The sequence below is a fragment of the Miscanthus floridulus genome, chromosome 8 (genome assembly GCF_019320115.1).
Source record: "Miscanthus floridulus cultivar M001 chromosome 8, ASM1932011v1, whole genome shotgun sequence".
NCBI lineage: Eukaryota > Viridiplantae > Streptophyta > Magnoliopsida > Poales > Poaceae > Miscanthus > Miscanthus floridulus.
The window spans coordinates 187212765-187284093 of NC_089587.1; the positions used below are offsets into that span (position 1 = coordinate 187212765).

Below are 71329 nucleotides of genomic sequence, written 5' to 3' on the forward strand. Positions count from 1 at the left end.
TTCTCTCACCAGGCCGACCTCGGGGGGATCGGTCTTCAATCATGGCCAAAGCCGATTCCGCTAGGGAGAGGCAGTTGGCTAGATGCTGGTCAATCCGATCGATGGAGGCCAGTAGATCATCATTATTGATCTATCGCCTCGAGTAACGAGGAAGCTGGCGGTGAATTGGTGCCAAAGATGACCCTGAAGGTAGGGTAGAGCCAGCCCTCTGATCCGAAGCGATGAGAGTACCCCAAGATGCATCCTCTTGGCGATGAAGGCGTTGGCATGATGATGCAGATCCATTGAGGGCTTCTTCAGCAGACCTCTTGTTGTTCTCCATGACCTCAAACCTATGGAAAGGTAGGAAATATACTAAAGATAGAAAAGGATTGAGACAACGCGGGTTGTTTTTTGATCCATAGCCATAGCTCGTATATATAGACCAAGAAAGCGAGAAGATAGATTTCAATGGAGGTGTGAAATTGAAATCAGAAACATAAACGGATCAACACTTCGGAAATTTAGGAAACAGATAACGAAGAGATAACGGACCCAAATTTATTGCTTCCCCAAATTACAAAATATCATGGGAAGGATACATTGACCAAAGATTAACCCACCAAGACTTCTTTGGATTGAAGGGAGTCCAGATCTCCACAAGGCCGAAACTCATTGTGAACCAAGTCACATCGGCCCATCGATAAAATTATACTAGAGAAGAGGAAAGGTCACCCGCCTAACATATGCTCAGCAGATTTCTCGGTAAATTGAGGAACTATGGGAAAGAAGCCTGAGGCTTTCCCGATGGGCGTTTGGAAGAGCAACAAGGGGAAGGTGTCCACACATTCTAGCCCTCACAAAACACTAGAACAACTTTGTGAGCATGGAGAGAAGACTTAGGTGATATCACAAGAATTCTTCTAACCGCAATGGATGGTCTTCTTGCTCAACGAGGTGCAAGAATAAGTGACACAATCACCCTATGCACAAGAATTCTTCTAACCACTTGAGATCTTCAAAAGATAGACCATGGAGGGTCCAGCGAAGTCGAGAGCACTCGAAGCGGTAGGTAGAAGAGAAACATGGCTGAATTGTTGAGTCACTCTCGCCAGGGTCAGATAGACATTTTATAACCGGCCTGGAAGGACGAATCCAAGTGCCCGTGAAGTAATGATGCTCTCATAAAAGTTTTGAAGCATGGGCTCATGAACTGGCATAGACGGCGACAAACAGTAGACCCCAGATCAAGATTCTTTACCCGTGACTGCGGACCTATTGGGGATACAGATGTGATAATTTTGGAATAAAATTTCTTTTATCCCAAAATTAGGGGGCATGTGTTTACACCAAAATTTGGAAAAAGGGTCACAGGGACTTGAAAGCTCCCAAGATCATGTCATCAAGGAATCAATTGCATGATTGGAACCAACTGATTTGAATGTGAAACTAGAATCAGCTTTCTTCAGATAGCACCAGCGAATAATGAAAAAGGTTACGATCAGCGCCAGGACGAGACATGTTGGACTCTATAAAAAGGGAAATATTAGAGTCTAAGTTATCTTCAATTAGGAATGTTTTCTCTGGGTTCCAAAATTGTAATGAGTCGTGCTTAGATAGGAGTCATGCATAGAGCGTAGGTATAAATATCAAACCTCAGCTATTGTAACAAACAACAATCAATCCAATATACAAGTCATTTACTTTTTTGGCTCTGGCCACCCCTTAGGAGTAGGAGTAGAGTAGATCTCGGCGAGTTCTTCAACAAGTACGGCTACATCGATCCTATTGATCTCCACTGCTTGTTGTAAGTACCGTCATGGCTTATACCTCTGTTTGTACGGCTGCATCGATCCGGTCGACCTCCATTATGACTCTGGTATAAGTTAGTTATCGATTCTTGCCTAGTTCAAGTATGGCTGCATCGATCCGGTCGACCCCCACTGCATAAACTAGATCAAGGTCAAGTTATCGGCTCTACCTTAGAATGGCAGTCTTTGGTAGATTCATTAAGTTATTGATACTGCTTATTGCTTTTATAATTTATCTAAATTACAGCAATATCACTCTGCCTGATTAGGATTGATCTAGATCGGCCTTATATATTGTTTAGCCCATCGTTTGTTAATCTAAAACTGATCTAATCTATGCATTAAATGATGAGTTATGTTTTATTGGTTGTTTTATATCAATCTTGATCGTGCATAGTGTGCGGTTAGAGCATGTTGTGTCTTGAGTAGATTTATTGGCTAGCGAAACCGTTCCATGGCCCATTATCACGACCTATGTAATTCTGCCTCACACTCCACTGTTAGTACCGTGGAGTGGGGATCATTATTCGGTAGGTCTATTCCTGGTAAGGCATGACTTTAACTATGTGCTATGCCTGAATCGACTGTTTTAGCCGATATCGGGTGCTTTCACAAACAGTTCATATCATGAGACCATTGAAGTAAAGATAGGTTGAAAGATGTGTTAGCCCCATGATCTTATTATTGTATTATGGCATGCATGATTCTGCCTCATGCCCCACTGATATTAGTAATGAGTTAGGGTCATCGAGTCTATTGTTATTTCTATGGCCTGTATGATTCTGCCTCATGCCCCACTGGTCATAGCGATAGATGAGATCTAACATGTTCATTAGATTTATCTTTATTAAATGGTTAAATGGTGTTGAATTGTTTCTTTATATAAAAAAGGTTCGGTTGCTTGTAATCATTGGCTCAGCATAAACCAATCATTGTTGATATCTTATTGCCATTGATTAATATCTGCTCAAATAACGACATTTATCTTAAATGATAACCGATTCTTCTTATACAACCCAATGAGCCGATTTATTCTCATAAATATGCTAGAATCGACTATTTAGTCGATCTCCTTTCATATCGGCTCTCAGAGCCGCACATTCGGGACTGTCTGGCAACACTGGCAAGTTTTGCCCTTAATTACTGATAAGCTTTCTCTCCTTGTTAATTACAGGGTCAAATTGACTGGCACATCTCGGGAGGAGTGCGCAGGATCGACCATCCCTGTGCTGAAGCTAGGCGGATCTATAGCTTCCATCGAGCAGACCCTTTTGGCTTGCTACGTGTGTCCTCGGCATGGGACGAAAATTCTGTGTCGACAGATCCCTTGCAATATTGGTTAGTTGGAGTATTTGAACTTGATTGCTTGCACTTGCTTGATCATTGGGTTGAGATGATGCACTAGCTACTTGATCTTGTTCATTATCATGAGAGCCACTTGTACTAGCTTGATTTGTATCATCTTGCACATTTGAGTTGGAGAGCACTTGCACTTGATCATCCTCATCATCATTCACTTGCCAAGGCCTCAATTCATCAATATCCATGTTCTTCATGGCATTTGAAAGTTGAATGCCTTTAACATCTTTCAAGTTCTCATTCTCTTCTTGTGAACCCTTGGTTAAATCAAATTCAACATCATGAACTTTCTCAAGAGTACCACTATCCAAATTCCAAACTCTATATGCTTTGTTAGTGGTTGAGTATCCAAGTAGGAATCCTTCATCATATTTCTTGTCAAACTTGCCCAATCTAGTTCCTTTTTTCAAAATATAGCATTTGCAACCAAAGACCCGAAAATATACAATGTTGGTCTATCTACCATTCAAGAGCTCATATGGTGCCTTCTCTTTCAATGGATGATAATAGAGGCGGTTGCTACAATAGCAAGCCATGTTGACAGCTTCGGCCCAAAAGGATTGACTCACATTATACTCACTAAGCATAGACCTTGCCATATCAATGAGTGTTCTATTCTTACTCTCAATAAGGCCATTTGATTGTGGAGTGTACTTGATCGAGAATTGATGTCTAATTCCAAATTCATCACACAACTCATCAATTCTAGTGTTCTTGAACTCACTACCATTATCACTTCTAACTCTCTTAATGGTTGTTTCAAACTCATTGTGAATGCCCTTGACAAATGATTTAAATGTTGCAAATACATCACTTTTGTCCACTAGAAAGAATACCCATATATATCTAGTATAATCATCCACTATTATAAAGCCATATTTATTACCACCAACGCTAGTGTATTGAGTTGGCCCAAACAAATCCATGTGCAATAACTTATGCTTTACTAGTGCTCATCATGCTTTTCTTAGGATGGGTGTTCCAACTTATTTCCCGGCTTGACAAGAGCTACAAAGCTTGTCCTTTTCAAACACAACACCTTTCAAGCCTCTAACCAAGTCATCTTAACCAATCTATTCAATTGTTTCATTCCAACATGACCAAGCCTTCGATGCCATAACCAACCCATGCTAGACTTAGTGAACAAACATGTAGATAATTTAGTTTCACTAGCATTGAAATCAACCAAGTATAGATTTTCATATCTAAAGCCTTTGAAGATCAAGTTAGAGCCATCTACACTTATGATTTCTACATCATCTACCCCAAATATGCATTTAAATCTAAGATCACACAATTGAGCCACGAATAGCAACTTGAAGTTCAAGCTCTCTGCTAGCAACACATTGTATATGCTCATATCATTGGATATTGCAATCTTACCAAGCCCTTTAACCTTGCCTTGCCATTGTCACCAAATATGATACTATCATAACCATCATTGTCATTGGTGTTGATTGAATTGAACATTCTTGCATCACCGGTCATGTATTGAGTGCACCCACTATCAAGAACCCAATGCCTTCCTTTAGCTTTGTAATTGACCTACAAAAGAAGATCAATTCTTTTTAGGTACCCAAACTTGCTTGGGTCCTTGAAGGTTAGTGACCAAGCTCTTTGGCACCCAAATGACTTTCTTCTTTGAGCTCATCCATGGTTTACCAATGAACTTAGCCTTTATACCATTAGCACCCTTGGTAAGCATATAGAAAGAATCAAGCTTAATTGAGGATACATTAGCAATTTTGCTCTTGTTATTGCATTCATGCTCTTTATGACCAACTTACTTGCAACTAGTGCAAAACCGACCATTATTCTTCACAAAGCTAGTCTTATGAGGAGCAAAGGCTGCCTTGCCTTTCTTGGGGGTATAGCCCAATCCCTCTTTGTAGAGAGAAGCTCTTTGGCTACTGAAGCACATAAGCAAGCGGTCCTCACCACCATAGGCCTTAGCCAAGGTGTGAGTGAGCTTATTGACCTCCTTATTGAGGTTCTCATTCTCAACCATTAGTGAGGCATCACAAGTGAAACCATTACTACTAGATGAGGTGGAAAATGCTACAAGAAGGGTTAGTGGGAGCAACAATGGTAGGCATAGATAATGATTCATTAATTAAATCATAAGTTAAGCCTACATCACAAGTCTCAACATGCTTCTTATTTTACTCATTAAGCAAAGAGGAATGAGCCTTTTGAAGCTTCCTGTGAGCCTTGCCAAGCTTCTCATGGGCTTCCTCTAGCCTCTCATGAGTTGCTTTGAGCTCATCAAGGGCTTGCTTAAGGGCTTTTACTTCCTTATTCAAGCTCTTGCATTCCCTTCTCTTAATGTCAAAGTATTCTTTAGCATCTTCTAGCATGTCAAATAGTTCATCCTTAGTTGGTTTATCATCATCACTATCACTTTCATTATTATTTTCATTATCATGTTCCTCATCACTTCCATCATCGCAAATTTGTACCTTAGTGGCCTTAGCCATGAAGCATGATGGAGTTTCGAAGAGAGAAGGCTTCTCATTGACAGCAATGCTTGCAAGTGCCTTCTTCTTGGTGGTCTTGTCATCATCAGTATCGTCATCATCACTTGAGGAAGCATCACTATCCCAAGTGACCACATAAGAACCACCCTTCTTCTTCTTCTTGAAGGTCATCTTGTCCTTCTTCTCTTTCTTTTCCTTCTTGTCCTTCTTGTTCTTCTTATCATTATCTTTGTCACTATTGTATGGACAGTGAGCAACAAGATGATCTTTACTTCCACAATTGAAGCACCTTCTTGACTCTTCCTTGTTCTTGGATGAAGATTTCTTCCTTCTAGCACGGTAGCCTTTCTTCACCATGAACTTACCAAATCTCTTGACAAAGAGAGCCATCTTCTCATCATCATCATCATCATCATCCCATGAACTATCATCTTCACTTGATGTGTCTTGCTTTGCCTTGCCCTTGGATGATGTGGCCTTGAATGCCACACTCTTCTTCTTGTCATCCTTCTTTTCATCTTTTTTCTCCTTTTTTTCCTTTTCATCATCATCTCTATAAGCATCATCGGTCATAACATCTCCTAAGATTTGGTTTGGTGTCATTGTGTCCAAACCGGTCCTCACTAGCAATGTGACCAACATGCCAAATCTTGCGGGTAAGCATTTCAAGAACTTATGAGAGAAGTCCTTGTCATCCACCTTCTCACTAAGTGCTTTGAGATCATTGACAAGCACTTCCAACAGATGGAACATGTCTGGCACACTCTCATCATCCTTCATCTTGAAGCTAGCAAATATTTCTTTGAGAATGTATGCCTTTGCACCCTTCATTGCCTTGGTGCCCTCGAATGATTCTTCCAACTTCTTCCAAGCCTCATGAGCCATCTCAATATTCTTGATTTACTCAAATGTTCTCTCATTGATTGCATCATGAATGGCACTTAGAGCAATGTCATTATTTTGGAGAAGCACTTCTTTTGCCGCGGTGGAATTTTACGGATCATCAATCTCGATTTTGGTTTCTACTACCTTCCACGCCTTTCTATTGATTGACTAGATGTGTGTGGTCAACTTTGACTTCTAATATGGATAATTTGTGCCATCAAATTGAAGTGGCTTCTTAGTGTTGTTGATTTAAGCCATTTTTACACCGAAGGTTGTTAAGCCTCAAATCATGGTGACCTTAGCTCTGATACCACTTGAAAGGTCCTAATGGCTAGAGAATGGATGAATAGCCTATTAAAAATTTCTACAACAACACTTAACAAACCGGTTAGACAATTATGAGGCAAAGCAAATGTTGTGCTAGCCTACTAAAATTACAAGCCACCTACCATAATTCTAGTTTATATAGTTTCTATCCACACAATAGCTATGTCACTACACTAAGTTAGTATGCTCTCAAAGGCTAACTAAAGAGCCACACTAACCAAACTAACAAGCTCTCACAACTAGCTACACTAAAGAGCTTGACAATTAGTTTGTGGTAATATAGAGAGAGTGAGCAAGATGGTTATACCGCTGAGTCGAGGAGTGAACCAATCAATCACAAGAATGAATACCAATGAAGACCAATCACCTCGGAATCAAATAATGACATAATGATTTTTATTGAGGTTCACTTGCTTGCCAGCAAGCTAGTCCTCGTTGTGGCGATTCACTCACTTGGAGGTTTACGCGCTAATTGGCATCACATGCCAAACCCTCAATAGGGTTATGCACAACTAACATAAGATGAGGATCACACAAGCCACGAGTAATTTACTATAGTACCTTTTGGCTCTCCATCGGGGAAAGGTCAAGAACCCCTCACAATCACCATAATTGGATCCAGAGACAATCACCAACCTCCGCTCGATGATCCTCGCTGCTCCAAGCCATCTAGGTGGCGGCAACCACCAAGAGTAACAAGTGAATCCCACAGCGAAACACGAACACTAAGTGTCTCTAGATGCAAACACTCAAGCAATGCACTTGGATTCACTCCCAATCTCACAAAGATGTTGAATCAATGATGGAGATGAGTGGGAGAGCTTTGGCTAAGCTTACAAGGTTGCTATGTCAATGCAAATGGCCAAGAGAGTGAGATTGAGCTGGACAAATGGTATTTATAGACACCCCCAATCAATAGAGCCATTGGCTCAATTATTGGGCTGATTGCGCATCGACCGGACGCGTAGGTCGTGTGCATCGGATGCACTGGTCGTTTATACTAGACGCATCCGGTATGGCGACTGGACGCGTCCGGTCGCAACCTGACCACCACGTGTCCAATTTAAAATGAAGTAGCTGTTGCTACCATGAGTCCCATGCGACTGGATGCTCTATTATAAATGACCGGACGCTGAGTTACAAATGACCAGACACTGAGCCATAGCATTCGGTAGAGTCCAGAGAGTTCCTAGGGCCGACCAGACGCGCTATTAGAAAATGACCGGACGCTGAGCCTCAGTGTCCGGTCGAGTCTAGTAAGCTCACAGGCCAGACCAGACGTGTCCGGTCACTTCGGACCGGATGCTCCCAGCGTCCAATCAACTGTTACACTGAACATCGACTTCACTGATTCACACCAGACGCGTCCGGTGTGGCGATCGGACATGTCCGATCGCTTCTCTACAATTCAGTACCGAGCCACATACCTGATGCGTCCGATCACCATACCGGACACGTCCGGTCACTCTGTGACTAGCGTGACTAACTCCTCTTCAACTCTATCTTCTTCACCCTTGCTCAAATATGCCAACCACCAAGTGTATCACCTTGTGCACATGTGTTAGCATATTTTTACAAACATTTTCAAGGGTGTTAGCACTCCACTAGATCCTAAATGCATATGCAATGAGTTAGAGCATCTAGTGGCACTTTGATAACCGTATTTCGATACAAGTTTTATCCCTCTTAATAGTATGGCTATCGAACCTAAATGTGATCACACTCACTAAGTGTCTTGATCACTGAAACAAAATGGCTCCTACCATTTATACCTTTGCCTTGAGCATTTTGTTTTCTTTCTTCTTTTCCAAGTCCAAGCACTTGATCATCACCATGGCAACACCATCGTCATGTCATGATCTTCATTTACTTCACCACTTGGAGTAGTGCTACCTATCTCATAATCACTTTGATAACTAGGTTAGCACTTAGGGTTTCATCAATTCACCAAAACTAAACTAGAGCTTTTAGCTGCATGTGTGGCCGCTCCACGTGGGCCGCATTGGACTACTAGGCCAAAGTGGTTGCCGTCAGCCAGTTTCGAATTCTAAAACATTTTCTAATTTAGTTTCTAAGGCAAATTGTAAATTCAATATAAATTTGTATAGTGGACCAAAAATTATGAAACTAATCTTGTTAGGTTGCTAAAATCATGCTCCATCCGCTAGTATGTCTTATCCACAAAGTTTCATAATATTTGTAGGAGTTCTTAAATTAAACTAAGATGCTTAATATTATTAAGATGCAAATATGTGGGAATTTTTGTGATAGAATGATGGTAGTGTTAGCTTTGAAAATTTTATAGTAGCTCCATAGTATTGTTATGTGCCATCTATAATTTTTGTAGCTTTAGAATAATTAGTTTGCTAAGGTAACTAATGAGCCCTAGTTTATATATATAGTAAATAAAAGGAAATAAAGAAACACCTAGGGATTTTATAACTAAAACATTGTGGGAAATTAGCGCCTAGTTCGACAACTTGGATATGTGGTCTAGTACGTTAATCGTTAGAGCTAGCTCGTTAGCTTGAGAGGCATAATCGTATTTTAAGAGTTGTGATCATCATTGATTATTTATGTCTCTACATTGCATCCACGAATATCATAATAGGGACAACGATGGATCATGGAGTCGATCGAAGTAGAAGAGAAGATGGTGCCTTGAAGATTGTGTCATCATGATGGAACGTTAACTTTGGTTATATCTTACCTAGGCAAGCCCGAATGCATAACCCTTATTTTGAATAATCACTGGATATATATATATATATGTGTGTGTGTGTGTGTGTGTGTGTGTGTGTGTGTGATGTGCATTTACGTTACAGGATTTATATTGAAACTACATGCATAGATAAACCTACCTATGAGTCCCACTAGCATAGGTCGAGTAGCTATTGTGCTTAGGCTATCGGCAGCGTGAGTAACCTATCGTTACTCACAATAGGTGAATTATTACTCTCATGATAAAATGGTGAAAGGAAATGGAGACCGGGCAGGGATATGGTATGGGTATTGGTGGGTGTAATAGGTTGTGTCCCTCGGCCAATGCGGCATAGCTTGGTTACACTATTTTCCCTGTCCGTGTCGGTTAAAGACCATTCATTGCATTGATTCTAGTCAGGTCACAGACTTACTATCCTAAGCACATACTTGCTTATGGGAGTGGGAAGGCTCATTGCTCTCTTGTCGTGGGTTCCGGCTCTTTCTGGACCAACTGATTCGAGGCAGGGATGGTGGAGGTCTAAGCACCACACTGAGTCTGGGACTCAGGAGTGGGGGCTTAGAGTCTAAGTTTGGACAGGGACCTGGACCCCTTGACCAGAGAGTGGTGGGTTAGTCTTGCTTGTGCCTGGGGTACAAGCAAGGCATGTGTTTTGGGGTACCCAGCTAGGATACATTGGTTCATGAACCGCCATGTGATATGATACGACTTGGCTATGGTCTAGCACTGTAGTAAGAACTGGAATATGCAAGATGATAAAATGGTTCTGATTGCTCAACCCTTGCTTGAAAGTGGCATAGGTGCTTACCTAGAATGGTTAGATAATGGACTAATGGTGACTGCTAATAAAATTGAATATAAGGATGCACGCTTAGTAATGCTTCCTATAGATGCAATAACCCATAAGCCAGATAGCCTTGCATATCCTTAGAGTCTTTTCTTTCCTCTTGACGGGTAAGCTTTGCGGAGTATAATTGAGTACTCAGGGTTTGTTCTACCCTGTTGCAGGTGACAGGAACATGTAGAGCTGACACTTGTGTGTGGAAACCTTCTGGTGGGCTCAGCGAGGATTTCCTTAACGTTGCGGACATAGAGTTTATTTGAAACTTGCACCCAAAATGTTTTAAAATGGAAAAACTTATAACCTATTATGAGACATATAATGGATCATCATGTTAATATTTAACTTGTCATTAAACAATTTTATTTCTGCTAAAACTCTTATAACATAGTTATATTCTGTTGTTATAAACAATAAATATTATACTCTGATGTTGCATGGAAAGTGATGTAAGAAATGGCTAAAATGTTGTAAGCTTTATTCTCCTATTTATGATTCTGTTGAAAGATATGGATTTTTGGGTTCTTCTATGGGGTGTGCTCGATAGAAATGTTTAAATTAGCTCACTCTTGGGGTGTTTAGTGTCTAATGGAAGACAAGCACCTCCAGAAGTGAGTTATTTTAGGTGGTTCTATGACACTGTGTTGATTGCTTTGGCCCAAAATGAATAACTCACATTGTACTCACTCAACATTGATCTTGCCATGTCAATCAAGGTTCTATTCTTCCTCTCAAATAGGCCATCTGATTGAGGAGTGTACTTGGCCGAGGATTGATGCCTAATTCCAAACTCATCACAAAGTTTATCAATTCCTGTATTCTTGAACTCACTTCCATTGTCACTTCTCACTTTCTTGATGGTTGTTTCAAACTCATTATGAATTCTCTTGATGAATGTTTTGAAGGTTGCAAAGGCATCACTCTTGTCAATAAGAGAGAACACCCATGTATATCTAGTGAAATCATCCACTATCACAAATTCATACTTGTTGCCACCAATACTTGTATATGTAGTTGGCCCAAACAAATCCATATGCAACAACTTAAATTCCTTAGATGTGCCCATCATGCTCTTCTTAAGATGTGTGTTACCAACTTGCTTTCCGGCTTGACATGCACTACATAACTTATCCTTCTCAAATCTGACATCTTTCAAGCCTCTAACTGGATCATGCTTAATCAACTTATTCAATTGTTTCATTCCAACATGACCAAGCCTTCTATGCCATAACCAACCCATGCTAGACTTAGTGAGCAAACATGTTGACAATTGAGCTTAACTAGCATTGAAATTAACCAAGTATAGATTCTCATATCTAAAACCTTTGAATATCAAGTTAGAACCATCTATACTTATGATCTCTATATCATCAACTCCAAATATGCACCTAAAACCAAGATCACAAAGTTGAGCTACCGATAATAGGTTGAAGTTCAAGCTCTCTACTAGTAGCACATTGGAAATTCTCAAATCATTGGATATTGTAATCTTACCAAGCCCTTTGACTTTGCCTTTGTTATTATCACCAAATGTTATACTATCAATCTCATTGTCATCATTTAAGTTGATTGAATTGAACATTCTTGAATCACCGATCATGTGTTGTGTGCACCCACTATCAAGCACCCAATGCCTTCCTCTGGCTTTATAGTTTACCTACAAAAGAAAATCAATTCTTTTTAGGTACCCAAACTTGCTTGGGTCCTTGAAGGTTAGTTACTAAGGTCTTTGGTACCCAAATGGCTTTCTTCTTTGAGCCCACAATAGGTGTACCAATGAACTTAGCCTTCACACCATTCATACCCTTGGTAAGCATGTAACAAGAATCAAAACAAATTGAGGATACATTAGCATTGTTCTTGTTCTTGTTCTTTATGCAAGATTGCACTAAGTGCCCTACTTGCTTGCATCTATTGCAAAACCGATAATTGCTCTTCATAAAGCTAGCTTTGGGAGTAGCAAAGGTCGTTTTGCCTTTCTTGGGGATATAGCTCAATCCCTCTTTGTTAAGAGAGAACCTTTGGCTACCCAAGCACTTTAGCAAGCGGGCCTCACCGCCATAGGCCTTGCCTAGGGTGTGAGTGAGCTCATCCACCTCTCTCTTGAGAGTCTCATTCTCAACCATTAGTGAGGCATCAAAAGTGAAACCATCACTAGTAGTAGAGGTAGGAGTGGTAGCGGTGGTGGATGATGAGCTACAAGAAGGGTTAGTGGGAGCAACAACAATAGGTTCATAAAATGATTCTTCAATAATGTCACATGTTATGCCCACATCACATGATACTATGACCCTTTCCTTATCTTGTTCAAGAAGCAAGGAGTGAGTCTTTTCAAGCTTGGTGTGAGCTTTTCCAAGCTTCTCATGGGCTTCCACTAGCCTCTCATGAGTAGCATTGAGCTCATCAAAGGATTGCTCAAGAGCACTAAGCTTCTTTTGCAATTCTTTGCACTTCTTGCTTTTCTTGTTAATTATTGAGTCAGCTTGTTCTAGCTGTTCATTAGTTGTTTATTTGAGAATTCATCATCATCACTATCATTTTCACTTTCACTATCATCATTTTCACTCTCATCATATTTTACCTTGGAGCCCTTGGCCATGAAGCATGATGGGGTGTCAAATAGTGAAGGCTTGTTGTTGATAGCAATGCTTGCTAGAGCCTTCTTCTTGGATGCCTTGTCATCATCACTTGAATCATCATCGGTGGAGGCATCACTATCCCATGTGACAACATAGGATCCAACATTCTTGTTCTTCTTGAAGGTCATCTTCTTCTCTTTCTTCTCCTTCTTCTCTTTCTTCTCCTTCTTCTCTTTCTTGCTCTTCTTCTTCTCATTATCCTTATTGTCACTATTGTAGGGATAATCCGCTACAACATGATCGGGGCTCTTGCATTTGTAGCACAACCTCACATACTCCTTGTTCTTGAAGTGATCTCTTCTCTTCCTTGCACCACAACCTTTCTTCTTCTTTATCTTGCCAAACTTGTGCACAAAGAGAGCTAGTACTTTATCATCACTATCATCATGAGAGCATTCTTTATCACTTGATTCTTCCTTGTTAGCCTTGCCCTTGTTCTTGTTCTTGGATGATGAAGTGCCAGCCTTGAATGCCACACTCTTCTTCTTCTTGTCTTCCTCCTTCACAAGCTCTTCACCATCACTATTGTATTGGTCCTTGGTCATCACATCACCAAGCACCTCATTTGGAGTGACATCCTTCAATCCATCTCTAAAGAGTATAGTTCTCAGTGTCTTGAATCTCTTTGGCAAACACATCAAGAACTTGTGAGAGAAGTCTTCATCCTTCACCTTCTCACCCAAACTCTTGAGATCATTGATGATGACTTGTACCCTATAGAACATCTCTAGAATGGACTCATCATCCTTCATCTTGAAGTTTGATAGCTTGTCTTTGAGCATATAGAGCTTGGCACTTTTTACCGTTGAAGTGCCCTCATATGTTTCTTCTATTCTAACCCAAACTTTACTTGCCTTCTCAAGATCTTTGATTTGCTCAAACACTTTTGAATCAATGCCATTGTATATTGTGTTGAGTGTCATAGTGTTGCATTGCTTGTTGATCTTGTCATTGTCGGTGAGATTGGTAGGGTCAATGATCACAAACTCATTCTCTACCACATCCCACACCTTGTCATTGATTGAACCAAGGTACATCTTCATCTTTCTCTTCCAATAATCAAAAGATATGCCATCAAAGAATGGTGGTTTACTCCCAACATGGTTGAACACTATTTGAGCCATATTTTGCACCGAAGGTTGTTAAGCCTTGAATCAAACGGTGACAACGGCTTTGATACCACTTGAAAGGTCATAAATGGCTAGAGGGGGTGAATAGCCTATAAAAATTTTCTACAAACACACTAGAGCAAGTGGTTAGTAACCTAAATGGCGAAATGCAATTTTGCTCTAGCTCTACAAAGGATGCAAGCCACATATCCAACAATTCTAGTTGCTATGATCACTAGGCACAAACAATGGCTATGCCACTACTCACTAAGAGCTCTCAACAAGTCTACACTAAAGAGCTCCACTAGGTGATACTAAACCAGCAAGCAAGACAAGCTCTCAAAACTAATTACACTAAAGAGCTTGACAACTAGTTTGCAAGGAATATAAAAGAGTGAGTATGGTGATTATACCGCCGCGTTGAGAAATGAACCAATCACAAGATGAAGACAATCCAATCACCGGGAGAAATCCAATCACACAAGAGACACAAGATTTTTCTCCCGAGGTTCACGTGCTTGCCGGCACGCTAGTCCACGTTGTGTCAACCAATACTTGGTGGCTCGACGGCTAAGACGTGTTGCACAAACCTCGTCCACACAATTGGACACCGCAAGAACCTACCCACAAGTGAGGTAGCTCAATGACACGAGCAATTTACTAGAGTTGCCTTCGGCGCTCTGTCGAGGAAGGCACAAGACCCCTCACAAGCAACCAATCGAGGCCGGAGACAATCACCAACTCTGCTCAACGGTCCTCCAATCACTGGGCCATCTAGATGTCGGCAAACACCAAGAGTAACAAGCTCACAACCAGCCCAAATCACCCAACTAGTGCCACAAGATGATGCAACTCAATGCAATGCACTAGAGGCTCTCCAATCTCACTCAAGATGATGAAATCAAGTGAACAACTGAGTGGAGTGTGTTGCTCAGCTTCCAAAGGGTGTGCACAAGTGTATGAGGTCCCAAGAGAGTGGTCAAGGCCGGCCACACCCTCTATTTATGGCCACACAAGCAAATAGAGTCGTTATACCCCTTGGAGCTGTTTACGCGGGGCACTGGACACGGCGGTGGCACACCGCCCCTGGGGTGGCGGTGCCCCAACGGTCACTTCCCAACGGCTAGAAAACTAGTTGTTGGTCACCGGACATGGCATGGCGGTGGCAACGCCATAGGGGTGGCGGTGACCATCCTAGCCAAGTCCCCGAAACCGGTCCTCTCTGAAAAAATGGGGCAGTGCACCACCATCACCATGGCGGTGACCATGGTGGTGGCCTCCCTCGTTGCGCCCGTCTCTGGAGGAAAATGGCGGTGGCACTGGACACCCAGTGGCGGTGACTAGGCGATGTACACCGGCGTGTCCGGTGACCACCCCAAACTGTCCGCTCTCAGCCCTTCTCTGCTGAGCCCAGGTGGGCACCGCCCTAGGGGTGGCGGTGCCACTAGACAGGGGGTGGCAGTGCCACCTAGGCACCTCCACTAGCTCGCCGAGTTACAAACTCTTTCGCGTTTCGATCCACGTCAACTCGAGCTACTCCCCGCAAGCGATGCTAGCTCTCAAAATATTTTCTCAAAACATGTTAGAGCCAAGTTAGCATTTCTCAAAAATATTTTCAATAAATATTTTCGCTTGCTCTCCGATGTGCACTAGGCCTAAATGCAATGCATGAAGTCCAACACCTAGTGGCACTAGATGACCGAATTGTCTAGTTAAGAACCCCTCTTAATAATACGACCATCTATCATAAATATGATCACACTCTCTATAGTGTCTTGATCACTAAAACAAAATTCCTAATTATACATTTGCCTTGATCTCTATAGGGTTTTGTTTTTCTCTTTCTTCTTTTCCAAGTTGAGCACTTGATCATCATCACATGTGGCCATACCATCATTTCATGTGATCAACATCACTATTTGAGTGCCACCATGCTTCACAACTTGGATTGCACGAACCTAATTCATATCACAACTCATGACAAAGGTTAGTGCATAGGTTTTATCAATTATCCAAAACCAAACTAGGGCTTTCAGCAGGGCGCGCGGCAGTAGGTTACGATTTACGAATAGAGGAGCGTGGCGGCGGTGGGTGCGTGCGTATTAGGGGCGGCGGAGGGAGAAGGGATTCGGTTGCTGGGACAGACTAAAACAACCGAACGTCGGTTAGCAATTGTCTTTAAAAAACTTGCAGATGCATATGGAAACATTATCACTCAATTTATATGATTGATCAATCGAAGGAAGTAGCTTATAGAGCCTAATAAACCCCTCACCATAATCTAAATATAAGTTTATTCTATCCAAAAGCATTCATCCAAACACTTCTTACTATTAAATTTCCCTTCAGCGAGAACACCTTTTGTTATTGGCTCCAAGCAGCCCAGATCGTTCTTCTGTTTTTTCAACAAAACTTGGCCGGTGTCTTGTCGAAGTACATAGCATAGATGGCGTGAGAGACAAAACGGTCATGCATCCGTCCTGTTCGAGTTGACGGAGATACGATGCCAAGGCTCACATACCTCCCACATGCATGCTAGCTACTTAGGTCCCGGTGGCGTACACGGTACACGTACAAAGACAACACGGTTCCTCCACCACACACAGTTTCGATGGCGAGCATATCCTTGGAGCGATTCATAGCAGAAACAACGGGCCGGGCCTGGCTACTAGCTGCAGCTTTTTCTTCCATGGCCATGCAACTACGCAAGGGCCCTGGCCCTCACGTAAAAAGTGACGCCGGCGCTTTCTAACAATTCGGCGATGAGCACGTACGCATAAGATTTGCAGTACGGCGTGATTTTTCGCGGTGCGCGTCCGTAGAAAAGGTGAGGCGATGACGGCGATCGCGCCGTACGTGCGCCCTTCCACTCCACCACCAACAGCTTTACCGTCTCTTTTGGGTTCTTCAAATCTCTGGGGCGTTCTGCTCATGTAAATAAAGCAATTGTTCGAGCAGTACCGGTACATATGAATGTTTGGTTGGAGCATCTATCGTCAAGCAACGGAAGCAGAAGCTAAGTTATTGCAAATGTTTCGTGTTATTCTTTTTGAAAAACTGAAGAGGTTTTGAAGTGGATCCGTCTACACCACAATTGAGCAATCGAAGGGTAACTATCACTTCATTTTTAACATTTATATTTAAGATAAAAGGCCTAAATTAAATCTATCTCTATCTTATTTTATTCTTCTTCCTCCACCCGCGTCCGCACCTGATGCAGGCCCCCGACCCCAAACGCCTCCTCGGCAGGTTCGGACGGGTCTTCCGCCACCGGATCCGCTGCCAATCACCACGACCTGGCTCTAAATCCATAGGATGTGCCTTCGCCTCATCATCTTCTTCGTCTCCGACCAAGATCCCCTGTTGCCACCACCTCCTGCCTAGCTCCAGCGGCTCCACGCTAACCCATTGGAGATCGCCGAGCTACCTCTGTTACGTCCTGCCCTTGCCCTACCCAACCGCCTTGCCCCCAATGCCCTGCCGGCGATGCCACCGCCACCTCGCTCCACGCCGCACCTACCACCACTACCGAGCCGACCGTCCCCCCAACAATCCCTCTAAGTCCACTGAATTCAAGTAAGCCCCCAAACCCCCAACCCTAACCATAACCTTGTCGGAGTTAGAGAAAAAAACTACATGACATTTTTGGATTGTGGGTAGAAAATTTTGAGTGAGTAGGACTTGAATCAGTCGAGTGATTTTAGCTTTACTATTTGAAGAACCCATCATAGACAGGGAAAAGACGATGCTCTTTGATTTAGGGCCTGTTTATCTCAACTTTTTGCAGGCCTCGACTCACTCCGGCGCAAAATAGAAGGAGTGGTTTAACTCGATGCGATCTTCAAGAACATATTTTGATCTATATTTTGTATTATAATAAATAATTTATAGGAACAAAAGTTTAATCGTTGGAAAGTATTTCTAGATACAAATAACTAGTTTTGTAGTATAAACTTTTCATACGATTAGGCTAATTGTTTGTCAAATGTAACAAAGTTTGAATTTTGAGATATGTATAGACCTTATATTTCAGAACGGGGAAGTATAACTATTGAGATGACTTTTGAAAAGCTAGAAAGTTGGCTTCTGATAAATGAGCTACTTACTCCATTCCAAATTAAATTATAAGGCGTTCTGGATTTTTTAGATATACATTATATCTAAATACATAGTAAAAACAATCTATCTAGAAAAGCCTAAACGTCTTATAATTTAAAACGAAGAGAGTCTATAATCTAAAAAGCACGCTAAAAGGAGCTTTTTTGGTTGATGATGTGCTGAGAAGCTAAAAAATCATTACAAAAGCCAATAGTAAAAAGCTAACAACTAGAAAGCAAAAGACGTAGTTCAATAAATAGACATCTAGTGCGCTTCAACAGTTAGATCATTTTTTGATACAAGCGTTAATTATTAGCTAGCTAAAAATTAGGACTAGCTCACATAAACAGAAGGACTAATGGATAGGAAATTTGGCTAATCGGCGGTGGAGGATGCCTGATGCGTGACGTTGAGGTGGGAGCAATGACAACGTATGGTGCCGGGGAGAGATGGAAGAGGTTGCCGCGGGCACGGTGAGGAAAGTGAGCTCATTGCCTTATGAAGAAGAGAAAATTCCTTCGTTGCCACTTAAAACTATAACCATCCCTTCATTACCATCCAAAAATATATTATCCCTTGATTGCCATCCATTTAGATTTTTTCTTTCCTTGGTTGCCATTCCTGTCCATTCATACGTAACGACGTCAACTACCCAGTCAATCGGCTGTAGGCACCACCGTTAGTCCCGGACCCCTCACGAATCGAAGCCGACGGCAGGGAAATCTGCGCCCGCGGCATCACGTTCGGTGCCGCGCGGAGGCTCCTGACAACGAGGGCGGCAAAGGGCTCGCCGGACTCCTGCACATGCATCGGGATCTGCCCACAGCTGCGGCGAGCCAGCATGGCAATGCGCTAGAAAAGCCCCTTGGCCGCAGTAAGTCCGCCTATGCTGCTCCGAGCCACCACAGTCACCGCTGGCGACGTCGCGGCCGCCGCCGCCCGTGTCCTCACCCGCGTCCGACGCCCCGCGGTTGCAGGGGCCTTGGCCGCCGCCGTCGATGTCGCGGCCACCACCGTCTGCGTCCTCATCGTGGGTCCGTAGACGCTCACTCGTGGGAAGATGCATGCCGCCTCGCCGTCGACCACAGGAGCTCCCAGCGCCGCCTCTGCTAGCCGCGAGCACCGCGCAGCCACCCCTCGTGCCGTCCCGGCCGAGCCTGCCGTCGCCCTTCTGCAGCTTGTACCTCCCCTCGGGCGTCGCCTCCGCGCGTCCTTGCGTGCCGCCGCGCTGGCCACCGTGGCCCGTCGCCTCCGCGCCAGCTTGCGCGATCTTGCGCCTGTACGCGCGATCCGGCGACTGCAGCCCACGTCCGCGCGGCCAACTCCCGATGTCCCCGCACACCCTGCTGCAGCCACCCGCGCCGAAGAATCGTGCGCCGCCGCCGCGGCCCCGGGCTCCGCGCGCCTCCGCATCTCCACGCGAGCCGCTGCACCGGCCGCCGCGGCCCCACTGGCTCCGCGCCCTTCTGCGCGGCCCCGCGGCCTCGCGCCTCGCGCCGCCCTGCGCCGGCCACTTGCCTGACTCCCACCGGCGGCGGCGACTCCCTGGTGTTGGGCATGGGGAAGAAGAGGAGTCGGCGAGGCGGATCTGCGGCCGCGCCTCGCCGTCGACCACAGGAGCTCCCAGCGCCGGCGGTGCCGCCCGGCCTTCACCCGCATAGATCACGCTCTGGGCTGCGGCTGGCCGGCTGGGCCATCCCTACCCTCGCTTGTGAACGCGGCAAGGAGCGCAGCACGAGCTCCACTCCGGTCGCTTTGAGCCGCCACGGCCGCGCGCTGGGGCGAGCTCAGCCTCCGCTGCGGCGGGCACATAGCCACCACACAAGGAGGGGAAGGTGAGAAGATGGTGGGAGGAAGGGGATGATCATGTGGGCCCGCATGTCATTGAGTGGGGAAGAGGGAATTTGACACCGTGATCAAGAAATTTGACAGAATGGCAACCAGGGCAAACAGGAACGTAAACGAATGGCAACGAAGGAAAGAGGTATTTTTGGATGGCAATTAAAGGATTGCTATAAGTTACAGTGGCAACCAAGGAATTTTCTCTATGAAGAAATAGGAGGTAAAAACCGAATTGTTGAATGTTGTGTGGATGACTCAAAATATCGGGTGGTAGTAGCAACCACCCCCCCCCCCCCGATCACGATACATACACACTCCAAATTGAGTGTACTTGCTTGCACTAGAGCCAGTCAGCCTGGTCCGGAGCAGGACAGACAGTACACGTCCTTTTTGTAAGAGGATCGGAGGCTAACGCGATCGTGCACTACACGACCACGTGGGAATCGGAGACGTGTACTGCCGGAGCAGCTCCTGAATCACTGACGCGATCGCGTCCTTGTGCAAGTAGCTGCTACCATCCCAGCCACAGAGTGGAGGTGCTGGTACAACATGGAAACAGTAGCGTGGCAACGATGCCAGCGCGTGGTCTGCATCTGCATTGCCTGCGACTGCTCCACACTGTGTATGACGGAGATGACAAACAAAACGGAGTAGCGGCGCGCGACATGAATGATGAATCCACTGGGCTGTGTGTTGCTGCGAGTCCGCGACGACCCCGCAGCAAGTTCTCCGACGACCCGTATAACCTACGGTACGGAGCGGCGGAAACCAGAAATCGCCCATGGGCCTCGCGAAAAAAAAATTGCGAGAAGCCTTTCTCTGACAATTCTGGTTACCTATTTGCTGGAAACAAGCTTGGATCCATGCATGCATCCAGCCAAGCGTACGCACGCAATGTGTGTGCGCGCTTGCCCGGCGCACGCGGTGCCGTCGAAATCACGAGGAGTTTGGCGACGACGGATCATCTTTTCCCTCTGTCCTGCCCAGATCGCAAATATTTCCCGCACCGCACCCGCCAGGGGCTGGGGATTTGCCGGATCGGGAACAGAGGCGGACGTTACCGCGCGGGCGGCCAACGAGCGGCGGACACGGCGATCGACGGGTCGGTCTCACGCCTTGGCGTAGCCTGGTTGGCCTAGTGCCCCGTACGTGCCGTGATCGCCGTGAGGCCGCGCCAAGCCAAGCCAAAGCCAGCGCCCAACCAACAGCCGGGTGCCCGCGTCCGGGTACCGGTACCGGGTGCACGGTTCTGAAAACCTGGACGAAGTAAAGTAACGGGCCTGGAGTGGGTGACATAAGTGCACTAGTGGTGACGCCGTGGTACTGCTAGTCTAGTATCCCAGGCTACCAGCACCACCGCTGCGCGCTGCGCTGCACGGCAGCGGCCAGCGGGCAGGCGCAGGCCGCGCAGCGCAGGCATCGGATCCCCCAACCACCCGGCCCTGCCGCTGCGAGTTCCGACGAGCCGCGGTGTACCCACAAGCGAAATCCGGGCGCGCAGTGCGGTGCGGTCCGGTGGCTACTGGCTAGGCTAGCCCAAAGCCCCAAATGGAGTGGAGGTGGAGCAGCGGCACTGCGGCAGCGCCCTACTCCTTGGCTACTGGCTAACGCCCGGGCCTTGTTTAGATTTCACTCTTTCTTCGTCACATCAATTTTTAGCCGTTTGTATGGAGTATTAAATGTAGATAAAAAAATAACTAATTACACAGTTTAGTTGGAAATCACGAGATGAATCTTTTGAGCCTAGTTGGTCCACGATTAGATAATATTTGTCAAATAAGACGAAAGTGATACTATTCATCGGGTTCACTTTTTTTACAATCTAAACGAGGCCCCGTTTTCTTTCTCTTTCCTCGCTGAAACGGCTAGGCGCCGTTCGTTTGGCTGTGGCTTATCGTAAACGATCGTAAATTTTCAGTCGGAACAGTATTTTTCTCTCACATAAACAACCAGCAGTAGTTTTTCACGAACCAACAACGATATGAATCCGCCAACCGAACAGGCTGACTGAGGCTAGGGCGCGAAGCTTTTCACAAACGCCCACGCCCTCACTCTCACATTGTCACGTACAGAGTACAACTGTACAAGTAGGGGCACACACCGAGGGAGAGAGAGAGATTGTGTGCCTATGCGGCTATGCCTATGCACGTAGTAGAGCCGTACAGTGCAGGGGCTATGTGTGGTGTGGGCTGCCGTGCCAGCACTGCTCTCCTGCCCTCCTCTTTTCTTTTATAAACAGAGCAAGGGTAGGCGCGAGGGAGGCCAAGAGGAGGGAGGCCCGGCGCTTGTTTCTGCCCGCTCTCAAGTCACTCCACTCCCCGCCCCCTGCTCTGCTCGGTGCCTCTGCCTCGGCTCTATATATACGCGGGCGCACCAGTCCCGCAAGCAACAATAAAGGCGGGTGTCGAAGAGGAGGGTAGGAGGAGCTTTGGACCGAGCGAGGGAGACGAGAGAGCGAGAGGAATTAATGGGTGAGGAGGCCAGCTGCAACGCCGTCAGCGTGATGGAGGCCGCCACCAACGCCAAGCCGGCCAAGGAGAACGGCTGCGCGCCGGCCGTGGCGGAGGCGGCGGCGGAGGCCGTAGCTGCGGTGGTGGCCCCGGAGGCGGCGGCACCCGTGGCCGCGGCCGCGGCCGACCCCCGGTTGCAGGGCATCTCCGACGCCATCCGCGTCGTGCCGCACTTCCCCAAGCAAGGTGTGCCTTGCTCGCTCCTCGATCTCCAAGCCCTCTCCGGTTAACTATGCCGCTGCTAGTAGCAAGCGCTGATCGATCTTTTTATTATTTTTTTTTTGCTCTGCATGCGGCGTTGGGGGCCGGCTGGTGGTGCAGGCATCATGTTCAACGACATCACCACGCTGCTGCTGCGCCCCGGGGTGTTCAAGGACGCCGTCGACCTGTTCGTCGAGCGCTACCGTGGGATGGGCATCGACGCCGTCGCCGGTAATAATCAGCAGAACCCGACGGACACCTCCCCTCGTCCCTCGTCACGTCCGTCCCCATCTGATCTCTGCCGACTGGCTACTAGTCTCTCTCTCTCCGGCGGTGCCTGTGCCTGAAGCGGCACGTCGCTGTCCCGCGGGCAGAGCTGAACTGTGGGCAGAGTTCTGAGATTCCTCCGTAAAATCTCGGGGGCAGATCTCCCCTGGTCCTTTTGCTCCCCCGCGCTTTTGTCGTCGTCCGCACCCGCGCCTCGGCACCTGCCCTGCCCCGGGTCCGTCTGCCGTCCGCTGCTAGGACTGCTACGCCTTTTCTCGCTCGCTCGCTCGCCCGTCGCAAGTCGAGCCTGCTTTCCTCGGGAGGATCATATCATAATCGGATCAATCGCCTCAATAATCCTCCCACGCTACTGTTGCATGCTGGATTTGCGTTGCGGCCAGCGCCGCTGCCATATCCATCCGTCAGGTGCAAAGCTGATCCTAAAGCCGCAAACGGATAATAAATGTGCGAGATCGTGGTGGACCGCCGTCGCTGACAGCGGGGCCCTTCTCCTTCCAGTGTGCATGTGCCCTCCGTGGACCGTGGTCGCGGAGCATGGGACGGCGTGTGGCTAACGTCGTCTGCCGCCTGCCGGTGTGGTTTGAGTGCACGCTTGGCGCTGCCAGTGCCAGCCAGCCCTGCTGCCCGCCTGGCCGCCTGCCTGAACCGGCGAACCGGCCATGCATGCACAGGGCGTGCATGCGTGCGTGGCAGAATGTCTGGCGCAGCGTACTCCCTCCGTCCGTCCTCGGCACATGACCGGAATCTGCCGCATTCAGTAGCGTATCGGGGGTGGGCACTGGACACACGTAGAAGGAGGCCCCTGCCTGCTACGGGGCCAAGGGGTCAAGGCCGCGGCAGCATGCAGATGCAGCAGCGTCCGGCTCCGGCCCGCGCGTGGCCCCGAGGCCCCGCGTGATCGGACGGGCGTAGCAGCTGGCGCACGGGATCGGGCGGTGGGGGGACACCGGCGGTACACCCGTCATGCATCGCTTCTGCTGGTGGCGGGCGCGCCCTGATGTCACGCGGCATGTCGTTATCGCTGCTAAGTACTGCTTCTGAGATTTTGCTCTTGGATACTCTGTCCGCTTCTGCGGGCTTTGTTTCCTGAATTTTCATTTTTCTTTCCTTCTCTCACCTTTTCCGTTTACTCCATTTTATTTTATTTTATTTTAAAAAACACGAGCTTTATTATGCTTTAATGCGTCGCTGAAGTTGCTTATGTGGCACCATCTTTTGTTAGATATTGTTGTCTTTGTCAGTCAATTATTCGTCCTCTTCGCTTTGGCTTATAAGCCGTATTTTTTCGGTCAAACGAATAATATTTTTCTCTCTTATCAAATCAGTCAAAATTTCTTTCAGCCATGTCTGAGTTAGCCAAGCGAATAGGGCAATTATTACTACCTGGCAGTGCCAGGCCATTCGTGCTCCCATTCAGCATTTGCACTACTAGTTCTGATGACTTGTTTCTTGTTTCCTCCAGGGATTGAGGCCAGGGGCTTCATATTTGGCCCGGCAATTGCGTTGGCTATTGGCGCCAAGTTCATACCTCTGCGCAAGCCTAGGAAGCTCCCAGGTGAGATTCCTTGAACATGTTTTGTTTTGATTCTGAATTCATTCCCATGCATATACTCTGTAGCCAGCTGTTGCTTTTTCTAGTGCCCAGCTTGTGGTGACACCCTGATTAAGTATGTTTAGTCAGGATACTTGCTTAGCAGGCAGTAAAGTACGAGCCTTGCCCATAATCTCTGACACCAAAGTTGTTTCTCTAGCCTGCTCAGCACTTTTGTGCATGCATGCAGCCCATGATGGGATATTAAGAAATGCATCAGCCTTTTATACAAGATCATTCTGCACTTTTGTCCACATGTTCTATATATTATTAGCCCAAGAGATGCTGTGTGCAGTGCCACTTACCCAAAGTGTAGTTCTGAGTGGCTTGATAGTTAAACAAAATTTGTTTAACAGTAATAAACATGTGCTAACATCGGCTCTTGAAAACATGGAAGGTGAGGTGATCTCTGAGAAGTATGTTCTTGAGTACGGGACTGATTGCTTAGAGATGCATGTTGGAGCTATCGAACGGCCTGGTGAGCGTGTGCTGATCGTCGATGACCTGGTTGCAACCGGAGGGACACTTTGTGCTGGCATTAGGCTTCTTGGTACGTGAGTGCTAATTTCAACTTTATGCATTCAGACAAATTATTGACCAAGGCTTACATGCAAAGTATACATGATGATTAGTTACCGATAGAACCTACAGTACTCTTGTGCAAAGAGTGATGTAGAATATCCATGTATTTTGCAGATGTTACATTTCCCTATTTTTATGGGGATGTTTTTTTCTCTCTGAAACTTCAGACTGCTGCTTCAGTTTGCACATTCACGACACACTATTCATGGACCAGTTGTAGCAGCTACTCCCTCCGTCCATCGTGTCCAGGTTCAGAGTTTTTTTCTGGACGGAGGGAGTAAGCTTTAAATTGTGCATTATGCATCTGTGACATTATTATAGCAAGCCTTCTGCTGTTGTGCATCACAGCATCAGGTGCATGTCAGTCGGGTACTCAGGTCAGCATCAGATTATCCACCTCTGTTGGACCTGTGCCAGCACAATGTACTGTAGTTAGTAGCATTTTTTCTTCTCAGTTAAACCCCAACTAGTACACATTAGTTTGCAGATATACTTTGACCTGAGAAATGTGGACAATAATACTGTAAAGTAATAGTGATGGGCTTTTAATGTGTTACAAATGTCAGTAGCCTCCATCAAACAGCGATTATGGCAGAGTATTATAGTTTTCTGGTACCTTTGTCCTTCAGATGGAAAACTGTACTTGTCCACAGTTTTTGTAGTATGCTTCGAGGCAGAATTTGAATTTTGAGAATGCATATTGATGTTAACTTATCAGTGACTATCTGTAGTTTGTTATGTCTTTTCTTTGGTCTGCTACTACAGTATTTGCCTTTTTATGTTTGAACTCATAACTAAGTTAACAAATTGCTTTCCAGAACGTGCTGAAGCTGATGTGGTCGAGTGCGCATGTCTCATTGGGCTCCCAAAATTCAAGGTATTGTTGCTGGACTCACAACTAACCTGAACAGGCAAAATCAGCTGTTTATTATAATGTTTGTAGGTGCCATATACTGTACTAGCCTGTATTATAATGTTTGTACACTATTTAGATAATGCTGTCCGCATACATTCTGATAGTAACTGTTAGTGCTATTGTAGCTTTACAGATCTTGTAGCCCATGATTTTGTTATGCACAGCCGCAAGGAACAACTTGGCCTTGTTATTAACTGTTACTATATAAGTACGAACAACATGAACATGTCTGCTCTGTTGCCGACACATAAGATTACTCAATATCTGTACCAGTTGGGCATCCATAGACATGACTACATGAGATTTGGGTGGACATTGTTTGTTATTGTCTAAATAAAACATTAGAAGGCACATGCACCGCACCAGTCTTAACTCTTACTTTGTTTAGCACGGGAGCACACCTCTGTTGTGTACCATGGTTTCAGGATAGAGAAGATCTGTAGGTTCCAGGAGAAATCAAGCTGAGACATTTGCAACGTAGTCCCCCTAATTCTGCTTCTTGTCAGATAATCTATTATAGTTTTAGTAACCGGTCACATTAGTAATTTGCAATGAAGCATTCGTTTTTATGTCTTCAAATTTCAAACGAAACTGGTTGATATGGAAAAAGTATTCAAATTTGTTAACTGATGATGTACTAGTAACTTCCCCGCAGGATTTCTACAAGTTGAATGGAAAGCCTGTATTCGTGCTGGTTGAGTCCCGTGAATCCGATAAATAAGAACTTCTGGTCAGGTGAGGGTTATTGACTGCATTCTTATCTTTATGTTGGTTTGAGTTCTCTTTAGCAACTACAGAACCCTTATTTCTAGTAATGCTAACTTGAACTCTAGCTGCAAGCATTGTACTGTAGTGATTTACTTATTTTGCTCGTTTCCTTCGCTTCTTGTTTTTCCAGAGGAAAGCTGGTGGGTTCCGGTTGAACGGTGGAGGGGGACATCGATAAGACAACTATGTGGTGCATTACAACTAAGGCTAGCTGCTAAAAGTCTTGATGAGGGGAGGAGTAGAGTGTTGAGAGTAGGCTGAGTAGTTTTTCAGAGTACTGAAGAGCTTGTAGTTCTGCCGAAACATGGTTATTAGTTGAAGCAAGAGTGTTGCTGTTCCATTGTTTGTTGGTTTTTATGGTTTTAGTTTGAAGAGCGCAAACAGGGATGGAGCTTGAGGGAAGAACTTCGACAGCAATACGCATGCTTAACGTCGAAAGTAGGAAACTGCTACGTACTTGTTACGCCTATCTCTATAGGCCGGCACCTCCTCCAAACTCTTCCTCACTCTTCATCTCACTATTTCTATTTATAAGACTAGATCCTATGGATGGATTAATCTTCTCTTCATAGCTGCCCGATTCTGAAGATATGAATTAGGGTTTCAGAATGGCTCTAGAGGGGGTCCAGGGCTGTATATATAGGGGGTAGCGTCAATTCTGGACCCTCGAATCAAACCGACTTGAATAAACGGCGTAAATGCGATCTTTAAGGTGGTGGGAAACCGACGTGGCGAGGAGAGGCTAACCCGTGGGTCCCACAGGCCGGTCGGCTTGCAGGTGGGGCCGGTTGGCCCCCCATGTCAGCCTCTCACGGTCATCTTCGGTGGAGAGTCCTCTAGTGTCCTCTGGAACCTTCTGGAGTTGTTTACGCCACGGGAAAACGTGATTTACTTTGACGAATATGTTCACATTGACGGTTTTCTGGATAAACCCTGCTGAAAGCATAGATTCACCAAAACTCGTGGAATTTGTTAGTTTAAACCTCTATACCTATGTTTGACGGTGGAATTAAACATATATGCAGGTTATGTTGACGGTTTATAATTGATGCTAGTTATCATCATCAGGGAGCACCGGAGAAAATAGTGGCAATCCGAGGCTAAACAAAAAGAAATTGGAGCCACAGGGCAAAAGCAACAAAAGACAAAGAATCTCCAATGATCAGCAGATCTAACGACTATCAGCCTGTTCGGTTGGCTGGGCTGAATTGTGGATTATTTACTGCTGGCTGGTTTGGTGTGAGAGAAAAATACTATTCCAGCCTATAATCCATCATCGTATACGATCGTTTATGGTCTGCCTAACAGGCTATATATATATATTTTCAAATGAACCACCAGAAGGAACGAACACACCTCGTAGCAGGGAAAACGTAGATATACGTAGTAGAATTTACCACAACTCGTATTTTTGGGCCTCACCATCCTCCAAATCTTGGGGCGTATACTGGTATCCGTGAGTCACGGATACCGACCGTGAGCAGTGACGGAGTACTTTCCCTGCGGTGCGTAGAGTAGAGTACACACCTCTGTTTCCTGCTCGCCTGCGTTGTCGTCTGACAAGCGGCACGGGCGCACGGCGCATCCCATCCATGACGCCATCCTCATGGGTGGAAATCCCGCGACGGGGCATTGATTGTGAGAATGCCGAGCGCTTCGTGCGTGTCACCTCGCATCCTCCATGCATGCGGCACTGGCGCAGCACCAGCGAACCTCGTTCAGGATCCCCAGGCGAACGTGTTGTCACATCGCCCGGCAGGGGCCGCAGGCCTACGCCTAGCCCGTGCGGCCGTGCCCCCGCCTGAGGAGAGTACTACTGCTCTAGTACTACTCCTTGCACGACGCGGGGACAAGGGGCCCAGCGTACGTGCGCGTGTAGGTCTACGCTCGGCGCACACCGCGAGGTTGCCGGCTCGGCAGACGCCGGGGGGGTGGCGTGCCCCCGCTGCGCGCATGCTGGCCTTTCCGGCGCCAAATCGGACGACGGGTGGCAGGGTGGCGCAGATGCACAGCGCCATGCCCATGCGGTATCTCCCGCCGCAGCGGCCCTACCAGCTCGAGCTACGTGTTGACCGTTGAGCCCGTCACCTCGCCATAAATCAGCCCAAACGACCAGGGATGATGCGAGGGCCTGTTTGGTTCAGCAGTACTGTATTGTCTGGTGCGGCATTAACTACTAGACCATCATGTTAAAAACTTAGGATCAATAGAGTAGATCCAGCGGTTCGTGTTCTTCCATTTGGCATAAAGCATGTTAGAACATGAACTAAAACAAAGAGATAGAGAGAGGGAATAAGAGTAGAGAGGTATTACCGACCATCAATGGGCTTGGCGCTGGAGCTCGAGTTCGCCATGGTGTGGTAGCGTGAGGTGTCGGTGAAGGGGTGACGCCAGAGCAACGGTCTCACGAGAGGCGTGGACGTCCACGGGGCGACTCTCGTGGCGGCGGCGTCCCTACGACGTGGTGACGAAGCTTCCCGTCGCTTCAGCGCTGCCCTCTAAGATCGGATTAGGGTTAGGAATGTAGGTGGGGTTTGTGGCGGCTGCGGTGAACCTCATACCCAGTGCTCCCGCTCCTACCTTCCTCTTTATAGCGCTGCGCGACGGGGACCCACCAACCATAATTGGGTTGGGCACCCCCGATCATGGCATGGATCAAAGGCCCAAATTGGCCGTTGGGCCAACTTGGTGGAGATCAACCTAACACATCATCGATTCGAATGGCTGGCGGCATTTTTTCGACGAAGAAGAATTATACTACTCCCTTCCCAAAAGAATGCAACTATGGGTTACATGTCACATGAAGCGGTTCATGTTTAACCAAGTCTCTAGTAAATAGTATTCACATTTATGACTCCAAATTAATTTATTATAAAAATACATTTCATAATTCATCTAATGATATTTATTTGGTATTATAATTAATTATACTTTTATATCTATAATTGGTCAAAGTTGATATACTAACACGTGACACTGTTCCAAAATTGCATTCTTTTGGGGACGGAGGGAGTATTAGATAATAGCCGGGTACATCAACACATTACAAGCACTCTAGAATATACTACATATATCCATGCAAGTTGAATTAGCTTAATTTTGACTAAAAACATGATTAATTATAAAATTGTTTGGCTTCTTGAATCTTAAAAAATAATAATGCAATCATTTTGTGGACGGACAAAGTACATGCTAAGCAAGCTACTACAATAGTCGCGAACCAAACAGGTCCCGTGGATCCGTGTGGATAATACTCCCTCTGTCCTAAAATAGAAGTCGTTATGGACTGCATGCAGGTCAAACTTTCTCAACTTTGACTGGGTTTGTAGAAAATACGTGCAACATTTATATTTCCAAATAAATTTATTATGAAAGTATATTTGGTGATCTATCTAATGATACTAATTGTATATTATAAATATTAATATTTTTTATATATTTGGTCAAATCTAAAAGTGTTTGACTTCTCAGAAAGTGAGAATGACATCTATTTTGGGATGGAAGGAATATTTGTTTTCTCTCTAATAAGAACACCTCTAATGGTTAGCACGATGCAAAAAACATTTGAGCTAGCGGGAAGAGATCGAAGAGTTAAGCTCTTTGTGCATCCCAATACACGAGAGATACAAATACTCTATCCCTATTGACACGAGAGAATATATGAATAAAGATCATTTTACATGCATGTGACACATACAAGATAACATAGAAGACTCGACACTTGACTATTATTATTGGAGATATCATGAGAGCAAGCCTAACAATAGAGCTAGGTGTTTGTCTGTAAGTCAAATTATAAGAGCCATACAATAGTTGTCTACTACTCCCTCTGGTCCATTTTATCTGGTGCACACGTATATAAGATTCAAACTTTAAAAACTTTGATCAATAATTAGGCTAATAATTTTTAACTATTATAATACAAACTTTATATGATTTTGTAAGGAATTATACTATCCATTGATTATAAGTTTATAAGCATAAATAATATAATATAAAGTAAATAAATGGTCAAAGTGTAATTTAGGAGACTATGTCATTCTAACTTGCACCGAATAAAATGGATCGGAGGGATTACTTTTTACTATACCGCACGTTCTCTTTTCTATTCCTCCTTACCTCCACTTGCTATTTGGGTCCACTACTGCATAGGTTCTGTGGCCAACTTGTTGCTTGTATGAGAGCTATACCCTTCCCTTCCCCTCCCCCCTCTCTCTCCCTCTCACTTCAGTAAAAGATCCTGATTAGCTTGGCTGCAAAACTATTATTATATTTGCTTCGAGGCTATTTTCAAAAAAAAAAACTATCTACGTTTTGAAAAAGGATATGATTCTAATATATCTAAAGATTATCAGCAATTAGCCTATGCAAATTATCTATAAAGCTTTTAGAAAAGAGTATCTATATTTATGACGTTGAATATGTGTATATAAAAATATGTTCCATGACGTACTTATCTATTTACTATTGTAAATATGATAATTTTTTACAAAGAATTAGTCAAATTCAAGACGGTTTGACTTGCCATTTCAAGACTTCGACAACCTTGTGTGTGGATGATGATGCTATCTGAACTACTTTGGAGTACTAGTGGACAAAATATAGCATAGAGATGACATAAAGAACAGCCTGAGTTAATCCACATGGGTCTCCAACCGACCTTGGCAATTTTACCACCTTTTTAGCGCATACCAACATCTTTGTGTGCTTTTGAAAGTTTTGCATTAGAAAATCAACATGTGCCAGTTCCCATGTACAAAGAGAATAATAACTCTGTACCAAGCAGCAATCTCAATGGCAAGTGGCACATGAAAGAAGATGGAGGCAATATAGAAGACTTTCAAAATGGAGATATGTAGAGACTTTTGAAAGTTTCTTGTGAGCGTCCAGGGGTTTGAATTGGATGTCTAATTTAAAATTTCAATCCTATCACTACTAACGCCATCATCGCCGGTTCGGATCATCATCAGTTTTGTTCCTTGGCGGTGATAACCTCATGACCATGGTTATCACCGTCAGCTTGTGTTACCAACCGGCTGTGATGACTGATTCCTAGAAAATGAAAATCGAACCCAAAAAAATTTGTTCAGGGAAGCCTCACACACTCGTGCAACGCAAGGCACAAATCACATATCACGCGATTTTTCGTGTGCATGCGGCCAACGAGACTTGAACCTAGGACCTATGGCCTCGTGTGTAGCTCCCTTAACCGCTCCCCTCCAAAGTCACTTCTGACTAAAGGATATTCACTTTATATCCACTTTACTGGAGTTTAAAATAAATATTTGAGACCCTAAAAGAACTTAAATGGAAAAAGTTTTAACTAGAAAGTTTTATATCTTGTCAAGATCTGCTACTTTGCTTATGGTTGATATTTCATCTGAGGTCATTTGCAAAATTTAAATTTGACAATGTAAGAATTTCAATTAGAAACTTAGGATCATAAATGATTTCCAACAAAATAGTGATCAACTACAAAGTTGTAGATCTTCTGGACTTTTTTCACCCGAGGTCGTTTGCAAAAATTTAATTTCAAAATGTTAGAACTTCAAATAGAGTTTTGGGACCATAAATGATTTATAATGAATAAGTCATCAACTAAAAAGTTTTACATCTTATCAATATCTACAACTTTGTTTCTAGTCGTTTTTCCATCTTAGGTCGTTTGGACAGAAAAATTAAATTTCAAAATATAATACCTTCATACACAATTTTAGGACCATAAATAATTTCAAATGAAAACATCATCATCGATAAAATTGAGATCTACAACTTTGATATAAAGTTTGTCTTTATTCGACTTTGTTTGAAAAGGTTATGAATCTTATTGCTAGATCAGACGATGAGTTGGCGGTGATGAGGAGCCAATCACCACTGTCAGTTGGTGACATGAATCGACGGTGATGATTTTCATCGACGTTGGTTACACAAACCAGTGGTGATCACCGCTGGGTTATATTACAAACTGGAGATGATAAGCAACACCACTGGTTCTAATAAATCCGGTTGTGAAAGTGTCGTAGGGGATAACTATTTCTATAGTAGTGTATATATGGCTCAAGTAAAAATGTAGAAAAACCACAAACTAGTTATATAATGATGAGCTCCTAATATTTTTCTAGTGTACTCTACCTCACCTTTAAGAGGGGAGGGGGCTTGGACCCTAGGACTAAAAATTAGCCTTGGATGCCAAATAAGAGGGCTAAATATTGCTATCATGTGCTTCTTCAACCAGCTGATCACAAAGTTTTACATCACAAACACTTATTCTTGGGGTACATAACATGATCTTCCCTTTATTACAAATGTCCACCTGAAACACGCACACACACGCAACAACAACAACAACATTAGCGTGAAAAAAAGCGTCTAGTGGCGCGCATCATCATCCCCAAACTCCTTGAGTGTAGAACAAAGACCCGTCACACGTCCTAATAACCATAGTTCTCAAAGTCATAGTCAGGCTCATCTCGTGAAACCAAATTATTTCCGTATGATTTGTACTCGCCAACATTCCACCCTATGACTATGTAGCTTTTGAGGTAAGTGGAATGCTAGGGTAAAACCTACTATTTGGTTAGGGGCTAACTTTAGCATTCAATATTGTACAAGTATCCTCCTTAACAACCTCCCACTTATCCCCATTCATCCCAAACCATCTCACGCATCTTCGCATCCCGAAGGTTTTATGAGTTTTAACAACTACTTCCTCCATTCTAAAATATATAACTTTATGAGTTTTAAAATTTGTCTAAAAATTAACATTCTACAGAAATATGAGACACTAACTCCTAATGCGAAGATAATCACGGGTGCATGCAAATGATAACTGCCACATCCAGGAGATATGCTCCGGAAAAGAAAAGGAGATGAGTGTACACATGTACCATTTTAAGCAATAAATAATTCTTGTGTGGAAAAATTATATCTTAATAGAAATTTTATATATAGAAAATTGTATCATTTTTAGCAACAAATTTAGGATCATAAATGATTTACAATGAAATACTAGTGATCAACAGCATGGTCCGTCTAAAAAATTATATATATATATATATATATATATATATATATATATATATATATATATATATATATATATATATATATATATATATATATAATTATTAATTTTGGGACGGAGAGTATCATTTTAAGCAACAAGTAAATTTATTGTTTGGCCACGTTAAAACTCCATATTGCTTCAAGATTTTAGAGTGCTTATTTTAAACAACAAATAACTCTTGTGTGAAAAAAAATTAAATCTTAATATTGTTTCAAGATTTTAGAGTGCTCATTTTAAGTGCTTCAAGATTTTGCTTCCAATCTTACTAAAGTTCTGTGCGGCAAAAATCTATATCTATATCTAATAATAAAGAGGCAAAATTTTAGTCCATTTTTTTTGTCCATCCATTTTATTTTGTCCGTCTTTCTCTGACTACTGGACAATGAAGGGCTTCTTCCGTCCGAACTTATATATATATAACCCATGCTTATACAAGTTAGAATAGATCTTATCTAGCGCGATACGGAGTCCAATTCCAAAAACGTATTGTACGGTATATGTTGACACCTAAATTTGAAAAAAGACAAGCACGACATGCGGAGGTCCTACTGTGTTTCAAATTCAAGGAAATATTAGCAATAGAATTATTTTGGACTTTTTGGAGGCGCTACGTGGTGAAAGGAAATAACAGAGTCTCCGCATCGATCTCCATGAGGAAGACTTGACCAAATAGGAATTTGGGATGGTCACGGGAAAAGCCGCTAGACCAAGTCCGTTTACGATTAATTTTGGACAGCGGTGATTTGACCATAATACATGGTATAACGTGCACGAGAAGACAACATCAAGGTACACGTACGTGATATCCATGTTAGGAGTTTGTTAAAGTCCGAATATAATTATGGAAAATCAACGTGACTAATCCAGCCCAAGAATTTTATATTCTATTCTATATACAGGAAAGGCTAGCTGTCCTATTATATTATAAATATAAAGGGTAAATCAACGTGACTAATCTAGCCCAAGAATTTTATATTCTATTTTATTATATACAGGAAAGGCTAGCTGTCCTATTATATTATAAATATAAAGGGCGACGGTCTTGAGACATCCAATACCCAATTGTCAAAAAAAAAAACACACACACATCTATTACTTTTATCTTCTACCTCAAGCTTTTTCAACTTATGCTGTCCGGCGCATCTCTCGATGAGATATGACTACATTATAGGTGGACTAGCCGATCCTAGAACACCCCATCACGTGTTCTTCTCGGGACGCGTTTGTGGGTTTATCAGGCGAAGAACGAGCGTCTGATCGGCCTCGCCGTTTGGATCTACCTTTGTTGCATGCTAGGCAGTTTGCGGTCTCTGGGTGATCTAGCCCCTATGAGTGTGTGAACCGAATCGGCGTCAACACTATCCTACTCTATACATGACAAAGTGTTTCTTCCGACGGTCAAAAGAACATTATTTCGATTTTCTATCCTTCTGATTCTACATCCACGAATAAGGGCCCGTTTAGTTCACCCCAGAGTTGGCGCCGGCAAAATTCGGCTGGCACTGTAGCGCACTGTAGCGTTTCGTTTTTATTTGGTAATAATTGTCCAATCGTTGACTAATTAGGCTCAAAACGTTCGTCTTGCAAAGTACAATTAAACTGTACAATTAGTTTTTGATTTCGTCAACATTTAGTACTCCATGCATGTACCGTAAGTTTGATATGACGGGGAATCTTCTTTTTACATAGTGCCAAAGTTGGGAGTTCTGATGAACTAAACAAGGGCTAAACAGAGAAAGGCACGGCGATATGTTTGTTTAAACCTCCGCTTGGTAGTATTTCTTCCATCCGTCTTCCATATGTGCTCCGATTTTGGCCATCTTGTGGCCGTATTTGGCCAGGACTCTATTTCAACACATCAACGTCTCTTGGGTGCACTACAAAATACCACCGCACCGACGCTGTCGCTAGGATTCACGGAGATTCAAGGAGGTCGGGCTGCAGATGTCTATCGAGCTAATACGATGAAATAACAACGTGCTTTAATCCATGGGACAAGGAACAAGGAACATGCTAGCTTCACAGCGAGGGGCCGTTGGCGACGGCATGGTGCACGCTCACCTTGAGGGCCACCCCGCCTCCCGCGACTGCGAGACGCGTTGCCTGCATGGCAAGCAGCGGCCCCGGCAGCAGGCTCATGTCGAGCTCCGGAACGAGGCGCACGAACGTGAGCATGTCATGGTCGTTGCCTGCGAGGCGGCGCACGTCAGCGTCGCACTCCGCGGCGACGAGAACCTGACGCAGTCGTCGTCGCCACCGCCGCCGATGTCCGCAAGGTAGTAGAGCTTGCCGGTGAGCGGGACGTGGGTGGCCAAGGTCGTCGCGAGCTAGGGAGGATCGGAGGGATCGGAGGATGGCGTCGAAGGGTGGCAGATGGTCGCCCTCGAAGAGCAGGTGTTGCAGCAGCGGAACCAGAACCCACTGCGCCTCCATGGCTTTGAGAGCTTGATGCTAGGCTCGGACGGCAGCGCGCCAGCCGTCGCAGTGACGTAGGTGACGTCGGTGATTGTCAAAACCGGAGCCATATATGGTTTCTGGGCGGCGCCTGACTGCCTGAGCAAGAACTGTGCCGAATTAGAACCTTGTGTAGCTTAGGTGCTTAGCGTCGTTGTTGGTGTTTGCTTGCCCTCGAGCCTGAAGTGTGTGGAAGCTGTAGAAGAACCCGGTCACACCTCGCTGGCGGGTGGCGGCTGGGTCCCGTAAGGTGTGTTTGCATCTCTAACTCCATATTCTCCATGAGTGCGAATGGATGAATCAATGGTCCAATTAATCAAATCAAATAATTAAATAATATAAAATTAAAGTTAAAATATTTCTTTATTTTGGAACCAGATAAATTTTTATCAATGTTGTATTTTATTTCGATACAGCTAAGTAGGACATTATCATATAATTGCCTAGGATGTCATGGTCATTATAAATAAGTTATAGCTTTTAAATTTTGTAACAATAGTGAAACATAAATAGATATATAGTATTTTGTTGTTATTTTCTACGAATTTCATTTTTTCTCTCGTTGCAACGCATGGGCCTATTTGCTAGTAAATATTAATACCCCAATAAATTTCTTGAACAGCAAAACTAAATCTTGATTTTGCTTTAAGATTTTTTAGTGTTTATTTTTAATCACTTGCAGATAATCCGGGTGGGCAGGATACACATCTATATACTTAGGGGGTGTTTGGTTCCATGGACTAAATTTTAGTCCATGTCACATCGGACGTTCGGATGCTATTTAGGAGAACTAAATATGAGTTAATTATAAAACTAATTACATAGATGGAGACTAATTTACGAGACGAATTTATTAAGCCTAATTAATCCGTCATTAGCATATATTTACTGTAGCACCACATTGTCAAATCATGGACTAATTAGGCTTAAAAAATTCGTCTCGCAAATTAGCCACAATCTGTGCAATTAGTTATTTTTTTCGTCTATATTTAATACTTCATGCATGTGTCCAAATATCCGATGAGACAGGGACTAAAATTTTTCTATAGAAACCAAACACCCCCTTATTTTTTTTAGCGTTAAGAAACAACGGCGGACCTGCTGTATGTGTGTAATCTCAATATGCAATTATGCATCCTTAATACTTTTTTTTGCGCATAATGCATCCTTAATACTTTTTTTTGCGCATAATGCATCCTTAATACTTAGCGTTAAGAAGCAACGGCGGACATGCTGTATGTGTAATCTCAACATGCATGCAATTATGTAATAAGGTGGAAAAAAATAGCACATGATATCTCCAATTACTTCCCAAAAATGAGTGACGCGAAGAATCATATCGCCAATCTAGATCCTCGATCCGTTGAACCTGCAGCCCTGGGCTGGGCAGTGCAGATCGGAGGTATGCCATCGGATGAACGACACCCGAGCGCTACCGTATCCCGGCTGGTGGATCGCTGGATCTCATCCCCTTGCCGAGGATTAGCTTAGCTTATCCTCTAAGGTTTACTCTCTATCACATCGTATATTTAAACACATATATAAAATATTAAATATAGACTAAAAAATAATTAATTGTACAGATAGCCGATGACAGATTAATTAGGTTTAATAAATTTATCTCGCAGATTACTAATAACTTATATAATTTGTATTATTATTATTATTATTATTATTTCTATGTGACACACCACGTAACATCCTAGACTTTAGCCGGTGCCCGGTGGTGACATCGCACGCTTACCCGGCTGTACTGTACTACTCCTAATCCCTCTCCCCAATCGTCCACTGATCCACTGGCCGAGTTCGATCGATGCTGTGACCCCGACGCGATCGCGATGTGACCAACGGTCCAACGCCGCGAAGCAACGCAAGTCGCGAGTCGCAACGTGACGCGCGAGGCAGGCCAGGCACCGAGCGGCAACTGGCAACCGGCAACTTGCCAAAGCGCGCACCCGCCCGTTCGCTTCCAATAAAAGGCGGCTGCCGCGCTGGCCACGCCTGGCAGGCGCGGCCGTGGCCGGGCAGAAGCTTCCGCATCCGCAGTCCCCAGGCCCGCACCCGGGGTCGCTGACCGGCGACCGCATTGCCGAGCCAGTCAGTCGCCGAGGCGAGGACGAGACAGACGACCCCGCACCCGTTTCCAGCGCGGCGCACAAAACGGCCAGTTCTGCCGTCGCGTGCTGCATCGGGGGCCAGGGCCAAGTAAGTGGGTGGTGGGGACAGAAATATCCTCCTGCCTGCTGCTCCTCGTCCTCGGCCTCGGCGTGCTCGCAGGCGGGCGGGCGGGCGGAGCAGGCGGTAGAGGCGAGGAGGCGGATCGGGGAGCGGAGATCCCGGCGGCCGGAGGGATGGCGAAGGGCGGCGGGGAGAGGGGCGCGCTGCTGCCGGTCTCGGCGGACGTCGGGAAGGGCAACGGCGGAGGGGGAGGCGGCGACGACGCCGTGCTGTTCAAGGGCTCCGCCATGACCCGCCGCGGCGCCGCCGCCGCGCTCTCCTACATGGCATGCTCCGGTACGCGCTACGCCCGATCGGCTCCCTCCCTCCCGGGCGGGCGGCTTGGTTTGCTTGTTTCTGCAGCGGTCGCGCCGCCGCGTGGACTGCTCGCGGTTCGGGATCGGGTGGGTTGTTTCGTTCGTCGCGTTCAGGGAATTTGGGGACGCGAGAGCACCTGCATCACGTGTTTGACTTGTTGCTTGTGCTAGTCGTCACGTTTTCTGTTGAATTCAGCTACTTGATTTTGGAGTTCGTGCAGGATGGTTGACTCGTGCTTTGGTCTTTCGGCTTTTGCCAACACCACCGAGCTTTTGGGAAGAGAGACCATTTTCGTAGTTCTGTTGCCTATGGGTTATACGCAACGTACAAAGTACATACTTCATACATGTTTATGAAATTCTATATGTAAGTAGGAACTGGCTATTTCATACAGATAACTGAATTTTCCATCATGACGAATCTGTGACATACTGTCCTAGTGTTAGCTGAATTCTGGTCGTTACAAATGGGGCTACTGTGCTGCCTTATCTGCCTTTGGAGTTTGGAGTGGACCTATGCTTATTGCTCGGGCACACTTGTAGGGGAACATGACCACAGAACCCTGTTGGAATAGAATTTAGAAAGCAATACGCCATTTAATAACAAAGTAAGGTTTCTAGGTGGCATATGTATGAATTTGGATCAGACAGAGGGCCTGTCAGGAAGAGTGATGGTTCCCTGTTATCTCATGTACTATATATTGTTTGGTGCTGATGATAGGATGTAAATTGCTTCAATTCCCTGTTTGGATGATGGTTCAATTGGATAAGAATAACCATTTAATAGAATAGATACATCATTGTCCTCATCTAACTATCTAGCTAGCTAGCCTTTTGAACTGAAACCTGCCCATTTGTCATTAGTTGCATGACAAAATTGGAACAAAGGAAGGTGGTCCTACTGAGGAAAATCAGCAAACCATTTTCACTTTAGGGGGAAAAATTGGTGTGGAAGATTTGAGTCATTGTTAAGTGATGAATGAGGTTTGGATTGCACAGTTAAACTCATCTTCCATTTATATGTGCTTACTGGAGGTTGGAGAACTGTGAACGGGTTACCGTAGTTGGACTGGTTATGTTGGACTTACTAATGATACCCCGTTTTGCATTCATGACTAAAATTGCACTGGAACTCACTTGTGTTCTGCTGATAATACCAGTTGAAGGAGTTCTGCACAATGCATGGTAGTCAGTTTTACTTGAATCGTTTCACCTTAATTTTGGTTTATCTCTGTTGCTTCTTTTAAATATTTAGATAGATCGTGTATTTGCATCAACCATCTGGTTGAGCAAGGAAAAATAATTATAAAAAAGGTTTCTTGATCATTGTTTTGTTTGTTCTGTATTCTCCTTAACATGTGCAGTGTGCCAATGCAATATTTAGTTATGTTGTCTCCACATGTTATACTTGTGTGCCTCAAATTATTGTACACACTGTTAATCTGCTACTAGTTTATACCCATACATTCATTCGAGTTCCTTGATGATTTACTCTGTGATGCCATCTTTTTTAGCTCTAGAAGCATGGTAACCAAATAACCAATGTCCACAGGGATATGATGTGTTATTGTTTTGTTTTCCATTTTCAGAACCCATTTGTTGTCCTAATTTTGATACTTTTCAATTTGCAGTGTTGCTAGTGATGTTTAACAAAGCAGCTCTGTCTTCATATAGTTTCCCTTGTGCAAATGTCATCACGCTCCTTCAGGTACTGGATGTGTTCTGGGAAAATCTGTGGCGTGCATGGTTCATGCACTTTTCTGGATGATGTATGTGAAAGTTACATGTCTGTGTTCCATCGAATTCTTAGCAAACAATTTCTTTCAAGTTTTCAGTGTTGTATGGGTCTATGTGATTAGTCTAGTCCAGGGTTCAGTTTCCACTGGTAACTGTTTTTTCCATTGGATACCAGGAGAACAAATCCTGTCCAGGAAATTCTAAATTTAAAATGTAAGTGCAAATTTTTAATTTGAACTGATTAACAGTAATCTGTTGAGGACTTGGTGGGATCCTCATTTTTAGTGGTAAATTGGAGGAGCTGGTAAAATTCAAGCCCAACATCTACATTTTCAAATATCAACAAATACTTGGGGGTGACCGTACGTATTTTTGTAATCAATTTGTTATTGAAAATATTTAATTTTGTCCCATGGTATAGTTCCAAATATCAACAAATACTGCCTTTAATCTTATTTCAATAATGTTCCAAGTCTTGCTTGAAGTGCCGCAAATACTTCACTTTTTATCATCCCTGGGAAATAGTGGATCCCAAATCTTTCGGTAGCTGTTGATGGAACATAGCTTTATAAAACCTTCCTTTGCCTTTGGGTGTCTGTTGGCTAAACTTCTTGGTTTACATTTGTATTCTATCATTTATGTATTTCTCCTTTCTTTGTTAACACTTAACAAACATGTGCAGATGGTGTGCTCAACGTGCCTTCTTTATGTTCTGAGACGGTTAAAGATCATCTCCTTCACAAATAGTGATCCATCAGTGCCTTCTGATTCAATATTCTTTGTGCCATTTAGGATGTTGTTGCGCACCACACCTCTTTCCTTGGCTTATTTACTCTACATGGTATGCTGACTCCCTTACAAGATTAATGTGTTCAATAATTAGGCACATGCATTTCTGTTCATGTTGAATTCTCACTGGTGTTTACTTTTCTTTTCTTTTTTTTTTGGTAAAAAGCTAGCTTCGATGGAATCAGTCCGTGGAGTTAACGTCCCTATGTATACAACTCTACGGCGCACAACAGTCGTGTTTACAATGACAATGGAGTATTTCCTGGCAAAGCAGAAGCACACCCCACCTATAATAGGCAGGTAAATATATGGATATTTGTTCTGTTCGCTGTTTCTTATTATTACCAGGTCACACAGTTCTAAGAGTTTCATTTCGTTTAATGCATTTATGCCCTAGGCAGTGTCAAACATAAGTATTTGAACAAATTATCGATTTTGTATAAGCCTTTGATTATATGATTATATTTGTTTCATCCAGTAGTAATAGGTTTCTGTACCTACTACTGTACCTGTACCCTTTTTCTTTGGATACAGCATTTGTTATGCTGAACATTTTCAAAACTTGGTACTGTTCTGAATCTATAATGTTCCACTATCTGGTTGTTAACCAAGCTTTTTATCAGTGTGGCTTTGATTGTATTTGGTGCATTTGTTGCTGGAGCTCGAGACTTGTCATTTGATGCTCGTGGGTATGCTATTGTCTTTGTGGCCAACATTACGACAGCTGTTTATCTTGCTACTATCAACCGTATAGGTAAAGCAGTTTCCTTTCCAACATATAATGTTCTTTGACCGTACAAAATCCTTCTGACCAGATGTTCTTTTTCCTCCCCTAGGAAAATCTAGTGGCCTCAATAGCTTTGGCCTGATGTGGTGCAATGGTATTATTTTGATTGCCCTTTTTTCTTCTCAAACACTATTTGATTGCTCTTAACTTCAGATCAATCTTCTTATATCTTACCATCTTATAACCTGTCTAGCCTACCCCAACTTGCTTGGGACTGAAAGGCTATGTTGTTGTTGTTGTTGTTGTATCTTATAACCTGTCTGTCTGGATTTCAGGACTTGTCTGTGGACCTTCAGTACTGTTCTTGACATATATTCAGGGTGACCTAAAGAGGACCATGGAATTCCCCTACCTTTATTCCCCTGGGTTCATGGTAACACTAGATTCATGGTTAAGTTAATTTGTGCATGCTTTTGTCAGTTTTAGTAGGCATTTAAAGACTGTGAATGCACGTCACGAAATTCAAAAGCCATGAGTCATGTTAATTATCTTCATCCGTGTGCTTGTACTGTCAATTAGCCAGTTAGCCCTTGGACTCATGCTGCAGCTGGAAGTTTAGTTTGCAAGACATTGTTCTGTTTGTTTCACTATCTTTGAGATCCGGTCAAGTCTAGAAATTAGCTTGGATTGCACATGTTACTGAAGCACATGAGCACTACCTTGTGTGTAGTCACAGAGACTCATTCTCACCCAAGTCAAGTTTTGCTGGTGCTGATAATTTTGATAATACCACCCTCTAGTCCTTTAATATCATTTATCATGTTCTAATTTAGCAACAATTATCCATAATACTATTACGATGACCTATTGATAGTGCCTCCAGTTTGAAACCTCAAAATTCTTTCATTCAGTCCAATTACTAGTGTATAGTATAGCTGCTGCAGATGATCTTCAGGTCACTTTACATGATGATTTGTTTATTTTTCATACTAATTTAACACTCAAAACAGGTAGACAACAAAATAGTGAGTAATGTCAAGTAGTATTCCATTATATCATGTAATGTCAATAAAGTTATGAATGTCACTAATAATGAAATTTCACTTGTAGGCTGTGCTGCTATTTTCGTGCATCTTAGCATTTCTACTGAACTACACTATCTTCTGGAACACAATCCTGAATTCTGCACTCACACAAACGATGTGTGGAAACTTGAAGGTACAGCTGCCATCCAGTTATTCCACTCAACCGTATAGGCCAACATACAAACCATTTTTTAGTAGTGATATTCATGTTACGCTGTTTCTGCAGGATTTCTTCACCGTTGGAATTGGTTGGGTGCTATTTGGTGGCCTTCCTTTTGATCTTGTAAGTTTTTGGGCTTGTTTCTTATGCGCCACTTATGTTTGTATAACCTCCCGTGAATACTGAACCCCAGTTTCGTATGCAGCTTAATGTTATCGGTCAGGGATTAGGGTTTCTGGGCTCTGGATTGTATGCCTACTGCAAGATCAAAGGAAAGTAGATGATGATGATCAAAGGAAAGTAGATGATGATGTCTAGTGGGATCGACTGGGAGTAGACGTTGGGTGTGACTTGGTGTTTCATTCAGGGGCCAGTGTGCTTAACAAAAGTAGCGTTATTTATGCTGTTTGCTCCTACATATGGGAGAGAAATTTTGTAGGTTTCCTGTATGTATTAAACTAAAGCCCTCATGAACACTACAAAACTGACAAGGAAATAGAGTATACCGAATTTTTACTGTGGCTTTATGATCGTTTCTCTTTTAAACTCGAATAGACATGCAAAATACAATGAGTAACTTATGTGAAGAGCACATAGAAACTTGAATAACCGTGCAGAATATAATGACGAACTTAGGTAAAAGGCACATGATACAAAACGATCTGATCGAAAATCAGTCTTTAGGCTCAATTGCTCAAGTGTGAAACATGCACCGGTCCAAAATTGATTACTGTACTTCCAGTCTTCAGGTTCAAATGTAAACATGTACCGTCCAAAATTGAAATGTTCATTAAGGCGTACTCCCTATGTCCCAAAATAACTATAGTTCTCGCTTTCCGAGAAATAAGTTTGACTAATTTTATCTAAAAAGATATTAATATTTATAATACACAATTGATATCATTAGATAGATCTTTGAATCTATTTTCATAATAAATTTATGTGAAGATACAAATGCTGTGCACGAAAACCCAAAATGACAGTTAATTTGGGACGAAGGGAGTAGTTCAAAAGCGCAAAATGGTGCATCACTCATTTTATGCATACCCGACACAAATCAACGATGCAACTAAACAAGCTAACTTCAAGAACCATGTTAAATACACTGAAGACAGGTTTTGGAATAACATAATTGCAGTCGTCTTGTTGCAATGTACAACCTACTTACTTCAAGATAGAAAAAGTGAGAATACATGCAATCACAAATATCACACAGTACTCTGTAATTCGTAAAACAAAACTTTCATAGCTTCAGAAAAGCTCAAAGGAGGTCATAACAAACTTATGCATCTAGAGCCTATATAAGCCGGCAGAACAAACAGTTCAAACAGAACTGAGATCTCTTGCGTGCTCCAAAGATGTAGCACATCTTTGCCCACTGTCTATAATTACCACACCTCAAACCATTTGAAAATTACTCGGTTGGCTTGTCCGGGTCATCTTCCTCAGGTTCTTCCTTGTCTGGATCATCCTCTTGTGGCTCCTCCTGAGGTGGTGGTTGTTCTTCCTCTTCCTCTTCTTCATCGTCATCTAGAGGATCATCAGCCGGTAATGGATGCGGTAATGGTGTCTTCATTGGGCTGAACTTAGGGAAGATATCAGGTCTCCTTCCAGGCTTTGGTCTCTCCCATTCCTAGCAACATTCAAACAACATTAGAAATTAATCTTGATGTCAATATATTGAAGCGAAAAGAAGTGTATGGAACATATCTAAATCACTATAGTCATGTTTTGTTGTGGACGCTTTCATTGGAAAGCAGTACACTAGGAAGAAGAAGAAGAGGGCGCCAGCTCTAGTGGCTGATTCTGGGCCATAGTTATCTGTTAGGGGAGCTGCTGCTACAAGTTTGGATCTGGAGAGTAAGAATAGGAGATTGGTTAGCAGGTTTGGTTAGCAGGTTTGCTAGTGTACAGCCAGCCATTAGGGGATATAACTAAGGGCCAGCTGATTGCGAGGGGTAAGTAGAAGCAGAGTACTGTTGATCAGAGCCTCCAAGAGAGGGCGATCTGGCTCTGCTGCTGCCATTGCTGCGGTTTAGCCATTGTTGAATAATCCCAGATCATCAATAAACCATCCAGTTCCCTAGTCCTATCATGTTTGAACAATATTTTGCTAGGCTGGGCAGATCGTCCACACGACCACACCAACGGCTAGAATAATCATTGAAAAAGTTGCAACAGATCTGCAATCGCTAGTTCCCTACTTTGGTTATAAAAGAAAACCATTACCAAGAAATGCCTATCTTCATATATCACAACATGTAATACATACAGTCATGAAGCCATTTACATAGTCTGGCCTTAAAAAATTAAGGCAGTGAGTTCACCAAAAACAGGTCATGACTGCTCGTCACAGCATTCTATCACTTTGATAATGAAAGACTATTACAAAGAAAAGAATATATAGAAGCTACACATTCTGAAGGCACCACACTGCTCGGCTGCACTTACCAGGCTGCAGCTGCAGCTGCTGTTGCACAAATCTAAACTAAGATTAGTAGTGCATACATGCGGCCACAGCAGCTGCAGCTGCCAAATAGTGTACAGTCAGTATTTAGGAGCGAATATAAATTTGAAGCTCCAGATATCTATTAGCACAACAAGCTACTACCCAGAAAGTCTATGGCAATAAAAGTTTATGTTTGGGCAGATGAAATTATCACATTCATAATAAATCAGTAAGCTTAAATAAAAATTATCATTTTCGCAGGGGTATCTTCGCCAGACATATACGAAATGGTAAAACCCTAAAAAATAGATGAAGGCCGAAACCACATCTGAAGCTAAAGCATAAGGAAGTAGTCCACACCACAACCTATGTATCTTTTCTACCGCTTTTGTCTACCCCGATCCCTAAACCGGTGCTTGGTCAGCTTAACTGACCCAAAAATTAAGCCTCAATCTCACCAGGACAAGCTGTTAAAATTAAATGAACTGAAGGTAAGTTGAAGAGCTAAGAGAATTACGATGGGGAAATCCAGGGGCGACCGCTTGGTAATCTTCTCCTCGTCGGGCGCCGCGCAGACCACGAGCGCGTCCCACCTGCGCCGCCTACCGGCGGGAACCGGCACACGCGCGAGGTCGGAGGAAGCCGACGCGGAGACGCCGAGGGCGCCCGGCGCAGCCGCCACCGGCGGGGCGGCGGCCGGAGCCGAGAGGCACCACGGGGACGCCATGCGCGAGGAGGGAGCTCAAGGGCCCTCGGTTCGCCGCCTGGGCTGCTGGCTGGCTGGAGGAGTCGGGTTGGAATTTGGGTTCCGTCTCCGTGGGGCTTGGTGGAGTAGCGGCGGCTTGTGAACCACCGGCGGCGGCGGCTGTCTCTAGAGAGTGGAGACCGCCTTCGGTTCTGCCTGCGGGGCGATAAGAGTCGGCAACACTCGCAGCACTCACGTACGCGCTGCGTGTCCGGCCGGCCGGCGACTGCACGGGCGCTTATTCCAGCCCACCGCAAGTTGGACCCAGACCGACAAATGAATTAGGCCCATCCCCATGTATTGGGCCCTTTTTGGTGGGCCGGAGTGAACCAGCAACTAATTCGGCCCGAGTCGTCTCCGTTCGAGAGACCCGTGGGCCGTGGCGAATTGCGGAGCCGCCAAAAAAAACCATAACGTCCGCGTGTGCAGCCGTGCTCGTGCACATGCGACGCGACGTGACCAAGACCAGCCATGCTGCCTCCCGGGAAGTCACCAGGGCCGCATGGCGGCTGCCACCTGCAGCCCATGCACGGGCGGCGACGGCAGGAGCCGGTCCGGTCTCGCCGCGCCTGACACGCGTTTGCCCAGCGATAAGTTGAATCGCCGATTCCGAGCTCTCCGACGCGCGCATTTTCAACCAAAAATTGATGCGTGCACGTCAATTTTTTTCGACTTTAACTAGATTCGTAGAAAATACGTTTAACATTGATATCTCTAAATAAATTTATTATGAAAGTATATTCAACGATCTGTCTAATGATAATAATTATATATTATAATTATTAATATTTTTTTATATATAATTGGTTAAAGTTTTAAAAAAACTGACTTGTCGAAAGCGAGAATAACTTCAGACAGAGGGAGTATGTACGTACCTCCTATCGGTCAGTAGATTATTCGCCTGCAGAGCGCCGAGCGGAGCCGAGCCGAGCGGAGCAATAATTAACTAGCCTTGCCACTGACCAAATAATTAACCCGAACGTGCAACGTGTGCATGCAGCAGCATCTAGCGAAGAAACGCGAGTGTGTGTGCACGCACGCACGGACGTTTCCAAGTGCCGAACACACGCAGTCTACGGACGGGACGGGACGAGCTGCATGCATATGCGCCTAGCAGCAGAGATTGTTGAAAACTGGTAGCAGCAGCTGCTGCGAGAGCAAGACGTACAGATGGTAGCAGAGGTAGTGGTCGTCCTTTTACCTTTTTGTCTCACCCCCTGGACGGAGCGCCCCGTATTTTTGACCGGCGATCGCAGGGGGGGATTTGTTTAACCCGTACGTACGCGCACACGGCGTAACCGAGGGGCGTTAAGCGTGTTCTTCGACAGCTTCCCAGATTAACCCCGCCCGTTCAACGGCATGTGTTTCACTTTTTCACCGCTCAGTAGTACATCAGGCAGGCAGCCTCTGCTTGGCTAGCGCCGCCCGCCCCGCCAGCCAGGCCGCCTGGACGCACCCCGGCCGGCTCCGCGCGCTTTGACGGTCAAAGCTCGCTTGGGCAGGAAGCACGGGAACCGAGCGCAGGACCGGTCCGGACGCCAATATTCTATCCCAGGATCAATACGCCGCTCGTGGCCGCCTGTACGTACTGATGCGCTACCCAGCTACCCTGCTCGAAGGTGGTGGCTCCGTGGCTGGCGCGCGCGGCCGAGGAGGATCCCATGCATAGTGCAGCGGTGCTGTGCATGGGGAAGCTACACGGCGCCTCACGTGCACCGTGGAAAACACCAACGGCTGCCTCTGCCTGTGTGGGATGCACTGGCACTGGCCCGCGCGCAGAGAATAGCTAGGTGAAGGGTGAGGACCGACATTTTCGGACGGGGCCAGGGCGCCAGGCCATGCGAGAGTCGCGGTAGCAGGGCAGGACTATAGCCAGCCTGCTGACAAGCAAGTTGCTCTCCGTGCTGCATGTGGTGGAGATATATTTACAATGTGATCTCACTGGTGAGATCGATATATATGTGGAAGCATGTTTGGCGCAGGTGTTGCGTGTAGGTGTAGAGACTGTTTTCACTCATGGGCTTGCGGAAAAGCGTGCTACCTAGTTGATGATCTGCATGCATGTGTAACATGTAGGACGACGGCAAATTGCATGTAAAATGCATACTCTCTGGCACAAATTGATGGCCATGCATATCTCGATGATGGCTGGATTATGTGATCTTAATAGATTACAAGCAGGTATATATGTATATACACTCATATGTATGTATCGTGATGCTACACATGCTTGTACACATGTGCTCGCGTTTGTTTCACCCTAACTCAAAGGCTTGTTATGGATGTTCAATTCAGTACGGAGTTCACCCTAGCTTAGCTAGCTAGCTACCAACCTACTATTCCACTGTAGTAGCCGACCTGTGCTACCTAATCGCCTTTGACATGCATATTTCTTCTCCGCGTGTAATCTATCCCTGTGTGCAATTTTTGCATTTTGGTCCCTTTTTAAAATATTTTTTACAAAAAGACCCCAGCCAAAACTTTTGCTACAAATAGACCATTTTTAAGCGTCTTAGGAAATCACGCCGAGGTATGAAGGTCGGCGTCGACTGACACGACGCCGAGTCCTTGCCACGTCACCGACGACTCCGGGGCTGGCGCAGGGGGCCCAGTACGTCGGCGTCGTGTTAGCCAACGCCATAGGCCTAACTTCGGCGCGATGGGGAGTCACGCCGAGCTCTTGGCACCATCCGACGCGCGGCCCAGGCGGCCCAACAACACTTCGTGGGCCAAGAGGTCGGCGTGCGATCAGCTGACGCCGAGACGCTAACCTCGGCGCGTCCCGACTCAACGCCGAGGTTCGGTCAGTTGAGGCCGCGCCACGGCCCCCTTCTTCCTCCTCCCTCCATTCAGAACCAACAGGTGGCCATTTCCCACTCCCTCTCTCTTCCCACGAACCCTAAATCCTAAATCCAGCTCTTGGGAGGCCAGATTGAGGGTTTTGACGTTTTGCCAAGGTACTCCTCTTTCCCCTCTTTCATTTCATCCATTTAGATTCGGTTGTTTGTGTTTTTTTTTGAACTTGGCATTATAGGTTTGGTTCATGTTCATGTCATTCGTGCAATGTATGATGGTTCAAATGATTGAATGACCCAAATGTATGGTTGTTGTTGTATATGTTCTGGTTTATAATCATTGAGTTAAATTTTGTGTTTGTTGGGATTCAAATTTGCTTAGGGTTTGTAATGAAAAGCTTATTTGAGAGGTATGATGATTTAGTGTTAGTATCTTTACATTCGTTGCAAGGTACTTTGGATTGATTTTTTTTCTACGTAATGTTGGGATGTCAAGGCGTGGTAAAGCTCGTATTCCAAGGTAATCCCAATGTTTATTCATTATTTGTGCAACAAATAGAAAACCCTAGGTTTAGGTTTGGTTCTCCGTTAATATGACTAAATTCTTTCAATTGTAGCTATGGTCGCCAGAGGACAAATCCCTACGACCTAAAGCCTCTCCCTAAAGGTGTTCCTCGACCCATGTGCTTTTGTGGTGATCCTTGCAAGGTAGACATCTCTGAAGATGAGGAAACATATAGACAGAGGTACTGGATGTGTCCCAATTATGCATGGGAACCTACAAAGCAACAACGCCGTGCATCGATTGTGAGGAATTTTTATTGTGTGTTAATTAATTTTCTTGTGATATTAAGTATTGCTTATTTATTTGTTTTGTAATAATTTGTTTTTCTTGCAGACCGTTCCACCACTGTGTGACTTTGAGCAGTGGATTGACACTGAGATCAAGGAGTCAGACAAGCAGCATCTAGAAGGCCTGAAGGAGTGGGATGCGGAGGTTAAGGAGAGGTTTGAGCAGAGACACAGACAAGAGGCTATAGAAAAGGAGCATAAGAAAGAGGAGGAAAGGAGGCGTGTTGCTGCGTACAGGGCGGAGAGGGAGAAGAAGCTTGAGCGTGTCCACCGAGCAAAGGCAGCGATGGAGGAGAATCCCGATGCCCAGAGGAAGGGAAAGTGGCCTCGTTGCACTCAGTAGGTATTTGGTTTATTCATGAGCGATGTCATGTAGCCCTGGACTTTTTTTACTATGTTGTAATGCACTCTGCTTTTATTTCAGATGAACTTATTCCCTAGACTTTTTTTATTATGTTGTAATGCACTATGCTTTTATTTCAGATGGTCTTATGCCCTGTACTTCGTTAACTATCCTAGACTGTAGTGCTACTGTTTGTATCACTGAAAAGGCTACTTGTGCTGTTGCAGTCACTAAAAGGGCTACAAGTACTGTTGCAGTCAATGAAAAGTCTATTTGAAAACTCACTGAAAAGCCTAGATTCGTTTACTGTTGTATCCGTATACGCAATGAATTAATATCAGAGTGATGTACTGCATTTAGATGAAGTGACAAAACACAGGTGTAGCCTTTTCAGATGAAATGACCAGTCATGGTTGTAGGCTTTTCAGATGAAGCATCTAGCCTTTACAGATTCAATAAATGAGTACGCACACAAGTTTTTTGTCAAGTAGCATTCATGGTGAACCTGCCTTCATCTCTATATATAGTGCTCCATGTCTTGCTCCACATCCACATAACTTGTTTTCTGGTTTAGTTTTAGCAAATGTCGAGCGGAGGTTCCTCGAGTGGAAAGGGTTTCGGTGGAGGGAGAGGAAAGGGGGTGAGGAAGGGACCTCCGATTGTGTGGGAGGGTTCTCTGGGTCCTGGTTCTTTTGAAGAACCAATAGAGGAATTTCCTTTGGAGAGGAAGAGTGACTTCACCCGTGAGAGACCTCTTAGATCATACGACAAGCGCATTGAAGATTGGCCAAAATGCCACCACGGTTTGGATTGCGTTGTGCAAATGTACAATGACTGTGACGGTGGAGGCCATCGTTTCTTCAGATGCCCACGAGGATTTGTATTTCCTTTGAACTCTCTCCTTTTTTAGATTTGCATTTGGTTTGTAGTAGTACTTATTGGTAGATGGGTTTTCAGGATTCAAGCTATCCAGATAACTGTGGCTTCACTAGATGGGTCGACCCTCCTCCTATCTATCCCCATCAACAGTACATCACATATCTATAGGGATGCATCTTTGACCTAGAGTATGGCCCTGGAAGTGGTAACAGGGACAAGTCGGACGACGACAACAGAAATGATGCAGAGGAGGCACTATGCAATAATCCGTACTACCAGTGCCCGTACCATAAGAAGCACGGGCCTCCTTCTCCACCGCCACCGCCACCGCCGCCGTCAACTGGAGGATACTATGGGGAAGGCGCAACTCAGTTCAATATGTGGGAGCATTATTAGGACCAACCTTTGTTAGTCAATCCGAATGTGGAATGCTTGTATGAGTTGTTCTTTTCAATCTCCTAAGGCATGCTAGGTTTAGTTTGCAACATGCCATTGTTAGTTTACATGTGAGTGTGTAATTGTAGTACCTTTGCAACATCTGTATCACTTGTTTCTTTCAATCCCCTAAGGCATGCTAGGTTTAGTTTGCGACATGCCATTGTTAGTTTTGATGTGAGTGTAATTGTTGTGCATTCGCTATTTCATAAATTGCAGTTTACCTATCTCTAAGTTTCATGTACTATGGTTGATTCCCAAACTAAAAAAAAGATTTGACACTCTCTAAAAATAGGGGATTGAAATCGAACCAACCTTCGGTTTTCCTGCAGGAACAAACATAAATATAGCATGTCTACTCTTATTAGTATAACTCATGTTAGTAGAAGAGGAATCGTTGAGAAAGATTTTTCATTTGAATCATGCAAATAGGATTTCAACCTATACCAAAGGTTTAGAAGACCTTTGTCTTTAATACTTTATTCTTTCTTTTTTATGATTTATAGGCTCAGCGTCAAGTCGGACGACGCCGAGGTAGATGACCATGGCGTTGATTCGGCCCACGCCAACCCTAGGGTTTGGCTCGGCCGTTTACGTGAAGTGTTGGGCTAAGGCTCGGCGTTGAGTCAGCCCACGCCAACCCTAGGGTTTGGATCACCACGGCACATGCTAGGTTTGGGCCGAACCTCGGCACTGAGTCGGCCCACGCCGAGATCGGACAGCTAGGCGCCGAGTCGAGCCACGCTGATGTTTGGGCCACGGGCATCGTCGGGTCAGCCCACACGCCTACCTCGGCATTTAATATTTTCACGCTGAGATTAATGGCTCATCGTCAATTTACGGAATGCCGAGCTTGGGCACCTCGTCGCTTCGAGGCAAAGGATTCCAGTATGCACCAGGGGTCGGCGTCAATTGACTAAACGCCGAGGTGCCCACCCTCGGCGTGTGTTCAATTGACGCCGAGCTCCTGGGTTCACCAAAAAACAATGAACTAAGCATACACATAACACATAATACATAGAATACATGACAGAATACATGAGCATACAGAATTTCACATAACAAATGACCACACCGACATACACATTCATTTAACATCCATACATACATAAGGTCCAACACATTCAACATCCAACATAGTCCAACACATTCAACATCCATACATAGTCTATACATATGCTTCATCAATCATCCAACATAGTCCAAACATAGTACAAGGTCCATACATAGTGCATTACATAAGGTCCAATGCATACATAGTCCATGCACAAAATATGGCATATGAAGTCTTTGGATCTTTTAGCTCACTCCTTGTCTAATGCTCCATCATTTTCTCCTTGTCTCTCTTTTTTCCTATAGTAGTCCATTTTCACAACTTTTAGCGGATATTGAGCTAAGTTAGAAACCATTAATGAGACTACCTTCACATAGCTATTTGGTGTTTGCTAAAATCTGAGCCAAGTATCATGATTACCATATCAAAAGATGTACCTTAATGTGGACAGCGAGCGTAATGCTTTCCCCTCCCAAACGGATAGGTACCTGGAGTGTACCTGTCCACTAGTCTGAGCGTCCTCTGTGGACGTCCAGAACCGGAGGGGCCTTGAGTTCCTTGGGGTGCATCTTCAAGCTGGGACATGCCAATCTCATCATACTCATGCTCATAGTACTCTCCCTGTCCTTCATCATCTTCTCCCTCATGTTCTCCATCATCATAAGGACCATGTCCTTGACCACCCTCTACACTAGTTGCTGCACCATGTGAAGAAGAAGTCCCGCCAACATGTGCACCATGTGAAGATGAAGTCCCTCCAACATGTGTAGTAGAAGGTCTAGCACCAAGCTGTTGTGGGACTACCACATCCGGGGCACGTCTACATCCAAGGCGTGTAGCTACCTTTCGGAGGCGATGCATGGCACGCTGCATTTTGAAAGCACTATTAGTAAGTGGGGTTGGTTGCAAAACTATATAAAGATGTAACATCAACTGAATGACAGGAGACTACCTAAATGTGCTGTCATAACATGGAGGCCTCATCAGGATCGCCCACAGGAATCATCAATGCCCTTCCTTGCTCGGCCACTGTCCTCATTATCTCCGTGCTCTATGCAACAAAAACAAGAATTTAAGTCTCCATCACAGTAAAGACCTCAGAGATGGAAATAGTTGTATCACTTACAACTCTGGCTAACGCAGGGGCGATCTGAACTTGCCTGCCTTCTCGGGTAGCTTGGTCATATGGGTTGTTGCCCTCATCCTCGCTCGCAATGTCAGCAATGTCTTGCTCCATCCAAGCGGGCCTCAATTGAAGCCTTGTTCGTTGACCAAGCCAAACAAGGTAATCATCGAATGCCTTGTCACGATGGATGGCATGGATGCCCATGTTGTTCTGCTCCATCAACATCCACTCATCAATGTAGCGCTGGTGCTCCAGCTGCTAGTTGGTGATCTTCTTCTTTTTTGTCTGCTGAACCTGCAAAATTTACACCATAGCGGCAATATGAAGGCCTACTCAATGATTCATTCATGTGAAACGAACAAAATATTGCATGTTATGTACTTATGGAGCTACCAACCGGTGGAAAAATCCTCGGGCGGAGAAGGCTGCAGCCTACCAAGGTTGTGGGGGATCAAGCTGATGCGGTCTCCCAACTGGAAGCCTCTCCCACATCCAAATCTGCAAAAAGAGTGGAAACTTGCATGTTAATCACTTTTGTTAAGAAAAAACATTGAATTGTAGTGGAAACTTGTACAACTTTGCTTTATTACCTGCAACAGTATGATGCACCCTGACATTGTAGCGTGCGCGCCTCTAGGACGACGGCAAGCCTTGCAAAGCTGACGGTACAGGAAGGCAAGTATAGCTGATCCCCAACTCCTATTGCCGGCATCCTCCTAGTTCCAAAGGCACGAGATATATATCTAGGATGCCGTGTCTCCAGTGCCATCAGGGAAGAGAACCGTACCAAACATGTGCAGGACGTAGGCCCGATAGTAGTATGTCACGGTCTGGGAGTCTACGTTGGGTGGGCACTTCCAAAACTGTTGACGAAGCCACCTCAGGGACACCCCACTGCTGCGCTGTTTCTTGCCAGCCTCAACTACCACTAGGGGATGTCCTAAGAAGTGCTCAACCCGCTGCTACCATCCTTTAGACTCTGTCTCCTGTCACTGGGAATCCTTGGATTTTGACTCCAAGGATCATGGCAACGTCCTCGAGAGTGACCGTCATCTCCTCGCACGGTAGGTGAAAGCTGTGTGTCTCCGGACGCCACCGATCTATCAACACCGTCAGCGCCACTGGGTTGAAAGGTGGCGTGCCTCGACGACAAACACGAGCAACGGTGCAAGGTTCGCCAGCTTCAGGAGGGGCGTGTACCTCTTGTCGTAGACCATGGTCGTAGAGGCCTCATGTGTCATTGGCCTCAGCACATTCAAAACCTGCAAAAAAAAGACAAACATGAACAAGTATTAGTTCATGTCACTTTATAAAGAGCATGGACTATAGAGCAAAAGATGAACAATGCACTGTTTCATACGAATTATTGAATATACCTCTCCGTTCTTGATCCTCCGAGCCCGGTGGTGCTCATCGAACCTTGGATCAAGAAGGGGGAATCGATTCATCCTGCAACATAAGGAATGCCAAAGCATTAGTATAAGTTAAAGCATGTATATGTGGTACGAAGTAACATAATAATAAAAAAACAAAAGTAAACCAATGCACTATTACACAAAGCAATTCAAGTAGCTAGCTTGGTGGATACCTGTTGTCTAAGTAGTTTAGGACATTTTCTCTTATTGTGGCCTGTCTTATGGCAACCACGCAACGGCTCTTTTGGATGTCCTCTACAAAATGTGTCCCAACCTTACTCGTGGTTGATCTACCTTTCGTGGCTTGGTCCATGTCCATCCTGAACCGCTTCCACCGCCTAGGTCCTCTACTCTTCCAGAGTAAATCAAGATCAGCCACATACTTGGGGCCATCATAAGTAGGCCATTGACTCTCATCAAGAAATGGCTCGAACTGAGGATTCCAGGTGCTCATTAGGTTCCTCAAAGAGAACTCCATGGCCATACAAGGAGGGACCTCAGCGTCACCACGTATAAGGCAATAGGCTGCATTCATGTGGGAGCAAGGCCTATGGTATATGGTTGGTTTTCCACACATACACTTGTTCTCATTGATCACTACTTTATGTTTTCGAGCACCCCGGTCTTCACCACCAATGTTAGTTCCACCACCCTCTAGAATCTCATATCCATAGTTGATCGGATCAAAACATGAACCCTTCTATCGTTTATACTTTTTCTTTGAGAAAGCTAGTTCCTGAGATGCTAAAAGTGGCCAAGCTTTGCCTGCTATCCATAGAGACCTCGCATGCTTCTTCCTCAAAACGAACCAAGCATTCAACTTGTAGAAGGTGAATGAGGCAATAGTAGTCACAGGCAGACCACGACAACCTCTTAGAAGGCTATTGAACATCTCTGCCATGTTACTAGTCATGAAGCCCCATCTCCAACCTCCGATGTCATATGCAAGTGACCACTTATCCTTCGACGCCATCAACTCGCTCAAGAATTGCCTGCCATTAACATTTGTGGCTAACTTCAGGGCATCTAGCTTGTCTTTGAATAATTGAACCTCTTGCTGCCTGTAAACCTCATCAAATAATTTGAAGTTGTTCTTTGTGTGATCATGCCTTATAAGATTCTGAGCAAGGTGTCTGGTGCACCACCGGTGATGTATTTGGCCGTAACTAGGAATCTCTTGTTCTACGGCATTCAGAATGCCAGCATGCCTATCGGATATCACACAAATATCATGTCCCAGACCAATTACCACTTGTCTTACTAGCCTGAGAAACCAACACCAACTATCCGTGTCCTCCTTCTGAACAATCGCAAAGGCCAATGGCACAAGCTGGTCTTCTGTATCTGTCCCAATACAAACAAGCATTGTGCCTTCAAATTTCCCTGTAAGAAAGGTTCCGTAAATTGAGACGACGGGCCTGCAATGCTTGAATGCTTCGATGCTCTACCTGAACGCCCAAAAGGCCCTTCCAAATACCTGGCTACCATTCCTTGTTTCACCCTCCTTCTCGAAGAGCATCCTAGGATTTACAGCCCTCATTGCGTTCAACATTACAGGGAGGCGCTTATAAGCTTTTTCCCAATTTCCAAATATTATTTCTAGTGCACGCTGCTTTGCTCTACATACTTTTCCATACTTGACATAGTAATTGTACCGTTCGAAGATGATCTCAACCAACGCGGACACCGTAATGGTTGGCATATGCTTCACCACGGGGCATAACTGCCTTGCAATGAACCTAGAATTGAGCTGCAGATGGTTCTCTTCTGCCTCAGCAGTGGCACAAACATGTGGTTGCTTCATTGAGGTAATCTTCCATTTGCCTGCCTTCGTCTTCCTAGCACATACTCTCCAACCACACTGTTGTTCTTCACAAGCAACAGTGTACCTCTTCTCCTTGAATGAATTGATGACCCTAAAAGGTCGGTTGTGTACAATGGAGTACTCTTGCAACCATGTTTTCAACTCATCCATGGTAGCAAACAATATGCCCTTCCGTATGATGAGGCAACCGCTAACATCAGGCACTGTTGTATCACTTGGCCCACCATCAGCTACTGCCCTGTGACCATGGCTAAGGTCCTTGAAATCACCAACTAGTAGATCTCTCCAAGGCAAGACCCTAGACAATATCTTTATTTCCCTAAAATTGAGACGACCAACAGGGCGATCATCATCAGAGTCTTCGGCTATCTCCTCTACGAAGGATTCATCATCTCCAGCTATCTCCATGTCAAAATGGTTCGTAGCCCTAGCATCACCAAAGTCTTCTTCACTACTAAGATCATCTTCGTCGCTAAGCTCATCCTCAATAGAAAAGTCTGCGCTAGCATCGTCCAAACCTTCTTCTGCATCACCAATTACATAATCATCATCCTCTTCATCACTATCATGATTGCCCTCACCATCGGCAACTGCATTCTCCTCCTTATCTCCACCGTAGCCTAGTTGTGTGACAAGTATTTCTTCTTCAGACAAAGGACCATAACCTATGTGAGCGGGGGAAGATGGGCATGCTTCGAAGTTATCATTTCCTAAGCCGGACTCCTTACTTACTACTAAATCCAAAGATCGCACTTCTGAGGCCAATACAACTGTCTTGTAATCATTCCATTCAGACTCGCTTGTAATTTTAAGCAACCACTTGATCCGAGGACCCTTCGACGACCCAACATCTATGACACCTTCAAACTGAACATGCACGTCTCCTTCATTCCAGCCTAACTTAACCTTCACTCGCTCCACTAACTGGGTCAATGATGGTGTTTCAGAAAAAATCAACAACTTCTCATACATGTCTAGAAATTCCAAACTATCATCTCTTGTCCTAACAATACGGCCTCCATGATGCAACCTCACTAATTTATCCATCTACAGCCATCACACAACAAGTAGTGTCACATATCAATATATCATGCGAGTTTCAATCCAATAAGTAGAAACTAAAATATATCATTTTATCTTTTTCAACTCCAACAACATAATCATTTCTAGTCATAAAAAATTAAAATCTAATGACCAACAAATAACTAAAATACATACTAACCCTAATGACCAACAAATAACTAACCCTAATGACACCTATAATAAACAAAGAACCCTAATGACTAAAATAACTAGAAATCAAACTAACCTAACATGTTCAACACATAAAACAGTTAAACAACAATGTATTCAATCAACCTAAGCCATACATTTTGCAAATGCAAATACACATATACCAAAACACCATACACCCATGATTCCACATGATTAGAGACAATGCAAGCACATCTACGCGGATAGATTGGAGGAGAGGAGGGACCATTACCTCGAGGAAGCTTCGGGAGACAAGATCCGGGCACCTAGGGTCGCATTTGGGGGCTAGGGTTTCGTGGGAGCCATGGGGGGGGGGGAGAAGAGGTAAGAGCCGGTGCTTTCAGAATGGAGGGAGGAAGAAGAAGGGGGCCGCGGCGCGGCTTCAAGAGTCCAGACCTCGGCGTTGAGTCGGGCCGCGCCGAGTCTGGTGGCTCGGCGTTAAGTGACCCCGCGCCGAGCTATTGGGCCACGAAGCGATGTTGGGCCGCCTGGGCCGCACGCCGGATGGTGCCAATATCTCGGCGTGTAGTCCCACCGCGCCGAGGTTGGGCCTGTGGCGTTGGCTGACACAACGCCGACGTGTCAGACCCCATGCGCCACCGTGTCGCCGTCGACCGGGGTCGTCCGTGACGTGGCAAGACCTCGGCGTCGTGTCAGTCGACGCCGACCGTCATACCTTGGCGTCATGTTCTAAGACACCTAAAAAATGGTCTATTTTCAGCAAACGTTTTGACATAGGTCTTTTTGTAAAAAATGTTTTCAAAAGTGACCAAAATGCAAAAATTTCACTATCCCTGTCTGATCCTGAGAAAACTGCACATGCATGGCCGGCTCCGCGCCGAGACGTTTAGGGCACTCCTCCGGTGCGTGCAGCAGCACTGTTACGGTACGATCCTCCTCCACCCCTAGTGTGCCCGGAAGACAAGGGTGTGTGTCCTCGTAGAGGGCACAGCTTGCAACCCCAGCGCCCCTACTCTATTCGGAGTCACCGTGACCTTTCTTTAAGCTCAACCTTTCTCGCGCTTTGGGGCTGGACGGGCGCTTCTCGATACGGAGAGAGAGAGGTGTGTGTGTGTGTAGGGGAGAGAGAGAGAGAGAGAGAGGGCTCGCTCCCGACTGATGCGGAGAAGACCGTGGGTCTGGATCATTTGATTATGGTACCAAGGAATGATCAAGAAAAGATAACTGTAGAACGCATTAGAATATATATCTGTGACCAGAGAAGGCACGCAGAGAGTGAGCCTTCACACTAGCTATACATACTGACACTTGCAGTTTCTTTCAGTCTTGCATTTTCAGAATCAGCCTATTTGCTTGTTGATTTCAGCCAGTGCTTATCAGCGTGCTATGGTATAATATTTCTCTCACAATAAACCAGCACCAGCCGAACTTATCAGCCCAGAAACCAATCAGTGAACATGCTCAATATAGCAAGTAGGAGTAGCTAGGTGATTTGACGTGTCTGCACTGGCGCAATTCGTCGAAAAGCTAATACTAAACCACCAAATCTTTGACAGCCTATTCGGCAGGCCGTAAACGATTGTATATGATCGTGGATTATAAGTTGGAACAGTATTTTTTTCTCACACCAAGCCAACAAAACCAGTCAACAGTGAATAATCCACGATCCAGCCCTGCCAGCTGAACAGGCTGTGAGTCTTTGTCTATCACTGCGCTCTGAAACAAAGCTGTTTATTTCTCGCAGGACAACTCTGGAACTGCTCTGCTCGAAGACGACCTCTACTTCTCAAGAACATCAACGCTAGTACTAGCAGCTAACAGTACAGTGAACGAACTCATCACTCACAAAAGTGACGAAGTGTTCGAGAACACGCATACGTACATACGAGAACATTCAGCTCAGCTACACTGGCATTGGTTGGCTTCAGGCACGCCCGCTGCAAAAACCAGAAACTGATCTCCGAAATGCGGGGTTCAATTCGGTCAGTCGTCCAAGCAAGGTCATACATACCAGTAGTCCAATCCAGCGATTCACCTCGAAAGCACCAGCCCCTGCCCCTGCCGAATATTATAGAGCGGGCAAGCCTAGGCTGCCGCCGCTGCCCGCGTAGCCTTGTGCCCTATTAGCGGCGGGCGGGTTGGAACTCGGAGGCGCACGCGCGGGCCGGCGGACGGCCGCGCATGCCGCGGCTCGCGACATGTCAGAGATCGATCGGCTACTAGCTTCCGGCTTCCACAGGTGTGCGTGCGGGGGGCTGGTTTGACCGCGCCGCGGCGAGCGCGAGCCCTTCTTTTTTTCTTATTTTTTTTACGGGAATCTTTCGCTGGATTCGCCGTCGTTGGACGGGACGAACCGTCCGCACAGTACCTGCCGGTCGCGCGCGCATGCATGCACGCGTCGGCGCACCGCGCACACGGTTGGCGCGTGCACACACCTATCGCATGCTGCTGCTGCTGCTTCCGATTGATTGAGATCCAAGGAAATGCTGGGCGCGTTTTTAAACTGCAGGCTGATCGGCTTCGTCCCCTGATCGATCTGATCCTGTTCTCTCTGTATGTTCCGATTGAGTCAGCTTTCTTTTCAGACTGTATGTAGCGGCGAAATGGATAAAGGATATGTATGGACCGTTAATTAATAATACCAAAGAGTAATGGTTTAACTTACAGTGCTAGATGTGAAAGCTCCCTTGGTATGAACATCTAGAAGTTGGCAATGCATGCAGTTCAAGAGCCACGGGGCAGGTTAACCTTTCAGTTTGTAGCACGTACAGCAACCTATTAGTTGCCTGAATTTTTTGGGGTTTGTAATTTTTGGTGAACCTTAAATCTGTATAGAGAGGATGATGTGCTGACTGATCACAACGTGGGTCCACGCACTTTCCTCCATGAAAATGAAACGAAAAAAAACTTTATGGTCCACTTTACTAATTAAAAATAGGACTTATATATGCTTGAGAATAATTAAACCAATCGCGTAGCTGTAATATATATATATATATATATATATATATATATATATTACATTTTGGAGCTTGCTTGTGGTCAGCTGAAAAGCAAATTGTACTCAAATCAAAATAACCCCCTCCATGTGCTCGAAAACTTTCATTAATTACATTTTTCTCCACTCTTGAGTGTACTAACATTTTTTTGTTAAAAAAACATTTGACAAGATCTTACGCCCTTTTTCCTTGAACTGTTTATCCTTCACTAAGAAGCATTAAACCGGGACTACTCTGTTCTTAACTTCTCTTATAAATACAGACCTTGTACAACACTTTCACCTCCTCTCAGGTGGCCAGGATATTTTTTCTGGCCCCTTCTTCCTGCCCTCTTCACATTGACCCAACATGTGTTGTGCTATCCCTGGTGGAAAGATATACCTCCTTCCACCTATCAGCTTCTCCTTACATCTCCTCTCGTCGTCACCAATGCTATCCCCGCTCTGATCACAAGCAAAACAAACCCTCACTGTTCTATCACACCACCACAGTACCACACCCTTCTTAGATGGCTTCCGCGAACAACTGGCTGGGCTTCTCGCTATCGGGCCAGGATAACCCGCAGCCTAATCATCAGGATAGCTCGCCTGCCACCGCTGGTATCGACATCTCCGGCGCCAGCGACTTCTATGGCCTACCCACGCAGCAGGGCTCCGACGGGCATCTCGGCGTGCCGGACCTGCGGGACGATCAAGCTTCTTATGGCATCATGGAGGCCTTCAACAGGGTTCCTCAAGAAACCCAAGGTGAGAAGCGGCGGAGGCCGCAACTAATAACAGTCTGTTTTCGCCTGATCGATCGTCGATGATCTCTCTTGCTAGTTTTTGTATCGTATGGTGCACACTATTCCATGATTTCTTTTTCACGGTTTTTTTTCTTGATATTTGATGTGGGTGTTCCTGCTCGCAGATTGGAACATGAGGGGTTTGGACTACAACGGCGGTGGCTCGGAGCTCTCGATGCTTGTGGGGTCCAGCGGCGGGGGCGGGGGCAGCGGCAAGAGGGCCGTGGAAGACAGCGAGCCCAAGCTCGAAGATTTCCTCGGTGGCAACTCGTTCGTCTCCGAGCAAGATCAGTCCGGCGGTTACCTGTTCTCTGGAGTCCCGATGGCCAGCAGCACTAACAGCAACAGCGGGAGCAACACCATGGAGCTCTCCATGATCAAGACCTGGTTCCGGAACAACCAGGTGCCCCGGCCGCAGCCGCCAGCAGCTCCGCATCAGCCGCAGCCTGAGGAGATGAGCACCGACGCCAGCGCCAGCAGCTTTGGCTGCTCGGATTCGATGGGGAGGAACGGCACGGTGGCGGTTGCTGGGAGCTCCCAGAGCCTGGCGCTCTCGATGAGCACGGGTTCGCACCTGCCCATGGTCGTGGCCGGCGGCGGAGCCAGCGGAGCGGCCTCGGAGAGCACGTCGTCGGAGAACAAGCGAGCGAGCGGCGCCATGGATTCGCCTGGCAGCGCGGTAGAAGCCGTCCCGAGGAAGTCCATCGACACGTTCGGGCAAAGGACCTCTATATATAGAGGTGTAACAAGGTTAGAACTTGATAGTTTGTGTCTTCGATACATTTTGTTATTGTTCTTCATGGCCTTGTTCTAGTACTACTCTAGCAAAATTACATGGCCTTGTTGAGCGATCAATCCATCGAGAACATACAACCTGTTCGGTTGGCTGGTTCGTATCGTTGCTGGTTCGTTTATGTGAGAAAGAAATACTGCTGGCTGGTTCGTTGGAACAGTGTCCATGTGAGGGGGATGGCCAGCCCAGCCAGCCCCAGCCGAACACGGCGATAAACTATCATCAGAGATCTATGCTAATGTGCAACCTTTGGAGATAGTGTCCATGCTATTTTGCTTTTAATTTTCTTTAGTAGTTCATTTGATACTTAAAAGATAAGGTGACTAATTCTGTAGCATACCATTCGTTTACTAAGAAGTGGATGCAATATACTGATCTATTTTTCATATGTGCTGTGATGACGGCAACATATATATGCTACTGATCACTTAGATGATTGAGAACGGAGTATATATGCATGTACAATTCATATGACTAGTTGTGGAATGGTTAACATTTGAAATGGTACTCCTTGACTGCACTGTTATCGTTACTTTTATTCTATTTGCCAATGAACATCGAAAGATATATATATGCAAGCGTATTTATGCTTAGTTTTTAGATATTCAGCATATATATAGACTTTGTTGAGGGTGGTAATAACAAATGTTTTTTGAACGCACTATATATGCAGAATTTTGAGTTTTCTTGTTTGCTTATTAATTATACATGCTCTTGCTTTTGGTTTGTGCAGACATAGATGGACAGGGAGGTATGAGGCTCATCTGTGGGATAATAGCTGTAGAAGAGAAGGGCAGAGTCGCAAGGGTAGGCAAGGTAATGAAATATTTATCCATAATAATCACTTATATCCTCATAGAGAAGACATATATATAGTATATATGTACAGCTTGAGCTACTGATAAAGCATTTTGTCTTTTGTTTCCGTCAACACTGTGGCTTCACACACTGCCTACCGGAATGACACCAACAATGTGCAGTTTACCTTGGTATGTATGCATTCACCTTAGCTCCTGCCCTTGCATTTTCATTGTATAGATCTTCCCATTTTGACGATCATTTTGCCTTGTCATTGTAGGTGGCTATGACAAGGAAGACAAGGCAGCAAGGGCTTATGATTTGGCAGCTCTCAAGTATTGGGGCACTACTACAACAACAAATTTCCCTGTACGCAAAGTTCTATATTATGATTTTTCTCTGAATGCTTATAACAAAAGCATTTTGATTTGTTTTTTAAATATTATATTTGTTCTTGATTGCATTTTTTGCCAAAATTTTATTGTTGCAGATAAGCAACTACGAAAAGGAGCTAGAGGAAATGAAACATATGACTAGGCAGGAGTACATTGCATACCTAAGAAGGTAGTATTTTGATGCTTGTATCATTCTCAATGTTTCATTTCCATAGATGATTTGGCTAACAGTAATATGATCCTATACATTCAGAAATAGCAGTGGATTTTCTCGTGGGGCATCAAAATATCGTGGAGTAACTAGGTAATTAAACTTCACAAGTAGTAGGCAATATATGATTTGCGTGCATACAATCAAAATTCTCCATGTTTTTATTTCACATTATCATTAGATGCCTGCTGTGGGAAAAGCATAATTACAAGAGATTTGTGAAACTTGTTTTTATTTTATTTTTTTATTATTGAAATCAATGTTGTTTATCGAGCAGACATCATCAGCATGGGAGATGGCAAGCAAGGATAGGGAGAGTTGCAGGAAACAAGGATCTCTACTTGGGCACATTCAGTAAGCTATAGCTGCCTTCTTTTCTTGTTTATTTGTTTGTTTTGAGAACTCAGTGAAGCGCTAGCACCTATTAAGTGAGTAATGCGACTCATCAAAGCCAAATTGCTCGGTTAATGGAGATCCTTAAGCTAGTTAATGACTACTCATAGTGTTATATATGTCCCCAAGATCTAAGTACGTCATCTCGCTCTGTACTTTTTTAGTCAAATTTCTTGAAATCTTCGTCTCGTAGAACTGAAGATTAGATATTCTATATGTTGCCCTATGGGAGCATAAAATAGTGATCACAGCATTAACTATGTCCCAAATGTACCTTTCCAAGTTTTTGTCTCAAAGTTGTCCGAGAAAACCGGGGCATGGGGTCAAAGGGTCGAGCAGAAAACCCTAGTGCTTTGAATCACACAGTTTGCACCCTGCATGCAGCATGCATGCACGCAATATGCAAAATATAGCTACGCCTACGAATCTACGATCGACCTAACCTGCATTGGGAAACAACCCCAATCATGCACCCTACTACAGCTAATCGTCGTGCACATTCCTTCCCTCGTACGTAGGCACCGAGGAGGAGGCGGCGGAGGCCTACGACATCGCCGCGATCAAGTTCCGCGGTCTCAACGCCGTCACCAACTTCGACATGAGCCGCTACGACGTCAAGAGCATCCTCGAGAGCAGCACGCTGCCTGTCGGCGGCGCGGCCAGGCGCCTCAAGGACGCCATGGACCACGTGGAGGCCGGCGCCACCATCTGGCGCGCCGACATGGACGGCGGCGTGATCTCCCAGCTGGCCGAGGCCGGGATGGGCGGCTACGCCACGTACGGCCACCACGGCTGGCCGACCATCGCGTTCCAGCAGCCGTCGCCGCTCTCCGTCTACCCGTACGGCCAGCCGCCGTCCCGCGGGTGGTGCAAGCCCGAGCAGGACGCAGCCGTCGCCGCCGCCGCGCACAGCCTGCAGGACCTCCAGCAGCTGCACCTCGGCAGCGCGGCCCACAACTTCTTCCAGGCGTCGTCGAGCTCGGCAGTCTACAACAGCGGCGGCGCCACCAGCGGCGGGTACCAGGGCCTCGGTGGCGGCAGCTCCTTCCTCATGCCGTCGAGCACTGTCGTGGCGGCCGACCAGCAGGGGCACAGCAGCATGGCCAACAACCAGGGGAGCACGTGCAGCTACGGGGACGATCACCAGGAGGGGAAGCTCATCGGGTACGACGCCATGGTGGCGGCGACAGCAGCAGCCGGCGGGGACCCGTACGCTGCGGCGAGGAGCGGGTACCAGTTCTCGCAGGGCTCGGGATCCACGGTGAGCATCGCGAAGGCGAACGGGTACTCTAACAACTGGAGCTCTCCTTTCAACGGCATGGGGTGACCGGTGACGGTACGGTCGACGAAGAAGAGGGCAGAAGGTAGTGGCTAGTGATAGGGGATTAGCTAGCTAGAAGATCCAAGTCTAGGTTAGAGTTATTTGGTTATCGTTGTCATGTTTCGACGTGCTCAGGTTCTGGTTCGATTCTGCAGAATTAACCCGTGCATGCACGCGTAAGGCGTGCTGCCTTTCTGGAAGCTGGTAATGGCAGGTCAGGGTAAGTAAAGTTAGTGTTGTAAGTTATCCTGACGTGCTGTTAGTTTTGGGTAGTTTCAGAAGGTCCAGTCAATCTCTTCGGAGGACTCAATCATCATCGTGCACTCGTGCATTGAGAATAACTTATCATATTTCTTTTTCTGATCACAGTTACTTTTGGTTCTTTTGGTCGTACTACTGTGTTCGTCTGTAGTTATATCGATGATCTTTTCGCATGTTAATTATTATGATATCAACTCAGTAGCCAGTGATACGAGATCAGCCGTCCCTATAAATAAAACAGTAGGGGCGGCTGGTGATACGAGCCGCCTTTACAAATAGGTCGATTTATAGGGGCGACTCACTCACCAGCCGTTTTCGGTGTTGTGATTTGTAGGGGCGGCTCAATCACCGGCCGCCCCTATAAATGCCCCACGTATGTGTGTGAGACTATATATTTATGTATGTGTGTGAGACTATGTATTTATGTATATGTGTCAGACTATATATTTATGTATGTTTGTAAGACTTTTCGATTGACAAAGTTTGAGCAATTCAATTTTTTAAATTTAAAAAAATAACAAGTTCTAACAAGATTTTAAAACACCAAATGATTTCAGCTAAAAAAGTGATGAATACCAAAGATGTATAACTAATCAAGATCTACAACTTTTATTTTGGTTATTTCTTCATCTGACAAAGTGACAGTAAACATTGTTCACAAATCAACATGTCTCTCATATAATTAATGAAACTATGAGTGATATGTGAATTTGTGAACAATGTTTACTAATACTTTGTCAAATGAAGAAGTGACCAAAATAAAAGTCGTAGATAGTGATGAGTTCAACAACTTTTATGTTACAACTTTTGTAGTTGAAATCATTTAAGGTTTTAAAATCTTATTTGAAGTTGACATTTATTGAAATTCAAAATTTAAACTGTCCAAATTTAGTCAAATGAAAAGATAACTAAAATAAAACTTATAGATAGTGATGTGTTCAACAACTTTTATATTCATGACTTTCTTATTTGAAATAATTTAAGGTTTCAAAATCTTATTTGAAGTTGCCATTTATTGAAATTCAAAATTTAAACTTTTCAAATTTTATCAAATAAAAAGATGACCAAAATATAAGTTGTACATCTTGATGAGCTCTACAACTTTGATGTTTACAAAAATTTCATTTAAGGTCATTTAGAGGAGATGAAATTATTTTAGTTGGTTTAAATTTTCAATTTTCAATTTTTAAAATATTCTTTTTTAAAGAACAAAATATATAATTATATATGTATATATATATCATGAAATTGTTTATATATATTTTTATTTATACATATATAGATTAATTAAAAAGTATTATATAAATTTACATTGTGTTCTTTATATATAAATTACAAAATTATTAATTAAAATAAATTAAAAAATATTTATAGGGACGGCTTACTCAGGAACTGCCCCTACAAATCGATTTGTAGGGGCGGTCGGTGTTTTAAGCCGCCCCTACAAATCGCACCGACTATATATGCTGCCGCACGCCCAGGGCTGACATTTGGCTAAGTCCTGGGCGTGACTCTTTTCACCGACGCCGACAGGCTGCCAAATCTTCCCGCCGTCGCCTCCACCTTTCCGCCACGGACATGCTCCGCGAAGCTACCGCCTCGATGTTGGCGCTCGATCTCCTCGGCGGCTAGGGTTTGAGAGGCCAAGGCTGGCCAGCCCACCACCGCCCCATCTCCGACCTCGACCTCCGACGCTGTGACCTCTGTCCCTCGGCTCTGTCCTTGAGGTCTCTCGGCCAGCTACCGCATCGTTACAGCATCGCCGCCCCGGGTTCTTCCTTTGACCTGGAGAGCCGCCGCCGCCCATCTCCATCCTCGACGTCCCTCACTAAGGCCTCCGTCCCTTGGGCCGGTCTTCTCCAGGTACGCCAATCCCCTTCTCGAGCTCCGGATATTGACCCAACTGAAGTCTGTGTGCACTACCACTACCCCAGATCACGATAATACTACCGGTTCAAAACACCCCATCACTGTTAGATTTTGAACCAGCACAACCATATCGGCAGTGATAAGGGTTAGCTATCACTGTCGGTTCCTACAAACCGACAGTGTTCTTCAACTTCACTGCCGGTTCTTTACTAAAACCAGCAGAATTCAGGTCCACCAACACTGCCAGTTCATGAGACCCCTAGCAGTGTAACCGCGAACATCACTGTCGGTTTATGATTCAACCGGCAGTATTATCGTAAGAATCACTGCCGGTTGTGACAAGAACCGATAGTGATAGCTAATCTAACGCTACCGGTTTGGTGCTCAAGCCAGTAGTGCCATCATGATCATCACTGGCGGTTTGTTGCTAACCGGCAGTGATAGTTATAGCAGCACTGCCGGTTTGTTGCTAACCGACAATGATGGTTATGACAACACTGCCGGTTTGCTGCTAACCGGTAGTGATGTCCCGTTCGCATTTTATTGTTTTATAATTTATTTTAATTTATATTTTTTTGTGGAATCGGGTTTCACTTTATATACGCTACGTAGACGACAGATCCATCAATATTAAACATTACAAATGTTATGGTTATATGTTCTTATCAAGATCTCGATCCCTCAAAATAAAAAAGAAATATTCTCCGACTTTACGGATTGTGCAATGCTTCTCGGACTTCTTACAATAATCTAGCGAGCCGCTCTGGGCCATACTGGTCCTTGAACTTCATGGATTGTGCGATGAAAAATACTCCATCTTTTTCCAATACCTCGGCTAAGATGAATTTTGCCAGCTTTGATTGCAGTGCGACAATCTCCATTGCTAACAGCCTTTCGTGGTTATATTTCTTGCGCTGTCATTCAAAAAAAATGATATCCAAAGAGGAAACAGTAAATCATTTTGTTGAAATATTAACAGACATAAATGAAATAGAGATTATACACACCAACTTATCTGCTTCTTCCGATTTTCCGCTGATATAGCGAAGCATTGCCCACATTACATAAAACCCGCATTCATTGTTTTCCGCCGGCTGTTTTAGGTACGTCCCCTCCATTTCGACAACCTTGAATGGGACCTGCGTCCCACCGATATGTCTTCTTCGGACACTGTGCAACATTAAAAGGAGAAATATTAGAAAGCAGTATGTGTGATTACAAAATAATATGTTATTAGGATCGCTTATTAATTCAGCATTGCCACCAGTGCATCCAGATGATGAAATGTTTTTTTCTTCGAGTCCCACACCTCGATCAGATTTTTAGCAAGATTGACACAAACGAAGACAAAATGGTTGTTGCAATCATAAAATCCTAATTATCTAATAATCTTAACGAAAAAAGAAGCATAAAATTAAAAGCCGAGAACACATACTCGCAGTTGTAGGCTAGAAGTATGTGTGTTTTGTTCTTCATCTTGAATTCATCAGAAACAACAATCAATCTCACTTTCAGTCTTCCACGTCACATCCATGGAGGCCTAAACATGTCTTCTCATTGACTCGCAAGGGGTCCAAGAAGCCTATATTATCCCATTTGCTCTTTAGTATGCAAAATGTTGTTATACATCTACATAAAATCATGGAAAAATGCTCAAAAGTTAATAATTTGTGTCCTAAGAGTGTATTTAATTGTAATATCGTGCATGTAGGGTACTTATATAGTCCACAACGTCAACATTTGTGTATCAAGAGAGCGTTTCTGGTATAGCTAGAACACACACTCCCACTTGACATCAAACTTCTCTTCTTCAGGATAATGAAAAACATGTGGCGAATGGATAATAACCTCAAAACCAAAGTCCTCCGTCTCTGTTGCTTGAGCCATGTAATATTCATGCAACTGGCGCATATATGTTGTCAAATTTTTATACTCGTAATCAGGAACTAAAAGATTGCCCCTTTCATACTTCATTGCCAGTGTTCCCGTCCCTTGTACACCATAATATATGTTCACGACCTCTTCCATGGTTAATTCGGGGTTGTCTTCGACGTACTTCTGTATCTTCCTTAAATCTTCATTGTGTGCTTCTTCAGCTCTTGTTGTAGCGTACTGATTCTGTGTTTGCCTTTCGAATTCGGACTTCAACAAAAATAGAGGCAGTGAGGCACAGAGATTGAAGAAACTAATACAATCTTCCTTCGAGATGTGTGTTGTAAAATTTTCTTTCATCAAGTTTGTAACGCTACCACTGAATGACCTTTTTCTTTTTTGTTGGTCCACTTTGGGAGCATTAGCGACCAAATCCAAGGACCTTTTCTATGACTGTGAGGATGCTTTTGATCTTGTTTTGGGCTTAGGTGGTGGAGGAGGAGGATGACGATGAGAATTCTGTTTTCTCGGGACTGATGAAGATGGAGGAGGAGGAGGAGGAGGAGTCTTCTCTTTTCTTGGGGCTGATGAAGATGGAGTCGGATGAGGAGGAATAGAAGGAGACCTCTGTCTTCTTGGGGGTGATGGCAAGGGATGAGGAGGGGAGTGATCTCTATTGGGAGATGGTGAGTGATCATCGTGGGTGGGCGATGACTCATAGTCGTCCTCATCATCAGAGGACAATTGGTGCTCAAGCTTAATGAAGCGCTTACGCCAGGCCACTTGAGAGCTCTTGTTATGCCCAAGTTTCGGCCTGTCTTCCACTATAGGGTACTCAATGTGTATCTTGTTATACTTCTTATCAAGTATTCTATCAATGGTGACACGAGCGTACCCCTGTGGAATTGGGCGATCATTAATGGTCCCATCTCCCACAGGCCAGGCCTGGCCGAGCACCACCTTGTCCTTTGTCCATTCCTAATGGATGTACAACTTGACATTG

General features: G+C 44.8%; 5 protein-coding genes across 6 annotated transcripts; 3 read left to right on the plus strand and 2 right to left on the minus strand.

The window, feature by feature from the left end:
- Positions 1 to 22363: 22363 nt before the first annotated feature.
- Positions 22364 to 27283, plus strand: LOC136474303 (adenine phosphoribosyltransferase 1-like). 2 transcript variants are annotated; one of them, XM_066471893.1, is made up of 7 exons: positions 22364 to 22785; positions 22921 to 23031; positions 24551 to 24643; positions 25077 to 25229; positions 26080 to 26138; positions 26833 to 26912; positions 27076 to 27283. In XM_066471893.1, the coding sequence occupies exons 1-6, from the start codon at positions 22557 to 22559 to the stop codon at positions 26896 to 26898; spliced, it is 711 nt and encodes a 236-aa protein (XP_066327990.1). In that variant the 5' UTR covers positions 22364 to 22556; the 3' UTR covers positions 26899 to 26912; positions 27076 to 27283. The 2 variants fall into 2 exon arrangements, with proteins under 2 accessions (XP_066327990.1, XP_066327991.1); XM_066471894.1 differs by lacking the exon at positions 27076 to 27283 and having other exon boundaries at positions 25077 to 25233.
- Positions 27284 to 36030: 8747 nt separating this feature from the next.
- On the minus strand, positions 36031 to 36444 carry LOC136470332 (uncharacterized). Its single transcript, XM_066468216.1, has one exon. It carries the CDS (start codon positions 36442 to 36444, stop codon positions 36031 to 36033), a length of 414 nt encoding a protein of 137 aa, XP_066324313.1.
- Positions 36445 to 38484: 2040 nt separating this feature from the next.
- On the plus strand, positions 38485 to 44022 carry LOC136474305 (UDP-N-acetylglucosamine transporter UGNT1-like). The gene is made up of 10 exons (XM_066471895.1): positions 38485 to 38979; positions 40631 to 40707; positions 41419 to 41577; positions 41692 to 41825; positions 42149 to 42279; positions 42362 to 42406; positions 42588 to 42685; positions 43363 to 43470; positions 43564 to 43620; positions 43703 to 44022. Exons 1-10 carry the CDS (start codon positions 38817 to 38819, stop codon positions 43775 to 43777), a joined length of 1047 nt encoding a protein of 348 aa, XP_066327992.1. The 5' UTR covers positions 38485 to 38816; the 3' UTR covers positions 43778 to 44022.
- Positions 44023 to 44580: 558 nt separating this feature from the next.
- Positions 44581 to 46868, minus strand: LOC136474306 (uncharacterized). Its single transcript, XM_066471896.1, has 2 exons — positions 46464 to 46868; positions 44581 to 45130 (listed from the first exon to the last, which is right to left on the minus strand). The coding sequence occupies exons 1-2, from the start codon at positions 46671 to 46673 to the stop codon at positions 44912 to 44914; spliced, it is 429 nt and encodes a 142-aa protein (XP_066327993.1). The 5' UTR covers positions 46674 to 46868; the 3' UTR covers positions 44581 to 44911.
- A 15147-nt stretch (positions 46869 to 62015) lies between these two features.
- LOC136474307 (AP2-like ethylene-responsive transcription factor PLT1) lies at positions 62016 to 66405 on the plus strand. Its single transcript, XM_066471897.1, has 9 exons — positions 62016 to 62375; positions 62539 to 63163; positions 63940 to 64022; positions 64187 to 64195; positions 64285 to 64373; positions 64495 to 64568; positions 64653 to 64703; positions 64888 to 64964; positions 65522 to 66405. The coding sequence occupies exons 1-9, from the start codon at positions 62138 to 62140 to the stop codon at positions 66328 to 66330; spliced, it is 2055 nt and encodes a 684-aa protein (XP_066327994.1). The 5' UTR covers positions 62016 to 62137; the 3' UTR covers positions 66331 to 66405.
- Positions 66406 to 71329: the final 4924 nt, after the last annotated feature.

Coding starts and splice junctions, on each gene's coding strand:
- LOC136474303 (XM_066471893.1), top strand. CDS start 22,557: ATGGGTGAGGAGGCCAGCTGCAACGCCGTCAGCGTGATGGAGGCCGCC. Junction 23,032..24,550: donor GGGCATCGACGCCGTCGCCG/GTAATAATCAGC, acceptor TGTTTCCTCCAG/GGATTGAGGCCAGGGGCTTC. Junction 24,644..25,076: donor CAAGCCTAGGAAGCTCCCAG/GTGAGATTCCTT, acceptor AAAACATGGAAG/GTGAGGTGATCTCTGAGAAG.
- LOC136470332 (XM_066468216.1), bottom strand. CDS start 36,444: ATGGAGGCGCAGTGGGTTCTGGTTCCGCTGCTGCAACACCTGCTCTTC.
- LOC136474305 (XM_066471895.1), top strand. CDS start 38,817: ATGGCGAAGGGCGGCGGGGAGAGGGGCGCGCTGCTGCCGGTCTCGGCG. Junction 40,708..41,418: donor ATGTCATCACGCTCCTTCAG/GTACTGGATGTG, acceptor AAACATGTGCAG/ATGGTGTGCTCAACGTGCCT. Junction 43,471..43,563: donor CGATGTGTGGAAACTTGAAG/GTACAGCTGCCA, acceptor CTGTTTCTGCAG/GATTTCTTCACCGTTGGAAT.
- LOC136474306 (XM_066471896.1), bottom strand. CDS start 46,673: ATGGCGTCCCCGTGGTGCCTCTCGGCTCCGGCCGCCGCCCCGCCGGTG. Junction 45,131..46,463: donor CGCCCCTGGATTTCCCCATC/GTAATTCTCTTA, acceptor GAATGTTGCTAG/GAATGGGAGAGACCAAAGCC.
- LOC136474307 (XM_066471897.1), top strand. CDS start 62,138: ATGGCTTCCGCGAACAACTGGCTGGGCTTCTCGCTATCGGGCCAGGAT. Junction 63,164..63,939: donor ATATATAGAGGTGTAACAAG/GTTAGAACTTGA, acceptor TGGTTTGTGCAG/ACATAGATGGACAGGGAGGT. Junction 64,965..65,521: donor TCTCTACTTGGGCACATTCA/GTAAGCTATAGC, acceptor CCTCGTACGTAG/GCACCGAGGAGGAGGCGGCG.